This window comes from Glossina fuscipes, unplaced genomic scaffold, assembly GCF_014805625.2.
Source record: "Glossina fuscipes isolate IAEA_lab_2018 unplaced genomic scaffold, Yale_Gfus_2 117, whole genome shotgun sequence".
Lineage (NCBI taxonomy): Eukaryota > Metazoa > Arthropoda > Insecta > Diptera > Glossinidae > Glossina > Glossina fuscipes.
Genome location: NW_023998460.1, coordinates 898868 through 967488, shown reverse-complemented (window position 1 = coordinate 967488; position 68621 = coordinate 898868). Strand labels below are relative to the sequence as shown.

Genomic DNA, 68621 nt, shown 5'->3' with positions numbered 1-68621 from the left:
ATTAAAAGAAACATGAGAGGGATATGTGGAAATTTTTCTTTTAGAGTTAACAAATGTAAAGAAGAATTTAGGATTAGCAAACAGAGAGGATTTAATGAACTGAAGGTATCTGCAGTAATAATATGGTTGAGGGAGTTAAATCTATGCCTCGCCACCGAGTAAGCGATTTAGTCGAGCGCAGAGCCACTTTTCGAATATTTTTTGAATAGCGAGTTTTTTCTATTCTTGTGATATTTAATTGTCTTATTAAACCACGGAGGACACCTACTTCGAGGTCGACAATGCTTGATCGGAACAGATGCAGCAATAGCTAGATTTAATGTACTGTAGAACGATGACAATAAACTTTCAATACTACCGGTTGAGAAATCAAGGGTCAAATGTGAAAGACGATGTTTTAGTAATACAATATTGATTTTACGAAAATCATAATAATTATTTAAAAAGTTTTATTTGGCACATTAAGGCAATTCAACAAACCATCATTCATATACCAGAGCAGTTGATGCCGTATTGCCACATTGCTGGATTCGCAGGTAAACTAAAAGGTGGACAACGATTTACACTAATCTCAGGGAAATTGGCAAAGCAGAGATCAAGCAGTCTACCATTACAATTAGGGGTACCGTTATATTGGATCAAATTATGATCAAATAATTCATTAAAGAACACAACAGCCCACTCAGACGTTGAAATAGGAACCAAACAGCCAGAATTGTCACTGTTACACCAAGTGACTTGAGGCGAGTTGAAGTCACCCAATGCAACGACCGCTTGGCCACTTCACAAATGAGGGCAGCCTGTTTCTTGTAAATGGAGATATTAGAATTTGGGGAATATAGGAGCAGGTTATTAATCGCTGTTTTTAGGCATTTTCATACGAAGGCCGATAAATTCAACGTCAGGAGAAATGGGAAATTCTATTGGATTGGCCGGAATTGACGCAGATATGCCAATTAATACACCACCACCAATGCGATTCACTCGACCGTTTCTAAAGACTTGGAAAGAATTGTGAAAAAGTTCAGACGAGTGAAGATCGGGTTTTAGCCAAGTTTCGGTGAAGGCCAAAGTAGAACCAATTTTTGAATTTCGGCCCCTAACATTTTGATAAATGAGAGATAATGGGCCTGAAGAAAGATTTAGCATTTTGAAGGCGACAAGACTATTATTTTGGTATTAAGGGGACGAGCTCAAGGGATAAATTCCTTAATCAAAGATCCTACTGGCCACAGTGGTTTGTTTAGCAACATATCACTGTTTTCAGTCGAAACTAGTACTTTAAAAGAGAAGATTGCCCTAGATTGAGAAGGAGCCATTTTGAAAATGCTAACGCGCTTTAAGTTGACTGATGGGACTTTCGCCGCCAGATAACTTTTTATGTTATCCACTGATGTTTCAGGTGCCAGTCTTGACACAAATATTGCTTTTCTTGGAGGAACTGCCGTCAAGCAAATATCATTAGTTGGAAGAGGACGGTTCGCGGTTGGGGAGTTTAGAATTGGGGAGAATATAGATGGCGTTATCGCCCTTGCACCAGCAGCTTACGCGACTTGTCCTGTGTTGTGACCAGCGTTCACACGCAAACAGCCAGGGGGAGAGGATGATTTATTTTTCACTTCATTACTTTTAGGCGATGGGGCTTGATTAGAGTGAGTGGCGGCTCTGGGCGGACATACCCTTGCCACATCGGCGTAACTTAAAACCGACGGACTTGCCGGTTTGTTTGTAACTGTTTTGCTACCAACCGACTCAGCAATATCGGCAACATTACTATTCATTTTAGAGTTAGAGGGAGCGGTAACTTGTACCATCGAACCAGATTTGGAGAAACCCAGAGGTGAAGTCCCACACGCTACGCTACAAGTAGAAGATGAGTGGCCAATAAAACGACACTCATCAAACCTAGACTTAATTAGCTCAAACTTCTCCAACAAGGAGCCGAAATTTGTACTCAGTTCCGAGAAACCATTTCGCGTCTCCGCGAAAAAATTGTAGAAATCAATGTCCCGCTGCCTACAATCAGGACATGACCATCTTAAGCCTTTATACGGGTCACCGACTGCGTCAGCAGCACGGCCGACAATACCGGCACACTTTGCGTGACGCAGAGCCAACAAGAAACGAATCGATTAGATTCCGGGCCTGTTTTTGCGCGACATGGTGTATATAAGCACTTCATGTCAAGCCAACGAAAAGAAAGAAGTGAATTATTAGGACCAAAAAGAAAAAATTCAAAAGAATCCACTACTCTAAGTTTATTTACAAATTTAAGAAATTTAATAAAACTTCTCCGTTACGTTGTCACTGTAACAAGAGACAAAAAGAACAAGAGAAAGCAAAACCAAAGTGGAAGCTCGAAAAAAAAGAGAATACAAATCAGAAAAATTTTCTCTTACATTTTTTCTTAAATTACACGTAAGATCTACACTACTAAAGCAACGGTAAACAGCCAAGAGAAAAGCTATTCACGCCAAAGGAAGAAAATAAAAAAAAATAAAAAAAAAAACTCAAAAGAAAAAACTAGATAAGATTCGAAAGAGATTTAGATTTGCGATCGCAAGTGCTAATCGCAAGAATCAAAATGAAAATCACAAAAATTTTTATGTAATTAATGAATTTTTACACTTTACACGTTAAAAGGTTTATGCTTTTACATAAACCCAGTTTTAAACACGTATAAAACGGAAACGCGGATCTCGCGCGCGTCTGTTGCCAGACTAGCAGGTTTGTTGCAATTGCTTGATTTGCTGCATTTTTTCCTCGATGATTTAAGAGAGTCTTTGTTCCGCGTCCAGCCTTTCTTGGTGTAAAAATTGTTTTGCCTTTCTAAAGCGTCTTTCTGTTCTAATGACTTCACTTCGAATTTCTTAAATTTCTCTGCTAATAACGACATCTGTGCGAATTTTTCATTCGTATTTCTACTTTCTTCCGTGATGAGCTCCATTTTCTCATAGAAAATTTTTTGTTGTTTACTTTCACGATCTTCTGTTTCCGTCAGCCCCTTCTCAAGCTTCTCGTTCTCTTGCTTTTTTCTCTGCAGCTCTAACTGGACCTCACGTTATTCGTTTTTACAAGCAGTTAATCTAGCGGTACATGAGATTGTGAAAAATTAACTTGTATGTCGTTTAGCTTATTTTGCAAGTCTTGTATAATTTCTTCTCTGGCTGCGTCCTCTTTACAGAACTCAGAAACCTGTTGTTCAGCATTCTGCAACTTAAATACTAACTGACTACGTTCTAACAGCAATTGCTCATTATTGATTTCCAAATCTCGTAATTTAAAATTTGAAACTTTTAAAGCTTCTGTTTCTTTTGGTAGACATAAAAGTTTCGCGCGCAGCTCTTCACAATCTGCAAGGATGTATGTTTTGCTCGTCAGTCAAATTCTGATTTTCTTCATACAATTCCTCCTCTTTTCCGAGATGGTAGTTTAATTTCCTCTCCATCAATTATTGCTGGTCCACAGAATAAGCGTCCACATTCGTTTACACTTCCCAATACTTGAACATGTATTTGTATAAACTATGGGCACTTTAGAGAATAAGCGTATAAACGCACTTTACATGGAAAGAGGTAGTAAGAGTGTAAGGAAGTCCCCTCTTATTTTTGAAAATACTAATGTCAAAAGTCGGCCCTGAGAAAGAAATACGACACAAAAAGTAAAATGGAAAAATCTGAGCTAATGTTTGGAACATCATAAAATTTTGATAACTTTCGTTCGATGGTTGACGCTACTTAAAAATCATAAGGATTCGCCAATATTCACCCTACAGCCATATATTATCTACGAACTTATTGAACTGTTAGACTTTTATGCGCATATCACCGTTTTACAGTATAAGAAAGAAAGAATTTGATTCGTACAAAACACTTTCACTATTTTAATGTTATACAATTTGCTTTCCTTCAGCTGGTGGGTATCAAAGAATTCGGTTAAAACTGAATTTATAAAAAAATTGCTTTTCTTTTTTTTTATTCTTTGAACCACAAAGTATTGCACAAGGTTTTGCCTTGCCCTGGATGGCTGGACATTTTCTTAGATATTTATTGAATCTCTAGTCAAATTTCTTTTCTTGCTTTACGCTCAAGTCGTCAATTAAAAATTAAGCTGTATAATCTTTATATTTGGATTTTTAAACTTTCTACGAATATGCCATCTTTTGTTGTTCAGCTCCAATCCTTTCCAAATTGGCAGTTCATTGAAAAAACTCTTTGTAATTTGTCGTTTTTGTATTGAATGTATCAGAATTTTCTTGTTTCCCTTGCCTTTTTTTTGATAACAGACTAATTATTTGCGCTGGCATTTCCCTACTTCTTGTAAATACCTTGGATTTCTTCCATCTACATTAAGCTTTCGTTTCTTCTGTTTCTTTTTAATTGATCCCTGCTTGTTTTTGCTAACATTTTGCTGGATCGGTTATTCGACATCAAGCGGATTTTTTTGCATTCTGCTTGCCTTTTTTATTTTTGCCAACCGATTTCTGTGAATCGTTGATATTCTCTTACTTGATGATAAGCTGCCAGACTGCTCTTTTTTCACGATGTGTTTAACAGTATGGTCTTGATCACTTGCACCGTTCTCTTTAACCAGCGTTTCCTTAAGCACTAGGTGCATCACTTCAGAGCCAGTGTCTATTATTTTGTCAGCCTCGCATTTAACATTTCTATTTTGTTTATTGTTTTCTATGGCCGGTTTTCGTGCTGCCTTTTCCTGACGCTAGGTTCTTTCTTTTCTTCCAATTCCTTCTCTAATATTTCCCATGGAGGTTCTGCAATTTTAGAAACGTTCTAACGCAATTATCAACCCAATCCCGAAATTTTGACTTCTTGCTTGCCACATTTCCATAATTTTGCAAGAGTGAAAAATTTTACGCTCTGGACGCTTGGAATAAGTTGATGTCAGAACGGAACGAACAATCAATCTAAGTACCCTACTTCTTTACCCTACTACTTTTCTTGCGTATATAACTTTTTTTTGTTACATTCTAGGCATTTGACAACAGACATTTTTTGCGCGCTTATTGCATTTGGTGTTGTCATATTTTTCTGCAACAGTTTTTTTAACGGATTCCCACAATGATTACAAATAAAATACTCCACTTTGTTCAATTTATTCCTCTTTTCAAGGTTTAACTAAACAAATAGACAAGCGTACGAAGTGGAAAAAAGAAAGACCATTGGTCATTTTCCATTTTCTTTAGTCACTCAAATGCTTCTTGATAAACCCACTAATTGGCAATTAATTTTAAATATTATATTATTATTGTGTGAACTTACAAGAAATACCTAAAATTGTTTCTTGTTCCAAAAAATCACCTTTTTTTCTTTCTTCTCTGGCCACATTCATTCTTTGGCCACATTCAATTATAATTATGTTATGATATTTTAACGATATTTGGTGCACTGACGAGCTTTGTTCCAAGGACCAACGGTGAAAATTGTTCATATCATTGGTTCGTTTGTCGATCTTATTTTGAAAAGTCGTTATATAGAAAAAAGTTGCCATTTTCAAAACTTCTCGACAAAAAACGCTGAGTAATAGTATTTTCACAACCACAATTAGCGCGACAACTTAACTGGTTCAATTATTTAAACTCTTCCCAAATAACAGTTCATATGAAAATTGAATCTTCACATGGTGAAAAGATCCTAATTTCAATATTACATGGTGAAAATTAGTTGTTAATAGTAAATGACAAAAATCAACCCTACCGAATTTGGACCAGGTACACTTATTTTTTGGGCACCATCGTATATAAGAATTACTGAGTTACATTTAACATAACGTAATTGGTGACCAACATACTTATCATAGAGAATTTTTAGCGTATACTCATTATTAATAAAATTATATGTGGTAAAAAAGTCTTGAACTTGTGTCAGGTGAGGCGGAAACTGCCTTCCTATTGTAATCCTTAGCAACGCAATCTTTCAGCGACGTCCTTCTCACTTTGCGTTTTTCAAAAAAAAAAAAATGCAAGTTGAATCGAACTACATGCAAATTAATGAAACTGCACTTACTGGGCAGGCCATCCTCCCTAAATATAGACTCCTAGGATTTTTTACATCTTTGTTGCCAAAGTTTGACAATTGGCGGTTGTGGCATTGTTCTGCTCCTCCATTTCAAATCAAAATAACTTTGATTTTCTACCAAAATTTCTTTAGTAAAAGTTTGGTTAGGCTCTGTTTTCACGAAAATACGTTACTGTTTAGGTGGTCAAAAACGATGCACGCACAAATTTTAAAAATTTCCCAAAAATTTGCGTTCAGGCACAAGGCAAGGCAATTTCATTTACATTGAAATACACACAGTAAATTGTCTTTTGACGTTTTGCGGAACACGTACAACGCAGGACGCAATCATTATGCCTAATTTGCATTGCTGCATAAACAATTATTACATAAACCAGATTGCAAATGCTAAATCAAGCAATTACAAATAAATACGTACATCTTCACGCATTTGTAGTGAAGGTTATAAAAATTTTTTTATCTTGGTTTTATTTAAGGGAATTAGAAAATACAATCATATCAGTCACCTTCATACCTCCCTTTGATTTCATATGTTTTCTTTTGAATTCGCTATACCTCTCTTTGATTTGTAAACAATTTCATATGTTTTCTTTTGAATTCGCTATATGTCCCTTTGATTTCATATGTTTTCTTTTGAATTCGCTATACCTCCCTTTGATTTCATATGTTTTCTTGTGAATTCGCTATACCTCTCTTTGATTTGTAAATAATTTCATATGTTTTCTTTTTAATTGGCTATATCTCCCTTCGATTCCATATGAAAGTGGACTTGCTTAATATTGTAATCTCTACGGAACCCGGATTTTTTTTAATGCTCCCAGCTTTTACGTAAAATCACAAAAAATGACTGGGACAAAATTTATTCTTACTTTTTCATTCACTTACTTTAGAAGAGATTTTTAATTATACTAATATGATGTTTATTTTTTAATATTTAGTCTATCGCAATTCCCCAAGTGCGTCTATTTAACACACATCAAGAATATCGTTAAGAAATAGATAATCCGCCATGTCAAGGCTTTTACCACATTTCATATGTCAATAATACACTTAACTTGGCTTATTCTTTCTTTTATTTTTTGATAAGCTCTAACTTCTCAGGAGATATCAATTATTTGCTGAAAAAATTCAAAATTTAAAGAAAAGACTTTCCCGCCCCAAAATTAAAAACTTTAATGCCTTAAAAAAGCTCTCAAGGTTGTATTCCTGTTAAACCCCTGGAATTTGTGGAGTATATACTGCTGAAAGTATTTCCTGCTGAACAATTAATCATTGAATTTGAATGTTGAATAGTCATTGGATCAATAGATCAAGATATAATGTTCCTCTTACATTGCTCTTCTAGTTCAACATCATGGCTTTTTTATCACTTCCAGCTTATCAATAAAAGTAGCAAATTGTAGAAATTAAAAATTTGTTAGTTTGAAAGTTTAAATAATGTTTAAATAATGAGTGAAAACGAAAAAAACGTTGATTTCTTCAAAATGTATTCAAATTCACGTTTCTTAAAACGCCAAGTTGTAACATTCATATTAGGAACAAATATGTACGTCGAATTCGTGTGAACAAAAACTTCATATTTGAGTAGGTTTTGTCTGAGATTTAAAGTATGCAAAATGCAGATTTTTTAATTTACGACATTACATCTAAAAAATCTCTTCTATAAAGATAACAAGTTTAACTTTATTAAAAATAAAGAAATAGAATAGAATAAAAAAATAAGAATTAAGGAATTGTTTTCAGTAGGAAGAAATTTTTGAAAGTAAGCTGGTAACTCTTTTATAGAAAGAGAAATATCTTCTCATCAACAGTGAGAGCATATATTTATCGTAAGCCGCAAAAAATATATCAAAAGAAGTTTTCCAAACTGTGTGTATTGTTGTTGTCTTTAAAAAAGAAGCAATCGAAAATATTAAATCAGTCGGAGATAGGGTGTTGGGTAGTGAGTTTTGTAGCAGGTATTTGAAGGTAGGTGATAATGAAATTTGAATGTACGAAAAAAAGAACCTGCAACGGACATAATAGGAATAAGCATGTCAAAAAACTTTGCGTATCAACTAATATAATAAATTTATAATGTTTTAACCGAAAACACTGAAAAATACATACCTTGAATTATTATTCAAAGAGTGAAGACACAAGACAACAACAAATACAAAGTAGCAGAAACTAGATTCGTAGACAACGTTGAACAAGGTCATTGGTTTAAAAAGATGTGAAATTCGTATTAATTATCTCTTGGTGCTTTTGTCGTTTTAGTTACAAATTATAATTTATTGCAATCAACAAAAATGTTTTCGACTCGATGTATCCAGCGCTGGTATCCGAACGTTTCACAGTAAGTTTATATAAGAAGTATACTTTAAATGGTGATTATCATTATCAACACCAGTCGTAAAAAATTATTTTTTAAAAATTTTATAAATAAATGGGTGGGCAAATGTATTCACGTACATTTATTACTTTAAGCTTTTTCCTAACAGTAACTTTCGTTTATAATTATGCTTTTCTTTACTTCTTTTATGCTTTTAACAGTTTGTCCAAGTTAATTAGCAGCGGCAGCAGTCAATTGGGCGATTTGGGTAGTGGCGCGGGCAAAGGCGGGGGGGGTGGCGGTACTATTCGAGAAGCTGGCGGAAGCTTTGGTAAAATGGAAGCGGCGCGTGAAGAAGAGTATTTTTACAAAAAGGTATTTCCCTTTTCATATCCCCTTTTCTTTCTCTAGAATATACCGATAGTTTGTGAGTGTATTATTGAGTTTAAGTTCTACACTAGAAAACCATTAAGTAAAGCAAAGATATCTGATGATATCATCGGCTTTGCAAATAATAATCGCTTTTTTCTATAAAAAAAAACTACACAAAAAATGTATTTCAAACATAATGTATTATTAAAACAGAGGTTATATATGCGCGTAAGGTTAGCACTTCTCTAACAAAACCCCATACTTACATCGATTTGTGTCAACACTTGCAAAGTAGTAATAATTTGGTAACCCGCATTGTTTCAGTAGCATATTTTTTCTACTTTCTTAATTCGTCATTGTTAATTGCAAGCAAGATATTCCTATTCACTAGGCCCCACTCTTGTCGTAGAAAAAAAAAGACTAAAAATTTTCATACTGTATAACATTGGGTGGGGTTCGCGGACAATACTAGAACACAATGTAAGGAGAAATTTTTATATCGTTATCAATTTTAGTTTATGAATAATGAGAAAAAATCAAATGTTTTATTTTTAAAAATATGGGTTCATGAACTCTCAATGTTGAAATTTAAGGTCGATATTTCAATATTTGCGACAATAATAGTGGTTTATGCAGATGGACTATGCAGATGGCCTAAATTGACTCATCATTTGATGTTGGTCAAGGGTACATGTGTTTTATAGACCGTCTTAAATGTTCTTTACTGTTGCAAAAGCCTTGGAAAATAAGAAAAACAAAACGGCCCGATCGTTTTGTACTCTGCGCCTCCTCGCTCAATGCAATTATAAGTTGATTTTCGTCATAATACACTAAAAATTACATATGGTTTCGGTGCACAATTATAAGCTTTGTTATAGAGAACATTAGAAATTCTTACATACAAGTAACTATTGAAATTGTTCCGATCTGTTCGAAGGATACGTCCACACAAACTGAGAATCTCTCGGGTTTCAAAAACAGGAAAACTTAATTTTTGCTTACTGCGCTAAAACTGTGGCAAACAAGACAACTTCCGCGCATATTCTGTGGGAGATCGTACAATGCCTACCCAAAAATGAAAAAACGGCCTCGTCAATCCAATATCCACTCTTTTCTACAAAAGTTGGTCGGTATAGAGAATTTGGCCACATTCAAGTATAATTATGTTATGATATTTTGACGATTTGGTGCTTTGTTCCAGGACCAACGGTATTGAAAATTGTTCATATTATTGGTTCGTTTGTCGATCTTATTTTGAAAAGTCGTTATATAGAAAAAAGATGCCATTTTCAAAACTTCTCGACAAAAAGCCCACAACCACAATTGGCGTGACAACTTAACTGGTTCAATTTTTTAAACTCTTCCCAAATAACAGTTCATATGAAAATTGAATCTTCACATGGTGAAAAGATCCTATTTTCAATATTTCATGGTGAAAATTAGTTGTTAATAGTAAATGACAAAAAACAACCCTACCGAATTTGGACCACGTACACCTATTTTTTGGGCACCATCGTATATAAGAATTACTGAGTTACATTTAACATAACGTAATTGGTGACCAACATACTTACCATAGAGAATTCTTAGCGTATACTCATTATTACAAAAGATCAGCTATAGAAATTACACCAATGTACAAGGAGACAGAGAAGTTATCAAACTTGATTAATGTTGTTCTTTATACATTTCTTCATTTGCGTTTGTCAATTTCCTGATACGAGGGTATCAGTCCTTAATTTTATTGCAAGGAACATTAATAAGAAAGAGCATAAAAATCTGCAGTTTTGGTCCTTTATGTCGTTTTACCATATTCAATCTCTGAATCTCGGCCACATTTTTTTGTAATGTCCGCAAACTAAGGTTAGAACAGGACGTGATCTGCAAATAAATGTACGGTATCTGAGAAATTCAGCTCATGTAAATATAATTAACGTAATCAGATTTTATAAAAAAAAATAAAAAAAGTGTTTTTTGTTTTGTTTTGTTGGATTCTATTTAAAAAAGAAGGATTGAAGAGACATTACTGGGAAATATCTATAGGGCTCGAGAAAGGATTACGTGGTCTCTCGAAAAAACGTCAAATTATGCTAAATTACTACTATCACAAGTCAATAAGCAGAAAAACTGACATTTCTCCTTACTGTAGGGGAATATCGTTATTCGTCTGTCGTAGTAAAATTGAGTAATTATAAATATGTATAAAATTGCCAACTGAACAGCGATTACAAATAACAAGTACGAAGAAATTTTTGCTTTTGTATAGTTTTTTATTTACTTTAAACGTCTACTCTATCTCATTTCTTTGGTGCAAAACGTTCGAAAGTGAATTAACGAACAGCGACCATAACTAGTTGGACTGCGTTTCTTACTTCAACTAAAAACGGTTTTACAGCCCTTCTGATTTCGTTTCGTTTTCATGCTAATGAAACTATAGTACATATTAAGCGATAGAAGAGCCGCGGACAGATATTAACCTAAAGTTTAGCCAAACATTGGCTGACCTAATTTAATTTAGTGCTACTAAGCTCATGGAATTTATGAACATCTGTGGTATTCTTTCTACTTGCCTGAGGGATAGATAGCTCCCGTCGTCGTGAGCAGAATATGGCTTCGCGAAATCTACAATTTTTTACAATTATTTTGAAATGTTTAAAATATAATAAGATAATCGTACACTGTCTTTAATTTTCAGCAACTAGAACAGTTGGAACGTTTGAAAAATGATCAAATCCACCAAGCTGAATATCACCATCAACAAATTAAAGAACACGAGGAAGCCATTGAACGTCATAAAACATTTTTGGACAATTTACCAAAATAAGAGAAGACAGAGAAAAAATCGACTGCACGCTTTCTAACATATTGATAGAGAACACTTTCTTATTTTTCAGAAAAGCATGAAATGAAATTTGTAGAATTTTCATTTCAATCATACTTCATTAAATAATTCTTCACTTCTATTAAGTTTTATTTTGGTTTTCGCAAAACTTCCTAATATTTGTCTTATTTGATGTAATATGTTGTATGATTTAATATTATATTCTTCTCCATTTATATACAACAAACGAATAATGATCTATTAAATACAAATCCCGCTGTTTGGATTACGTAAGAAAACGATGGATGTGTTTGCGTATTAGTACAGGGAATCTTCTTCTGCGATCTCTTAGAAACTGGTGTGGCTTTTTCGATAACATCGTTTCTTGAGTTTGTAAGAATTTATTGTTGCCGAATCAAAACTGACTGACAGAATTAGTAGAAAGATATAAAAAGAAAAAGAATAAACGATGATTTAAGTAACCTTCAAACAAATCGTGCTACCTTAATGTTTGATGGCATTTCTATATATATATATAATTTATTAGATGCTGCTATTTCAATTAATGTAAAAGTTTTTAGAAAATAGATGGACCTTTTCCGTAGAACAAGATGCACTTCCCCAACTTCAAATTATAGGATAAGAATACGTTTGTTTTTGATTCATATATTATTCGTGCGCATTTCATTAATTACAATTCCAACCCTGTAACATTGTAGTATGTGGGATTGGCAAATTCACCGACGAGAAGTGACAGCTGAGAAGAAGCAGGCTGTCACGATGTGGCGTCATTTTTGTTTTCGGGTTAAAAACTTTTAAGTACTAAATCCAACGGGTAGTCGAGCTACCATATTATTTTACAGGAATATGTGAACAAACACGTTTGGTTTTGGAGCCAAAACTAAGGGATTCACCATAAACAAAAAAGTATAAAACGTAACCATAAGAAAGTTAACATGAAAGTAACAAGCTTGTTCATTGATTAATGCTAAAGAAGATTAATTAGATATACCTAGTATACATTTTTGTGTATTAATTGACCCATAATCTGAAAACAAACATTTATCATTCCCTAATAAAACAATTTGAATAATATATTCCAATTATAAAACATATGGTTTTGATTGCTTGTTTCAAATTTCTTACTAAGTAAATGCCACAGACTAAAATTGCAAATCACGAATATAAAAAAATGTATTGGGTAAGATACTACAAACATTAAAATTTAAAAGAAACGATCGTCATTGCTTCTTGTGGGTTTTTTTTTTTTTTTTGTTTTATTTGTATATACACAAGCAAAACCATATGATATGTCAATTCTCATAAAGCTTTATAAAAATTCGGCAAAGTTGAACTCCCAATCCGAAAATAGGAATAACGGTTCGTTGTGTCAGCTCCCTAATTGGCCAGTCTCAAAAAAATAAAAATGGCGGAAGAGATTGAAGAAGAGGAGAAGAAGTTCGGTTCTAGTGTTTTCTGTGTAAGTGTTTGCATAGGAACATGACGCAGAATTAGTAGAAAGAATTGTGAAAATTAAGACATTCAAATCATAGTTTCTCGTCTGTTTTACCTGACTTAGCGAAAATTTAAGTTCGTTATTAGCAAATGAATAAAATTACGATTGATAAAAAAAAAAAAAGGGCGAATTGTCTTTCCTTGAATTTCGTATAGTACGTCTAGAGAATTCGTTTTGTTTTGGCATAAACAAAAAAATTGACTATGTACGATTTTAAGTGTGTTAGGAATTATAAAGTTCATTTGAGAAATTAACAGGAGCCCAATGTGCATAGGTCTCTTGTAAAAAATCGTGGACCAATAGGGTACCTAGGGCATAAAAGTGGCTCTGCCCGTACAAGCTTCGGTAAGTATCGTCCGTTCGTTTTTCCTTGCCTTGGTTAAAGCACGTATATTTCCTTACTGTAATCGTATGTGGGGTGGAATGAAATCTGAAACCTCCCATTTCTCCCGAACTAGCTATCTCATCAATGACACGTGCGCCTATCCTGCTACAGCCTCTAACTTTATATTCGAGACCTTTTCTTCTTTTTTGTTATTTGTATTTTATTTTGGTTATTATACAGAATTGAGGAAAAGCGTAACTGACAATGCTAATTACACAACAGTGGCAACAAAGATGAAGACTCTAATTAAAGGAGACATAGACACAAGCGTTCACATATAAAAGTCACGTTCACAGTGGGTTGTGAAAGTCAATAGAGTTGAAGTATATACAGATAGGATGGTCCGTTTTACACATAAGCATCGTTGTTACATGTCTACTTACGCACTTATTCTGCAATGATTGGTATAGTGACACTGGGATTAATGCCGCATCCTTAACTAGATTGAGAAGACGAATTAAGCAGTTTTGTTAATTCAGTTGAGATTTCACTTATTTGCAAAAAATTTTTTGGACGTGCAACAAGACGGCAAATTTCTTAACAGAAGCTCAAATCTTATTATTTATTTATTTATTTATTTTATTCCACTTATACTAGAAACTCAACTAAACAAATAACAGTCGAGTTCAATAGGCTCTTAATGCAAAACTAATATTAATTAACAATAAAGTTGAGTATAAGCATAATAAAACAAATAAGAAGAAAAAAAAAAGAAAAAAAAGCATGTACACTATCAGTATAGGAGCACACTTACAACCGGTACAGGACCAAATTGCAAATGAACCCCTAAGCCATCGCAAACATGCATAAGCCTGGCAACCGATAATAAATTGACAATAATTCACTTTCGAAACGTAACAACTTTTTAAGGATAAAAGCTAGTTTAAATACGACATAGGTAAATCGCACGTATTAAGCAATGTTGCTTCAATGGACTTCAAAGAGTCCGATAACGAGAAAAAGTGGTAGACGTCATTTAGGTTCTTGCAAACGACTCTGAGCGGATTGAACAGCTCATAATTAAATTTACACTGATTAAGCTTAACCAAGATAAAATGCCTAGAGAAGCGGTTAGGGACATTAAAGCTTATTTCACCAAGTAATGAAGGCGAGTCAATAGCACCATTTATTACTTTAATTAGAAAGGAAACGCCAAGAACAAATCGACGTTTCTCAAGAGACGGTAGGGACAGCAGAAGCAACCTATTTTCATACGGAGGAAGAGAGGCAATCGGATCCCAACCCAATTTTTTAAGGGCAAACAGCAAGAATTGCTTTTGAACAGATTCAATTGAATCTACGTAGCACCTATATGAAGGAGACCACACAACTGAGGCATACTCGAGTATGGGTCTAACCAAACACATGTACAGCCTTTTCGTAAAGTAGGGATCATCAAGCTCCTTGGACCACCTTTTTATAAAACCAAGCGCGGACCTAGCTTTGCTAATCGAGAGCTCAATATGCAAGTTAAAACGTAACCTATGGTCAAATAGAACGCCTAAATCTGTAATCGAATCGACGTCCTCCAACTTATGCGAATCTATGAAATACTGAGTAATGAATGACTTTCTTCTTGAGAATGAAAGCTTCTTACATTTACTCAGATTTAGTTTCAGAAGATTCAAAGAGCACCATGCAACAAAATTATCCAAATCACCTTGTAGCTGATGTGATTGCGATTCAACAGAGACGGAAGAAAACAGTTTTACATCCTCAGCGTACATGAAGATCTGACTCGAATTAATCACCGATGGGAGATGATTAATGTATAAACTAAATAAAATAGGACCTAAGTGACTTCCTTGAGGTACACCAGACGTAACGGGGAACTCATCCGAGGTGATGGAGTTAAACAAAACCCTGAAGGATCTATTGTGCAGATAAGAGCTTATCCATTTCACTAAGTAGGGTGGGAAACCAGAGGCTTGGAGTTTAAAGATAAGTAGTCTATGGTTAACCTTATCAAATGCTTTGCTTAAATCAGTGTAAATAACGTCTGTGCGAGAGCCACTAGGAAAAGCCTTGAAAACATGACAGGTAAACTCTAACAAGTTGGTGACTGTAGATCGCCCTTTCCGAAAGCCGTGCTGGTGCGGAGAAATATACGAGTTAATGGCAAAGGCCAAATGCTGAGTCACAATACGCTCGAACAACTTGGGCAAGACACTCAACTTGGCTATGCCTCTGTAGTTCTCAACAAATTGTCTACTTCCACTCTTGTGGATAGGAATAAGGAAACTACTCTTCCAACATGAAGGGAAAACACCTAAATACAAGGACATGTTAAAAATCTTTGAGATCACACCACATAACTCGACAGCGCAAGATTTAAGTACACAAGATGGAATTCCATCAGGTCCAGGCGAACAACTGTATTTTAGAGAACTCAACCCTTTAAAAACATCATCTTCCGAAATAACCAAGTTAGGTATTGAGACAGAGTTAGTTATAGGATATGGGTAGTTTGCTGATTAATCGAAGTTAGCAATCGAAAAGTTTCGTCGGAAATGCTCAGCAAACACATTTGAGATTTCAAAATCATCCGAGGAATCAGAGCCATTGAAAGAAATATGAGAGGGATATGTGGAAATTTTTCTTTTAGAGTTAACAAATTTAAAAAAGTATTGAGGATTAGCAAACAGAGAGGATTTAATGAACTGAAGGTATCTGCAGTAATAATGATGGTTGAGGGAGTTAAATCTATGCCTCGCCATCGAGTAAGCGACATAGTCGAGCACAGAGCCACTTTTCGAATATTTTTTGAATAGCGAGTTTTTTATATTCTTGTGATATTTAATTGTCTTATTAAACCACGGGGGACATCTGCTTCGAGGTCGACTATGCTTGAACGAGACAGATGCAGCAATAGCTAGATTTAATGTATTGTAGAACGATGGCAATAAGCTTTCAATACTACCGGTTGAGAAATCAAGCGTCAGATGTGAAAAATGATGCTTTAGTAATACAATATTGATTTTATGAAAATCATAATAATTATTTAAAAAAGTTTGAGTTGGCACATTAAGGCATTTCAACAAACCATCATTAATATGATGAAAGGAAATGCATATTGATGGATGATAAGGATCCTCAGGTAAACTAAAAGATGGACAGACGTTGAAGTAGGAATCAAACAGCCAGAATTATCAGTGTTACACCAAGTGACTTGAGGCAAATTGAAGTCACCCAATGCAACGACCAAATCGGTGGGTCTAGACCGCTTGGCCACTTCACAAATGAGGGCAGAGTGTTTCTTGTAAATGGAGATCGCAGAATTTGGGGGAATATAGGAGCAGGTTATAAATAGATGTTTATTAGGCATTTTTGAACGAATGGCGATAAATTCAACGAAATTCAGGAGAAGTGGGAAATTCAATTAAATTGGGTGGGACTAACGCAGATATGGCAATTAATACACCACTACCATCATTTCTGAAGACTTGGAAAGAATTATGAAAAAGTTCCGACGAATGAAGATCGGGATTTAGCCAAGTTTTAGTGAAGGCCAAACAGAAAAACTCCGTGCTCAATGAATTTAGAAAAGTAGAACCAATTTTTGAATTTAGGCCCCTAACATTTTGATAAATGAGAGATAATGGGCCTGAAGAAACATTTAGTTTTTTGAAGGCGACAAGACTATTGCTTTGGTATTACGGAGACGATCTCGAGGGATAAATTCCTTAATTAAGGATCCTACTGGCCACAGTGGTTTGTTTAACAACATATCACTGTTTTCAGTCGGAACTAATATTTTGAAAGAGGAGATTGCCCTAGATTGAGAAGGAGCCATTTTAAAGATGCTAACGCGCTTTAAGTTGACTGATGGGACTTTCGCCGCCAGATAACTTTTTATGTTATCCACCGATGTGCCAGTCTTGACACAAATACAGCTTTTCTCGTAGGAACTGCCATCAAGCAAATGTCATTACTTGGAACAGGAGGGGGAATATAGATGGGGTTATCGCCCTTGTACCGGCAGCTTGTGAGACTTGCCCAGTCTGGTGACCAGCGTTCACACGCAAACAGCCAGGAGGAGAGGATGATTTATTTTTCACTTCATTACTTTTAGGCGATGGGGCTTGATTAGAGTGAGTGGCGGCTCTGGGCGGATATACCCTTGCCACTTCGGCGTAACTTAAAACCGACGGGCTTGCCGGTTTGTTTGTAACTGTTTTGCTACCAACCGACTCAGCAATATCGGCAACATTACTATTCTTTTTAGAGTTAGAGGGAGCGGTAACTTGTACCAACGAACCAGATTTGGAGAAACCCAGAGGTGACGTCCCACACGCTACGCTACAAGTAGAACATGAGTGGCCAATAAAACAACACTCATCAAACCTAGACTTAATTAGCTCAAACTTCTCCAACAAGGAGCCGAAATTTGTACTCAGTTCCGAGAAACCATTACGCGTCTCCGTGAAAAGTTTATAAAAGTCAATGTCCCGCTGCCTACAGTCAGGACATGACCATCTTAAACCTTTAGCCGGGTTACCGGCTGCGTCAGCAGCACGGCCGAGAATACCGGCACACTTTGCGTGACCAAAGCACTCGCAGAGCCAATAAGAAACGAATCGATCAGATTCCGGGCCCGTTTTCGCCCGACAAGTTGTGTATAAACACTCCATGTCCAGTCAAAAAGCCAGTTGTGGATTACAAAGAACAGACAGACAAATTGCAAAAAAAAAAATCCTCAACATAAAAATTTGTCAACCAATTTGTGCAAAACTTCTCTGTTACGTTGACACTGTAACGAGAGATCAAACTACAAACACCGAAATAATAACCAGAGAAAAAGAGAGAAAACAAAAAAAAAAAGAGATTTATATCAGATCTCAAAACTTTTGTTTGAAAAAATCCAATGAATCAAAGCGTAAAGAACAAATACTTCTTTTACTTTGAATTCACTCACTTTCTTCTCGAAGTATATTATAAATTCACACACTATAAGGCAAAATAGCCACGAAATTCAAGAAAAAATTAAAATATTACTTGCCGAAACGAAATATAGATGACTATTTCGCGCGACAGAGTTGCCAGACTGATCATTAGAAAAGAACATAAAAGAATTATTATGAAAAGATATGAACATCAATCTATTAACCAAAATTTGCAAACGACTGCCTCCATCATAGACTTAAGTTATGAAAATTTAATCACTAGGTGAGAAATTTTTGTGGAATACTTTGACAAATGCACAAATGGTTCACCATCTACCTCTCCCAGTGCACAACAGGTAAATGCATTATTATTGGTCATAAAAAATCTGGCACATAAGCCGAACGACGAGCGAAAATATCAGCAGCTTAGCAAAAAAAAAAAATGAAAGTAGATCGTTTATTGTCAATGGTATGGGAAATGAAGTTTTACTCTAGCGTCAACATGTGTATTTTTATTAAAATTGAATATAAAATAAAAGCAAGAAAAAGAAAAAAAAGGAAAACAAAAAAAATATTTAGTCATCTTTAAATAAATTAACTCACATTGTTTTTTACTATGTGTAGTCTGAATAACACCTGTTTCGCCTATATACGCGTAGTAGTTACCAAGAATAAAAATTCTATTTTCATATTCCTATAATTATCAGATTTATTTGGCACTGCATTAACTGTTACTCTTTAATTTAGCGTTTAGGTAGTGCAGTTTAGTCTTTAGTTTAACTGTTTAAAAAGTGAAAAAGGAAAGAGAAAGGAAAGGGATAATGCTTGGCCAAGCGGTATATACAACCGCTTACGCGGAGTATGGGTGGGTGTGCCTGCGAGTGAGGGCAGGGGGACAGGGAATGTGCACTGTCGGACTAAGAATGGAACAACGAACAGCGAACAGTACAGACAACAAGCGTCACAGACGGAGTTAACTCTTGGGTCCAGTCACACCGCGTGAACTCCTTAAGGGTTTCGTTAGACCTTTCTTTATTTTAATTTTAAATTTTTTTGTCATCCGGCACATCATGCCAAATATTTCGTAAATGATCTACCGCGCAAAATGTTATGCCGTTAACAAAGTTTAAACATAAACAACAAAAAGTTGGTTATCAAAACTACATTTTATTCCTTCATGATTCATGTGTGCTGCGCCGGTTTAATCCTTTACGGCTTATTGCCATGTTAAAGAACTACAAATTGTGAAAAATAAACTCTTAAAAGTGACGTTTTAAAATTAAATATTAATTTTAAAACAATGCGTCCATTTGCATAGTACTCTTATATCATTGACCTACAATTACTGCAAATATTTCTTTTTCTGTTTGTTTATTTTTCTTTTTCTCTCCTTTTTTTTTTCATTCTATGTCTATATTTTTTCATTAATCTTATTGTTACTTCAAATCCAATATTAGTATAATAATTTATTAATTTCTAAGTTGTGAAGGAGAATCCCTACTCCTACACTCATCATGTCGAACACAGGTCCTAAAACTAAGACCAAACAAAACCAAATTAAATTTTAAAAAAATGTGAAAAAATTTATCATTATTAAAAAAAAATAATTACATTTAGTTTATTCTAATTTTCTTGCTTTATTTATATATTTATTTTATTTGCTTATATATATTATACATTTTACCCAGTCTTTCATATTGTTATAAAATTCGATTCATTTAACAGAATTAATACGGTGCTTTTCCACTATTTATTCTCTTTTTTAACAGAATTGCTACGGTGCTTTTGCACCATTTATTGAAAGCAACTCTCTTCTCTCTCTCTATTCGCAATACATGGTATTTTTTTTTGTAAGCTATGTAAAGGGAAAAACCAACTAACGGCTTTTAGAGAAAAATCAAAGCCTTTCCACAAATGCAAAAAGAAGTTTCACAAAGTGAACATTTGCGAAAAAACAATTAAAAAAAGGAATTAAAAATTACAAAAAATTGTAAAAAAAATTTAGCGTATTAAAACACTTTATAAAAAAAATTGTTTATTAAGATTTGATAAGCGTAGTGTTTAATTAATTAAATTTTTGTAGAGAATTTACGAAAATTATATGAAAAATTAGTGTAGTGTTTAATTAAAAAGAGCCCGAAAAATGTAAAATATTTATCATATCATATTTATCATATTAAAATCTTACTTAATGTTAGAAAAATTTGGCGTATTAAAATCTTCCCTAACAATAACAACATTAAGTTCTAGTTTCAACAGTTCATTGACGGTAAGTGCATTCATTTATTATTTACAATGTTATATATTTCATTTCTGAGATTCACATAGTTTTCTTGAGAATCTCATTGGTGTCTCTAGTCGCTAGCAATTATTAGCATTAACTTACGATCACTTTTCAACTATTTCACTGAAAGATCAAACATCCTTCATATATTTGTGACGATTTATTATTTTACGATTAAAACAGAGCTTTTGGACCTATACCCATTGGAAGCAAATTTGCAATTACGTAGTCAGGACGTGAATAACCATATTTATACAGAAAAAAACGACTATAATATTGATTGTGATGATGAAGCAGCCACATTGAAAATATCTTGAACGAAGCAAACGGAACAGATGCGGAAATATTTTTCAGGATACACCACATGTACAGATATCCTAAAAGGTACACTGTAAAAAGTGCTTGACTTTCGTGACCAAGTGAGATTTCACAGGTAGCCTATGCGCAGCTTTCATACAGTACATAAATTATAGCGCAGAAAAGCCATATCTAGAAAACCCCGAGGATGAAATTTTTGAATTACGCCAATATAAAATCTACCGTTACGAGTATTAGAGAACTTAGAGATTAGGAAATTATTTTCCATTAAAATTTTTCAAATCATTATTGAGAGAAGTTGGTTTAATACACATTAACCAAAATATTTGCACAATTTTTGCAACAAATGGCCAAAATGGTATTTTTAATTAATTCGTGTGGCAGCCATTTTAGCCACTACTGCTGATCTTTTTTGTAAAAGTACATCGTTTAACCTGTTACGCTGACGCGGTAGAAGTCTGCAATAACTGTTTCAGCCAATTTTAGCAGCTCGTAATACAGCAAAACGTTATGGCGATCAACATTCCACTTAGGTGGCGATGTAAATGGCTCTTATTGATTAGCACATCACTTTTTATACTTGCGATTATCTTTATAGATTCACTTTTCATCACCAGTCACAATGCGACAAAAAAAAAAACCCGTGTAAACTAAAGAGAATGAAAGACAAATTACTAAAAGAAAATTAATTTAAAGGAATAGAAAGCAAAGAAGTGAGAAAATTAATTCATTAATTATTTAATTTACTTACCTTTCACAAACTCAAAACTTTTGTTGTGGTTCAGCTGTTTGTAAGTAACTAATTTTGTTTGGAATTTATTTTTATTCAATTTGCAGGTGTTATTTTATAAATGCAGCTTTAAACAACTAATGCTAATAAAAATTCGAAAATGAGACCTTGTTAACACCATACACAATCAGTGTCCATGTCGTGATGATTTCTGTCGACATGTCATTTGTGTTCAATGCACAACACGAATGAACATAACGCGTTTTACGAATCAAGCGAGCGATCAATATAATATTGACTGCCTATATTTATATGTAGAACACATAGCTTACCTTATGTTTTGTGTTGACGCAAATTTCTGTGTGCGTCGCTTTTCACAGAAAAAATAGCCATGCGTTCATGATATATATAAAAAGCACGGTGATATTGTTGATTTATAAGGTTAGATAAATATTATATTATTGACGATTGTGTGAATGTATCAAGAATAACTAAAATTGCCTTTTGCTTCCAAAAATTCAATTTTTGCTTTCTTTCGTCTTTTGCTTTAAAAAATCGCTTTTCAAGGTAATTCTTTAATTTGTTGAATTTGCACTTGTTCAGTAACATTTATGTAAGTGTCCGCTGAACATATCACTATGCTTTAGAAACGCAAACTAATTATCCGTTCAACTGGGGGCTGATTCCTTTAGTTAACTAGCTCTCATTTCAAAGAAGTACTTTGGTTGTAAGTTATACCGTTCGAAATTTATCTCGAAAAAGTAATGACAAAATAAGCGGCCAATTTTGTTTGTTTCTATACAATACTAATAAACTAATCACACCAGCATAAACAAAACAAAATGATATAACGTTTTTGATAAAATGAAATGAAGTGAAAAAAACTTCATATAATTCATATAATTTCATAATTTCATAACTTAGGAAAACTTCAAATTGTGAACTTGAAATTTGAATTGTAATATATATCCTCTTATTTATATTTTATATATCGTAATTTTTTAAGTAAAAGCCACCTTTTTAATTTTAATCTTAAAGCAAATCTTTATTTTTCCGCCTCAATTGCCAGGTTTCTAGCGAAACATCGACACTATCGTCAAAATAAGTTTGCCTTGATACCAGAAATCAAAAGTTTACTAACATAATTTCCACACAGTCGCAAACCTTACGAATAAAATATTTGTGTGTGTACACGGAAAAACATTTTCGGGTAACGTAAGAGGATTTGCAACGTCCCGACGGACCTTTCTACGTGTGACAAGATTGCTTTTCCACCAATCTCGACGTTGCTCTATCATCAAATAACGTAATATAAAAAACGGGACGATTCCGCCTGCAGTATATATTTTCCTCAACAACACTTGATTATTTAGAAACAATATCTCACTTCCTTTTTTTGTAGTTTCTTTAGTAGAATGAATTAGGCCTGTTCACGATAAGACCAATATATCAAGTAGAGTGATTATCTTTTAATATTTGTTGCTTTAATTATAGCGACAGTATATTTATGTATGAAAAGATTAATCGTATAGAATTCATAACAGGCTTTGGCGAATTAATAATGTTAATTAGACAAAGGAAATAAAAAACAAAAAAAGTGAATTAAGTTACCTTTCTTAAGTAAATACTTCGGTTTGAAATTTATATTTTTTGCAGTCTGCAGGTCCTTTGTCTTATAAATGCAACTCTAAGCAACCAACAGCAACCCAACAGTAACGTAACGCGTGAGGTATTTTACTTAACTCTGATTTGATCGCTTTCGAAGAGCGTATCTCGCAACTTCTTACGAATACATACAGAAAAAAAGCCCAAACTCGAAAATAAAATCTAGTTAACATGATACGTAATCAGTATTCTGATTTTGCGTTTTGCGTGATGCATGACGCAGTTATTGTGTCGCCTATATCCATTTTGATTCTTGTCAATAAAAGCATCATTAAAACTTTGAAAAGTTGGTAACTTGCAATTTAGTAATTTCCAGTTAATTTTTTTCAGAAAAGTGTTTTACCTGAAAGTATATGGTAATTTTTTTTATATGGAAAAGCAGGTCTTGTCTAGGGGAGTTTCAGCTTGCTCCCCTATCAATTTACAAAATTTGTAATTCTTTTCTTACTTCTTTTAACAACTCAACAATCTACAATTATATTTACCAAATTGATTGGCTTGCTCCACCTTAACTCAACATCCAAAAAAGCAGGTGTTTCAATTATGGGCGAAGCGGAAGACATCAGTGAGCTGTTATTTTTTGACACGTTCTCGCACGAAATAGACACGGTATGGCTATTAAATAACTTGTATATATTTTTGCAATATTTTTTTTCCGTAGGATATCAATCTGGATTTGGTACAATTTCCTAAGCCAGTTTACATTACTCAAGTTCGAATTATACCACTGGGTGCAAGAGTGCAAGCCGATTTTCCAGGTGGTGTACGCTTAGGTGCCACTAATCCGTCGAAATTCGAGATTGAATTTTTTGTGAATGATTTGGATATGACCGGCGCATCTACATTTGAAACACTCGGGCAACTGCAGTATAATCAAAATGATTGCATACACTTAGAATGCAATCAAAAAAAAATACCTACGGACGGTTTGGTGTTGAGGGGTTGGTATGGTACAATCACCTTGGCTGTTTACGGAATTTTAACTAATTCATTAACGGAAAATATCGCCAGTCCTCCTCCAATCCATAGTGAACCGGAGGTTATAGAAGAGTTGAACAATTTAAGCAATGAAGGTATAGATGTAGACAATTTGAAAGTGGTTGACAACTTGAAGGATGAATGGAAGGAAAATGAGTTGTCTCATAGGGTTGCTGCAGAATACGATTGTGAAGCTGCGGACTATGAAGGTTTGAGATCCTCTAGAGGGGGAAGTGGAACTGCTGATGCACACTATTGTCACGATTCAAATGATGAAAGAGACCGGGAAAGACGTTTACGTAAAGTTTCGAAATCTTCTGAACACTCTCCTACGACATCTCATATACGTACTCGCTCAGAGGGTAACGAACTAGAATATAGAGAATGTAGAGAACGCGACCGCGAATGCGAAAAGTTAACACGAGATTGGTCCCGTAGTCCCCCCGACTATTCAAGACATTCTAGACATAAGCGTACAGAGCGTTCTAGATCAGATATTGAGGAATCCCACAAATGGCCTCGTACTCCTCCAATATCTGCAGATTCGCCTTTAAGGCCGCATTCACCTGATTATAGTGATGACGAAATGGACGGTCGTTACAAACACATGAACATCCGCAGTTTTAGATGTTCGACTGATTCTCTCAACATAAGACCTTCAAGCGTCGCGGCGGCCGCTGAAACACCAGAGACGCATGTTATAGACGATGACGAGAATCCTGGCACCCCTTTAGAACAATACGAACCCATACTTAGTGATGATGAAATTATAGACGATGAGGCTGACGAAGGTTCAAATGCTCTAAATGAAGATCAAACAGTCAATGATGATTTGGAAGCTAAGTGGCAAATAGTGCCTGCCATCATTACGTTTGATGTTTATGAAAAGCCGTTGCAAAAATTTACCATCGATTTTCAGGAATATTATCAGATGGATGTCGAAAATCTTAAGGCTATTCTCGAAAAATTCGATACACAAACTAATTGTACAAGCCTCGAGGAGTTTTCTGACGTTCTGACTAATCAAGAACAAAGGGAATGTTTTGTTTACCTCTGCGAACAGCTCATCAATCAATTATCGTTCATTAGCAAAAATATCAAAAGGCGCAATTATGTGCTACAACAGCTATGTGAATGTAAAAAACGTCTTAAGAGAATTTTTCACATTTTAAGAGTAGCTTTGAATTTCGACTCGGCTAGTGCACAAACTCAACCAGTTTTTAAAATACGTCACATTAAGGTAGGAGCCAAACTAATGGAACTATTGGCTCCCTGCCAGCAACTGTTTGAGTATTTATTACAGGTAGAAAAGTACGATCCTTTCCAACCGTTATTATCGCTGCTAAACCAAATTTTCATGGCTCTATCAATTAAACTATTGCTTCTTAAGGCTATGTATGCTTTAATGGATACTAAACCAGCTTTGCAACATTTTTTGGCGCCGGAGGTAAAGGGCTATTCCTTGCTTTTGGGTCTTTTGCAACAAACGCAACTAACGCGTTCGAAATACGCATTGCAATCGTTGATTAAAAAATTACATTTGAATGAAGCCTTGCTTAGCATACAAGAAACATGTATGCAATTGTTTGTTTCAAATAATTTTGACTCATCAATTGAGGAGTCTTATCAACTAATGGATTCTTGCATACAACAATTGATTGACGCATTTACAAAAAATTCTTTGTTTTATCAACAACCAAGAAGATTCTTACCAGTATCGAAAAAATTTGAGATTTCTTTAGATAAACCAGCGCAACGAAGCTTCGCAAACACATTGCAATCTTATCTAAAGCAACACTCCTTAGGTGAATCGTTGTTGTTGTTGATATCAAACGCCACTAATTTACCCTCTTATTTGCTGTTAAATATTACGGATTTGTTGATAGCTTTAATGAAAACAGGGGTGGGCCTGGACTATCTAGTAGATGATTGTTTCGAAACAACACAACTGATAGTGTCAACACTCTTGGGTATTGAAAGCTCACCGAAGGAATTTGAGGATAGAGAAAATAATCTAGAAGCGGAAGTTGTTATATTTCCCAAAAGTGGCGAAGTGGCAACCGACATAGCTATTGAGAAAGAAAATCCGATCACAGATTCTACTACTAGTTCAACCGTAATCACTTCACCATCGCTGGTTGATAAACTCGAAACACCTGTTGAACAATCAAAAGAAGAAACAGAGGTTTCTACGTCGTTGGCGAACAATGTAGTGTACCATAAAGAAGAGATACAATTAAATAAAACCGGATCATCACGCTTACAGCAATTGGGCATGGAATTGGCCTACAAAGTACAAACTCGTTACCATCTCGATGCTATTGTTTATTACTCTTCAATAAGCAACGATTACGATTCAATTGCCTTAGCTTGTCACTTACACTCTCTGTATTCGCAGACTTGTAGTGTCATGGGGAGACAGCATACTGTCGAAGTACTAGGCCTTAACAATCATTTGCAAATATTCTTAAATTTGATACAAAAAGAACAACATCTGCAAGCGCAACGTCAATTAGTTTTGCCGGGTGCCAAATACAAAAGCCCAGTACTTAGTTATGCTGTGGATATGGTGGATTGTTGTGTACGGTATTGTGAGAATTTAGAATATTTGATTGAACATGGTAATCATATCTTAGAGCTGGCTAAAAACCATGATACCTTCGAACCTTCCGTATCAGCAGTTCTACAAGAAATGTTTGTTTATCTTAAACCTCTAGAGGCTCGGAACATATTTGCTTATAATGATATTGGCTCTTTAGTCGAAGTGATCAATCGGTCATTAGAATATATCACAACATTTCCAGGTGATTTGATTATGGGTCTAAGAATATTAAGGCTTTTAGCAATTAGTCCTAATACGCAAGTTTATAAATCAGTTGATACCCAGGAGCTAAAGCACCGCTACGTCGCTTTGCAGTTCTATGCTGCAGATGGCTTACAAGTGCTTATACGAGTTTTGGAAAAAATTTATACATACTACGAACAGCCCGGTCTGCATGCTCCTGTTCTTATGACTCTACAAGGATTGCATTGTTGTCAGATTATTTTACCTACCTTACAAATTATGCGTGAGATGTTATCATTTGCTATACAATGTCGTGATGCCGATTTTAAAGATTTAACAGCCATCGACCATTTAATGAAAACATATAACCTGTTGCATTATTTTCCAAAGGGGAGTCAAGCTGCCATTGAGGTGGAGTCTGCTAAACAAGAAATCATACAAACTTTCTTGGCTTATACACAACCCAACGAACAGGATGAGGAGTCGTTACATAAATCATTGTGGACGCAAATGATAAGGGAAGTTTTAAAAAATATCGATAGCCCTGCCAGCTTTATACCAGGTAAGTGATGTTTGTAGAAACCTAAGAACAAAATCAATATTAATCCTTAATTAATATAAGGAAGTGGAACTAAATTGGACAAACCAAAATCACGTTTTCCACTTCGGAATTGCTTTCAGAGCTTGGCCTCAATTGCACTTCTCTGCATTCTCATTAGTTGAAGATCGGCCGACCAATAACTAGCTAAAATTTGAATTTCGGAAATCTTTCCTTCGTATAACTTACAAAGCGATCTCTTCACTATTCAATCGACATTTTGACAATAATACATTTGGTGTACAGCAGACGCATTGAAGTGCTAGCTATGTTACTAGCAATTGCATATTATAGGTATTAGAATAATATTTCTTCTAAATTTGAATTATGTCTTTTTAGTAGAAAACAAAAACAAGAACGGTTAAGTTTGATCTCAGCAGGAAATTGATATTTGTTAGGACTGTTTTTTTTTTTATAATTATTAATTTTTTAGCCAGAGATATAAATTCTAAGGCTAAACTTTTAATGCATTAAAATTTAAGTCTATCGGCTTTGTTGAAAACTCTACCGTACTTGAGATTATAACCCACGACCCCACGACCCCACGACCACTGAGAGAGACCCTTGCCTACTCGGTTAGTAAGGCGGATAACGTTTTTTTCAAAATGTTTAATTTTAGTAAAAACTGTAGGAAAAATTTTTTAATACTTCGCATATATTTCCATAGTGTTAAGTTAGTGTGAACATTTTTTAATATGTTTCCAAAACCTTAAAGCTATAATATTAACATTTAATCTATTTTATTAATATTTGAACCAATTTTTAAGGTCTCTTGGTACTTGCTGAATTATTACCTTTACCTTTGCCCGCGCCTTTGCCGACATCGAATTCGCAGATTAGTTCTTATACCTTGAAAACTCAAGCTCAGCGTTTGATAACTGAACGAAAATTATGGTCAGCACATTTGCATCCGCAAAGTGCACAAATAGCACGCTTAGTCGAAAATATAGCGCCGACTTCTTTTCCGCAGTTGAGTGATTTATTAGCCAGAACGTGTCTGCAACTCTCGGATTTAGCGCCAAACATGACATTATTAATATCAAAGACTTTGAGCGACTTGTTGACTGCGGAGTGGCGCATAACCCAAAATCAACCGACTGTGCAATTAGCCCGACTTTTGCAATTCTACGCACGTCTTAATGCTTATGCTTCTTTGAAAATTTCTACATTGTCGATATTAACAGGGAAATTATGGGAGCTTTTTCAAGACATACTGGCTTTAAAATGTGACAACGAATTTACAATGAAATGTCAAATATCCGTACATCGCATTCTGGAGAGTTTTTTGGATACGGAAATTTCATTTATAGCCACAACTCATTTGTTTTCCAGCATTCAAAAATCGAATCAAAACTTGAATTTGGCTTCAGCACTACCACCTAAGGAACTAATACCCAGAATTGTGGAAGCTATTTTCAACAATTTAATGAGTGCAGAAGTGACTCAAGAAGTGTCAGCTTTGGGTGTTAGAAATTTGGTTATATTAACAGAACATGAGCAAGTTTTCCGATATTATTAAACTATTACTGTTTTTTGTCACTATGTTCTCGTTTCCCTTTTCAGTATCACATTCTACCATTTGGCTTTAATACTTAAACAAAAATCTTCGGAGTTTCAGAGGTGGATGTTAAAAATTATTGAACTTAATGAATCAGGCTCATATAATTCAAACGTTGAATCTTTGGTTCTACTATTACGTTCTCTGACGCAAATTGAAGAATTAAATCAAAGTTATCCTACTTTACCCGTACGCATTTTGAAACTTTCTCCAAACGAGTTGGCGTGTTTAATAGGTTTCAAAGCTGATAATGAGAAAACCAATTTAATGCAACGCATTTTGGCCATATTGCAGCATCATAAAGAAGAGGTTAACGACACTTTGCGCAACGATATACAACAATTAAAAGAATTAATGTGCGGCGTAGATGTGAAGGCCAGCGCACATTCTATGGAATTGGAAGATGTGGATATTATTGGGGAGCCAGTTTTACCCCAAACGGAAAGCATTGTAACACAATACGACGGACGACCAATTTTCTGTACCTACGAACCGATTTCAGATGACGAGCAAATGAGTGCTTCTTACTGGTTACGCACTTTGTGTATAAATGATTTTCCCGCGGAAGACTTCAATATCCAATATGAACGTGTTGTTTGTGATTTATCGGAATTAGCTCAGGAATGCTTAGCTTCAGAAACTAATCTTTCCTCGGAATGCAAAAGAGTTTTGCATCTTTCTGGTTCCCCCCAATCTAATCGTGAGCGTACACCTACTGCCCCATGTTTCCGTACACGGCGAGTAGAAGTGGAGCCTAGCACTGGTAGGCCGGAGAAGAAAATTTTTATTTCTTCTGTAAGAGGAAGAGGATTTGCCAGAACAGCACCCTCTCGTGGAGATCTCTTTCGCTCACGTCCTCCTAATACATCCCGACCTCCTTCTTTGCACGTTGATGACTTTTTGGCTTTGGAAACATGTGGTGCACAACCTACAGGGCCAACTGGTTATAATAAAATACCACCTCTTATCCGTGGAGCTCGTGTAGGACGCAATCGTGGCTCCCGCATAGCCGCTGCAGCGGTTTATAAAGCTAAAATTCTTCGTACTTCTTCGCCTTCTACTTGGAACAAGTCTGGGTCATCGCATTTTTCTGGCGTGGAAGCTCACTACAACACTTCACATTTCATTGGCCGCTCGAGAGGACGTGGCATGCGCGCTCGACCCTATTTACGTTAATTACTAAGGCTTTTTATAGCTAATATAAAGGCAACACGAAATATTCACATTTTTTCACATTTATATTGATTTTCAAGCATTGAAAAAGACTATTGGCTTTATTTATGGATAAAACTAGACACACTTATGAATATATTTAACACATTTTTGCCACTAAGTGGTCTTCTATTACCAATAAAGAGTTGAGATCATCCTGTTATAATGTAATGTATACGCACATCATGTTCCTCTAGCGGCAATTCATGATCATCAACAATTTGTTCGCGGAAGGCCAACGCCATCAATGTAACCTTCTTATGCGGATAAGTAGACTGGTGACGCTTCAAATAGGTGTCAAAATAACCCATTCCGTGACCCATGCGACCACCGCTACGGGTAAAAGCTACGCCAGGTATTAAAAACAGATCAATGCCGTGACCTAAAATAAATGGCAATTACAGATTTCTGAAAAAGTATTTTCTATCCTTTAAAGTCACCATTTGTTAGAGCATTTTCTCGTCCATCTCTTATATCGGGTTGCCTAATTTTCCACTTCGTAAATGGCAGAGAGTTGTATTCATGTAGATTTCTTAAACGTAACATTTCCATGCATTCACCCTCATAAGTTGGCACAAACACGTGCTTCTCCAAACGAAAACATTCACTCAGTAAATAGGTAGTATTGACTTCCATGTGTGTACTCAAGTAAATGCTAATACGTTCGGCTGTACGAAAAGCTTCGCTTTGTAAAACCTTGTAAAGCAAAGTAAAATTATGAGTATATTTTTTTTTCACTTCTTTATATATTCAACTTCTATACAATGTTCAAGACTAGTTTCAACGAGTTCAAACCAAAACTGTTTCAATCTTTGAACGCTACAGTGACAGTGTTTCCAAATTTGTCGAACGCGTTAGCGCTGTTAATAGAATCAATAGTTTCATTTTCTTCAAGAACACCTTGCGAAGCTTCGAACTGACTATTTTTCGAATTGCGCCCTTGATTAAAATATTAATTATTTGAAGACTAAATTTTTTGTATTTTTCAATCGATTTCTTTTACAAAAATGCTGTTTTAAATAGCAATAAAGATTTGTTTTTACTCTATGTAGTTTAGCGTAACCTGAACATAGACATGGTTTCTAAATGAATTCAGCATTTTCATATAAAATATCTGCAGTTATTTTCATTATGTTTAATTACGAGATAGCCTTAAAAAAATTTTATTAAAAGGTAATGCTATACCTTTTAACAAAGATTTATGAGCGTACATACCTTTTCAGTAACGGCTTTTGATTGAAGCTCTTTAATTTCGCTGGGCAAAAACTCTAAAATATCTTTCATGCGCTTCCGCAAGGCAGTTTTTAAGGGATTTGTTAGGTTTTTCGCCATTTTAATTAATTAAATTTATACCAGTGATTGTGAGTAGTGTGTCTACTGTTGTGAAATCTTATGATTGCAAATTATCAATAACAAAGCGTTTATCACCACAGTATTGTTTATTCATAATCGTCGCTATTGAACAAGTCCAATGATCTCCTGAAAATAATCTTTCTCTCGTTTATTATTCGCTACCGCATACTTATTATCAAAATATTGTTTGTGCGAAAATATTTTTCATTTCTCTTGGTACATATATTATATATATTTATATTGATGATCCAACATGAAACCGAGGAAGATTTTTTCCCTTAAATAGTGTTATATGTTGTTTCGAAATCTTTTGTACTTTTGGGTCTTTGAATACTATAAGTTGTTTATTTATTTTTTTTACGATTAGTATATTCTCCAGCGGGCAAAAAATTTTTTTGCGCAACAGATACAAAAATTGCTTCTTTCACAAAAACCATTTATCATTTTAATATGTTACATTCGTTTAGAATGATGTTAAACAACAATCCTTATTAAAATTTCATAGAAACGCAAAGCAACATTCAGCATTACTTCTTCATTTTGCATTAATTTTTTGTCATGTAATTTTGTTATTCTTTAGCTTCAGCGCCTTTAGTTGATTCAGGTTTATCTTTCAAATTTTTCAATTGCTCCTTTTGTTGTTTATAAAAATATTCTTCTTCGCGCGCTGCCTCCATTTTACCAAAGCTGCCGCCCGCCTCTCGAATAACGCCACCGCCCCCTCCACCTTTACCAGCACCACTACCCAATTCTCCAACTTGGGACATTTTCAGATATCTGCGTTGAAAAGAAAACGCAGCTTATGTAACGTTTATACCAACTTTTTTATTGCTATTTAAGGACTCACTGTATATGTATATGCTTAGAATATAAGCAACCTGTTATGCGTTGAAATTGTGACAACATACTAAATTTAAGAACAACGCAATGTTTTATATGTGTTGCTTTTGTATGGTATTCCTCTATTTCACAAATAGTTACAAGAAGCTTTATCTACGACCGACTTTTGCGCATTCAACCTAAAAAATTTTGACAATTGTTCTTCTTCTTATTCTGTGATTCAGGGAATAAAGAAGAGGAGTAATCGTGCAAGCAGGCGACAATCACCAATTAAATCTAAACACGTAAGCAAATTTGCCGATGATTGTCCCCAAACGCGAGTAAGCGAAAATAAGTTTCGTGCTAGCGATAAAAATACATTTCCATATTACAAATTTAAACTGTTTACCGTCTACCTTTAGTTGCGTGGATGATTGCGGCAGAAGAAGATTGTTGAAAATTGCACTGCAACCAGCTTGGAAGCGTACATAACCTGAATGTAAACAGCTTGCGTCTTTCATACATTCATAATTCAAGATTAACCCAAAACCAGAATAATTTCGGTAGCCAAATCCTAAACCAAATAGTAAATGAAATGGCAGAAAATGAGTTGATATATAGATCATATGTACATATCAATAAAGTGTACACTAGTGAGATTTTTTCAAACCTCACTCGACTTACGTGACGAAGATTCGGAGTACTTAACATACCTTAAACGGTAAATTTATTTATTTAGTGGCTTGCCATTTGCTCTTAAAGAATTCCGGCCGCAACTAGTGGTTTAGTGGTCGAATTAATTGGGCATTAAAAAAGAGAATAGATGAATTTAGCAGTTTGTGGTTAATAAAATGGGTATGCGCTTTTTTTTTGATTAGGCTGTGACCTAATTAAATAATTTTATTATTATTATCATTATCATTATAAATTTAGCCCGAGAATAAATTCTAAGACTAAAATCTTAAAGTACCAGCATCTAAGGCGAAAGCCTTATTTTTTTTTATTAAGATTTTATTAAGAACCCTACCGCACTTGAAACTTGAATCTACGACCATTGGGTTACTAGCCGCGTCTCTTGCCTATTCGGCCATTCAGGCAGATATAATTTTATTAGTATTACATCAAACTTTTTGTTCGGTCTTTGAACTACGATGAGTATTTGCAGGCATTTCACGCTTCTGATGTTCTATGGAACCAATTTACTGGCTTGTAGATAGTTAGGTTTACGTATTGCGCATGATAAGTTTTGGTCGCTCACCAATTTAAATAAGTATTCCTAAGCAATTTGATTTTCAAACTCTACAAAGTGGGACGTCAGTTTTCAGGCTATGATTATTTCGGGTTCTTTTTGTTCCTTTTCATTTAAAGCGTTGCCATTTATTAAAAGTAACTCTGTTTTCTCTTTATTCTCAACATATGGTAATTTTTTTTATAAATCATATAAAGGAAAAACTCAGCTAACGGTTTTTAGCGAAAAATCAAACCCATTTCAGAAATGCACGAAGTAGTTTGACAAAGCGAGAAAAGTAAGTTTTACCCAAATTATATTAGAAATAAGTGTAGTATATAATAAATTAAATTGTTGAAGGAAAAGAAGTTTTTACGAAAACAATGTTAATAATTAATGTATTATTTAATAAATTAAATTGTTGAAGAGAAAGAAAGAATTACACGTCATTACATTCAGATAGATTTTTTGGAAAAAAAATTTTTAAAAGGAGACTCATCTGAGATTCGTATAGTTTTTTGGAAATCTCTTTGGTGTTTTCTTAGCTATTTTGTGAACAAATCAAAGTCGGTCAGCGGCATTAGCTTAGTTGAGTAGGAATATACTTTATTTATGGGATGTGTAATATATGGTTTTTTCAAAAATTTTTAATACATTATTAGCACCAATATACAAAAATTTTGCAAGTATTTTGTCGACAAATGAAATACTTTTCATATATTTTTGTGTTTTCATTGGAACTACTTTTCTTTTTTTTATTTAATATAATGAACGTGCGAATAAATAAATGAATGAACAAATGAGTGAAAGTTTGAATGAGTGGGGGAGTGAATAATGAGGAAAGATTGAATATAGGAAGAGATGAATAAATGAATGAGTGAAAAAACTAGTGGGTGAATGATTGAGTACGTGTTTGTTAAGTTATTATAGACGAACTTCAATGTTTGCTTACAGTAAATGAAACTTTCAGTTTCCATTTCTAACTTCTGCACAAATTTTCTTTATAAAGTAAATCTATTGTACACCTACGTTATTTCTTCACATTGCACCAACAACACGTTGAGATAAAAATATCAACAAGTTACTCATCTTATCATCGTCACCTTCATGTTTTTGGTTACCTAACTCATCCTTTTCATCCTCTGGAAGACCTCTTCTGTTTGGTTTATAATATTATGATTTCGTCTGAAAAAAATAAACATATTGTTTGAAATTATAGTAAATAAGAAGAGCTTACTTAATGACATATTGGTTTTTGCTACAAATTCGTCCGAAAAGAAAAAAAAACATTAACATAAATTTTAATAAATTATTAAAACATACCTATTGTATTTTATTATTGTTATTCATTGCGCTGATTCTTCACCAATGTGTGTTTGCTTATACAGAAAACCCTTAGCTGGATTTTTTCTTTCCAAGATATATACACATACAGATTGTGTGCAGAGAAATTGCGGCATACAACAACAAAATGTGCGCCGCCATATTTGTACAATACAGTAAAAAAGAAGTAAAAGTAAAATATTTTTGAAGTTAAAAAAAGCATATCTGCTCTATACCAGCAAAAAAAATAGTACAAGTTCCAAGCTAAAAAAAGGGAGGAGTTTCCGAAATAAGTTAATTTCTCCGTTGTCACAATGAGCTTAAGATAATTCCTGAGATTTTGTTATACGTTTCGCTCCACGATTCGGTGGTCCTTTAGGTTTGGCAAAAGCCGGACGGTGAAGAATTTTTTAGGATGCAATTCATCTTGAAGAAAATCAGTAGTTAGTTCAGTACCGTTATCAATTTCTAGCTGAATAAAATAAAATCAATTATTAGAAGGTGTATAAATAAATTTTCATATCACTTGTCTAAATATTTTCTAATTCATTCTCTCGCCTACCTTTTTAACTATTTCGACGACAAAAGCTTGAAGTTTTTCAAGAAAGGGCGCTTTGCAACTCAAGTACATCATTCGCTCCCTTGCTGAGCACGTGTACCCTGGCATCGAATATATAAAAAAAAATTATTCCAAATAATCACCATCATAAGTGTGCTTGAATAAATATAGATGATATCGGGCATGTTCTTCGGGTATCTGCTTTGGCAAATCACATATGTGATACATACTTAACCCACGATTCCCCGTCGGTGCGAAAAACACATTGTACAGGACGAAAGCATCGCGACAACGTTAAATTTTATTACCAAAAATGGATGGAGGAACAAGCGCAACATTTAATCGATGCCACTACAGCCGCATTTAAAGCTGGTAAAATTACTCAGAATCCGTTTACCAGTGGGGTTCCACCAAAATCTGGAGTAGCAGTACCCCATGGAAAAAAGTTCGTTGGCTGCTTTTTATATAACTGTATTCGTTCTCATTTGTTATGCATGTATTGTGCCGCTTTGAGAATAAGCGTATATTCGAAATTTCTGAGCCAATCGACATGATTGACAACATTTCTGAGTGCAGTCACTCTATATTCTTGGGTTTTGATGAAAATGAGACAGAACAAATCAAAAAACGTACAAACGTACAGACTAACGTACAAATGGACGTACAGACGGACGAACAAATGAATATACAGACGGAGGAACGGACAGATCAGTAATTGGAAAAGTAAAGCCGGAATTTGAAAACTTACTGTAAGATAAAAAAGGATTATTCAGAAATATTTGCTCCAGATTTTAAATTAATATCTGTGATATTAATTTAAATAAAATTAATATCTGTGATATTAATTTAAATAAAATTAATATCTGTGATATTAATTTAAATGCTATAACTCTATTAGTTTTCAAATAGTTAGTTTTAAGGAATAAAAGGGCTGTGCAGTTCTGTATCCATTAATGCTAAAAGCGGAGGAATTGGCGAGGACGAACGCTGAAAGAACCAGTATAGGCACTCACCTGCAAAAGTTTTTATATATTGTAATGATTTTAATAAACTTTTATTTAACTATGATCACTCCACTTACCTAATATAAGGAATATGTTAAAGCCGCTGCATTGTTTCATTGATGGTTGATAAGGGCAGATTGACTTTATTAAGCAGTTTTGGAAAAATGATCAAACCCAGGTTGTACTGATAGGAAGCCTGCGGATGGAATTACAAAATTGGAAATAATTAAATCTTTAAGACAGAAAGGAAGATAAAAGTCTTAAAGGGCTTGGACTATCTGTGGCTACTTGTGTAAACGTGGAGTGAATTTTTACATTTATTAAATTACTGGATAAATTAATCAAATTAAGTAAATTTTATAAATTATCTATAAATAAATTAATATAAAACGTTATAGGGCTACGAAATTTTATCAATTTAAGAAATCTTCATCAATTTTAGAGAATCATGACATCCCGTAAAACTATTATAGAAGTGCAACAGGAACTTGCTTTGACCCTTGGTTTCAACGACCAAATTATTTGGAATTTGTAAGTTACGATAATATGTATTCATGTTATCAAGTGTTATTTATTTCTTTATTGACGCTTACGTAATCTCGAAGCCATTAAGGCCTATTATAATAGATTACAATGTCCAACACAGTATTAAACTTTGTATTTTAAACTAAATATATCTTGCAAGCATGATTGCAGGATCAAATTCATAACTATATGTGATGCTGTATATTTTGAGACAACATCTCAATACCCGGAACGAGAAACCTATTTCCCACACTCCTCAATCGTCTTTAGAGACTTGTTTACAATCAATAATATATAAAAATATTTTAAATTCCAAACGTCCTTCAGGATTCCAACTGTGTTGCGCATCAACTTTCTTAAAGAATCTTCTCTACTTATACTCTAGAAATAGGGAAGAGTCTTATTGTAAATCAGAGTGTTTTTTGTGTCCTTTGGACGAGTGGAGCCTTCCAGAATAATTTACGCTGATTACTGAAGACGCTTACGCTTCTGTCTTGCTCGATAAGTTACGGTTCAATATGAGGATTTTTGCACTTGCTTCTTTGCATAATTTCATTCAATGCCTATTTAAATTGAAGGATTTTTTCATAATAGCAACTAAAGCGTCAATTTCAAAAACCTTTGTAAGCTGGGACACTTTCTAAACAAAAAAATTTCATATATGGCAAAACTTTTCATATCGATTACATGGAGGTTATTATATTTGGCTAAGTAAAAGCAAATCAATCAATTAATACACTTTAGCTTTGAATTCTATTATTTTTCTATTTACATTGCAGCGTTAATAAGCCTACTCTTTTAATTAATTTCAAACTATAAAATTGAGAAGATGAAATGGAATCGTCTATGCAACCCAAGGAAATTGATCATATATGCCGCACATGTGGTTTCGTACGAGCGAAACCTGGCCGCTATTCCTTACATGACTTTATACCTTTGAATACGGGCCCGCCAAAAACTTACGGGGAATTTCTAAGTAATTTATTAAAAAATAATGTACGTTTTCCTTCATTGATTGTGTATGTCATTAATTTTCTTTTAATTTTTCCGTTAGCTTGCTATGGGGAAAATATTATGCCTCAACGATTGTGTATCAAGTGTGCAAATTTATTAAAAAATGTTTACATCTTCATTTTGGAAGCGAGAAAATTACATGAAAAATATTCAAGTCAACAATGGTATTTAGAAAATGTTCTGAAGAATCAAGATTGTTTACAAGAAATACCAATCGATTTCCCAAAAGGATCACAAATAATAGTAGACATGAAGACAGAGCCGCAGCCCTCTACAAATCTGCTAAATTCTGAATACGGAGAAACCGGAGTAAAAGTTGAAGAGTCGAATGCAAAGGTCAAAAAAGGAGAGGAAACTAAAAACACTGATGAACACTCACTAAGCGACGTGATTGTAAAAGTTGAACATAACGGGGAGGCGAAAAGGTATTGGTTGAGAAATTTGTTATTTAGCAAACTCTGATTTTATGAAAATGCATCTACCGGTTGACAGCTCCCGAGTTGTAGGTGATAATATCAAGAAAAATATTGTGAATAATTCTCAACAAAGTGATGATAATCAAGAATGCCACTTAGCAATTGCTGATGGGGAAGATACTAAAGATACTAAAGAAATTAACGGTAACAAGGGATCGATCCAGCGACACTTAGCTGTACGTTGCGAATTGTGTGATAAAATTTATATAAATTATAAGGCTTTTGCTACCCACAAAACATATGAAATATAATATATATAAATGTATAAAAAATAATCTCCCCTTGTACGTCTCCAGAATAGTTTTATACAACTTTAATAGGCGTGCCATTCGATTTTACCCTATTTTGAAAATTTTTCTGTCACAATATTATATACGAGTAGCGAGTGACACTTGGCTGGATACTAATGCGTGGACTCCATTAACTCTTAACTTTTAACTTTTAGTGCTACCGGATCACCATCCCCCTCTTACCGAAACCTATAGCTGTAAGTGCTCTGAAATATCTATGAATCTTTACATAATTTTACGCATTTCAATCCTATACAAATTCAAGTCTTTCATTGTCTTTTGATAACAACGTTTTGCTGGACTCACCCACAAGTTCAGGTAAAACTATAGTGGCGGAAATACCCATACAATAATAACAAAAGAGCTAAGGTTGTTTATATTGCGCCTTTGAAAGCTTTGGTTAAGGAAAGAATTAGCGATTGGATTCTCAACTGATAGATACCACACCAAAAAAATGGGATGGTATCAGCCGGTCTTGCTAGACAAGAGAATATGTACAGGACGTTGTACTAATTGTTATAGACGAAATACATTTTGTAATTGTATCATGTACGAATTTCATTACGTCAACATAGGATGCAATATACGTTGGTTTATCTACTGCTTTTGCCAACGCTCAAGATCTCGGAAATTGGCTGGATATTAAGGAAATGGGGTTATATAATTTTAAACCTTCCGTAAGACCGGTTGCTTTGCAAGTGCATATAAATGGATTTTCCGGTAATTAAACCGATTTTCATAACATTTCTGACTTTTCTTTAATGATTTATTTGCAGGCAAACATTACTGACCACGGATGGCCACTATGAATCGGCCGACATTCCAAACAATACGCTCTTATTCGCCAACGGGACCCACCATAGTTTTTCTTTCATCCCGCCGTCAAACTCGATTAACCGCTTTCGATTTGATTACTTAGAGGCAAATGAGATAACGATAGAAAAAATGAGTTGCTCTAATATATTTCTTCTTTACTCCTTTGCCAGATACTGGATTATTTAAGCTTACGCTTGCGGTATTCTGCCGTTGCCGTCTGTGCTCTCGGTGATGTAAAATACCTTAACAAGCTCAAACGATACATTATCAGTAACCACGAAGAATCAGATAATAATGAATTATATGAATACGTACAATTTGTTAAACGCAGTGTGGAAGCCAAAAGATGTATTATCTCTTTCTTTTTTTTTTATTCATAGAGTTTAGTTGGAATTCCCTTTGTTTTTTTGCAGGCGAATCAAATCTTTTGCGCTTACATGATTTACTAAACGCTGCTGCTGAATTATTGGCTTCTTCGTTGTTTTATCTTGTATAACCTTTGATAAATTTTTAGCTGCCAATCGAACGGATAATAGTTGATATCATATATACATCAGACAAACAGCCGGAGTTTTAACTTTTCCTGAAGCTTTCCTGAGCTTAACTTCGAGAAAGCATTTAATCTATCTGATATAAGGCATACAATTGATTCGATACGCTTAATGCTTAGTCCATTAACGCCCATTTTCTGATTGAAATTGGTTAAAAATATTGTTTTTCTACTCGTTAATACAAAGACAAAAACTTTCATACTTGATAACTGATCCTGCAACACTTGCACACAAATTGAAAGTAGTGATCAGGAGCAAATGCTGTACAGCACCGAAATTTGGTTCTTTTACCTAAATACTTGCAATATGCTGAAAGAAACTTCGGAGAACCTATAAAATGTGCACGTATTATTGATCAGCACCAGATTTCGAATCCATCTTGCCATATTTATCTGTGGTATTTTGGGACTATATACCATAAGAAATCAGTTATGAGACGTATCATGCTCCTTCGTAGTTCCAGTGACAAAAGAATGTGGGTGTTCTGCCCATTTTACGAAGCAGGGGGAAATTGTTCGCGACAAATTTTTGCTCTCGGCATGCTTTTTTTTTTGCCTTGGCAATCTGACACGCTACTACTTGGCAATAGAACTACTTCAGCTAAAAGCATAGCAGCTTTTCCTCCTTTGGTCATTTTCAAAATACGAAATGAACCGACGACCATGTCATCGAAATATTTGAAGATTTCTATGATCATAGTATCCTAATAAAACAGTTGGAAACTTTGTCGAACCTATAATTGATATTGTTTTTCTTTTTTTCTCTTTTCTTAGATGATTGGAAAACGCCGGCATTGCCTCGTGATTTAAATTCGTTTATGGCAGATATGCCACTAAAACCTGAAGTAGAAGCCACTTTAATTGGTGACGTGGCCGTTGTATTTAAAGAATCGCATGAATTAATGGTGGGAGTTAAGAAATCTGATAAAGGATAAAATACGCATGATCTCCAAGTAAAAACAAGAATCCGTGATTGCATTTTAACTGTAATAAAATGTAATTTTTATAAAGTTGAAATACAAAGGTGGCGCGGGATAGCAATACAATCATTCTGCTGCCCCTCAATTCTCGTTAAGGTCATTATTTTGTAATATAAAAATTTTTAGGAAGTTTTTTTTTCTCTGTTTCCTTGAATTAAACTATTCTTATTTTTCTGCTAAACACTTTTCAATGCCCACCTTGTAAAAAAAAGAAAACAAAAAAAATTGGTACTCATGTAAAATTGTTATATAATTATATACTTATTTAAATTATTACTTCTGGAATAAAAATGGTTTGATGTGATTTTTATTTAAAAAAAATTTTTTTTTTCTCATCTGCTTCTTTCATTCCATTAAATATTGTTTTTTTTTTGTTCCTTTGTTTATTTATTTAAATAAAAATGTTCAACAAAATGAAGAAAAAAAAGTTTAAAAAAACTCTTTAAGTAAAGAACATTTTTTTTTTATAAAGAGCCAAGAAAAAATGCGTTTTAAATGTTTTTTTCTAGAAAAAAATTTTAATCAAACTTGTGTTTCTTATCTCGACCGACGTTGATTCTCTTTATAAGCTGTAACATCGTGTAGTCATTTTTTGTAAAAATGCGTTAAGAAGGTTTTCTTTTTTTCATTTACTTAATTAAAAGTTTTGTTCTTGGATCGCTTTAATGTAATGATGTCTCTAAATGGGCTCTTCAATGATGCGGCGGCCTTGAAAAACGTTTACCACAAATTCCGCAGCTGGAATATAAAAGTGCACATAGATACGCATACAAAGTAAAGAAAGAAAAAAACGTACATCGGTAGCTGCTTAAACAACTCACTTAATTGGTTTTCATCAGTAGTGGGTTAATTGGTGAGCTTTTAGGACGCTCGAATATGTAAAACTTTTGCTGCATATTTCGTATTTAAAAGGTCGTTCATTACGATGTATTCTATTAGAAATAAATGATTAACTATGAAATAAATGTTTTTGTAAATGCTTAAGTTTACCTCTCATGTTTCTTCATGGTAGAACGATCGCTGAAAGTCCTGACAATATTGTCACCCGAAAGGACGTGCGGAAGTATGCTTACGAAATGTCGTTTTAGTTCGAAATTTAAAAAGAATGCCTGACCACATATACTATAAAAAGAAAACGAAAATTTCCCGATATGCCTGAATACAGTCATTGTTCGTCATTTTTATTCTTACTCGCATTCAAATGGCTTATGTACTACATATGCTAACTTGCATGAATTATGATGAAAATATATTCTACAAACTGCTAACTTGCATGAATTATGATCAGAATATATTCTACAAAATGCTAACTTGCCATGTAGGATAAGAATTCCAACAGCTTCTATGTTTGATTTAACAGAATGAGGGAAATCACACCGAGCCTACCAAAAGCTCGCTCCCGTTATGATCACATTCAATAGCAAGCATGTAAAAGCTGACGTCAACGGAACCTAATTTCAAGCGTAAGGGAAATGCTATCGTTCTGTTAACGGACGCAGGTAACTACTGCAATAGAATCTAATACATGTACAAGTACAATATGCCAAATGGTTGCATATTTGGGTTTTGAAAATTTTCTGCTAAGAAGAAAAATCAATTTAAATGAACTGTGAGGGTTTTTTTGCCCAATCCTGGTGCTGGGGTAGCTCAGCGGCTCCAGATTTTGTTTCATAACAAATTTATTTGGGAAGATTTTACACCCACCCCTCAACGATAGGAGTACATTCAATTTGTCACGTTTGAAACCTCAGAGACGCTATAGAGTAGGAGCGTGGTTATTGTCTCCTAGCCATTTTAACTATTTCATTAACGGAAAATATCGCCAGTCCTCCTCCAATCCATAGTGAACCTTTACGTAAAGTTTCGAAATATTCTGAACACTCTCCTACGACATGTCATATACGATTCAGATAATGATATTTGCGAGAACGGTATCAACGATACGTAAGTATTCCTTTATTTTCAGGAATGCCATAAGTATTATATCCTCTTTGTAGATATATTTACCAGCCAATAAATCCATGCCACATTCGATTTAAAAGGAACATATCCGTCACATTTGTGTCTCTGTCGTTTCTGTTGATATTTATGGCCTCATTTTCTTTGTAAGGTAAGAAATTATTCATTGACAAATTGCCTTGAATTTCTTTATCTTGCATATTAATTTCGCCTAACCGTATGTAACAGCACAACGCAAAAATTCTATTATTTTAACCATGTTTAAGAATAGGACAAAATCGAATTGCAACTTATTGACCTATTGTGGACACAATTAAACCGAATTCTGCGGATGGAAATCTTGAGAACTTTTTCCAGCTTAATTCAGAAAGTACAAGCAAAATAATTAACGAATCCTTAAAAAAGCGAACAAAAACACTAAAATGGGACGCGGCCCACCACTAACTATCCTACGCCATCCTACAACGACTTCTGAAAATAAACGTTCACATGGGAAGTGATTGAAAAAGTGGTCGGATCCGACCCATTTCAATAAGGTTCATTCTTAATCAAAAACATGTCAGTGTACTAAGTTTCATCAAATAATTTGCGACTTGTAGGTTGATTTTTTGTATTGATCGGTATAATTAAAGATGCGTCTGTTCCTCGTCCTTTTGGGTGTTGCGTACATCCGCATAAACTTAGAATACGCTTATAACCCAAGTGATATAGGATATAAGAAGCATTAGTAAAAACTCTATTGATAAGACACTAGGTAGTCCAGAAATTTCTGGCGGTTTTTCACTATGAAATAAAAGAACTTTTTTGTATAAGGAATAAACTTTTTATGTATATATATATATATTTTTTTTTTTTGCATTTTCTTCAATAAAAAGTTGCCATTATCCCCTCCTCATAAAATTTCTGATTTTTTGCAGCAAAAAAGATTTTCCTTATACCAATTTACACTGTCGTCTGATATGAAAACTAAAAACTATCGCAGAGAACGAAAGGGATGGTAAACTGATGGTGCAAACATGGTCAGGACCACACGGTGGATTTGATAATACATTTCAGCTATGTTCCGATAATTTTTGGCGAATGAGGAAAGAAATGTGAAGTCGTTCATTGCTATGATGAAAAGCAATATTTTTCCGTGTCTACTGCTAGGCGTCATTTAATTTGATTAGTTGTCCACAGCATACGCCAGAATTAATTGTTCTGTTATGCGGTAGAAGCTCATAATAGACAACTGCTAACACCACTACATTAATAGCAAAGTTTTCTGTGGATAACCGGTTTTGGTGTTGTGTAAGACGGCCATGTTCTATTGCTTTGCTCATTTCTGTGCAGGACCCATTTTTCATCACCAGTTACAAATGAAATTAGAAATGGATCGTTTTAGTTTCATTGTAACCACACCTCTAGGTCGTTCCCAACAACGTCCAACACATGAACTTTTCTTGTATCTGCATTATTTTCAACTTCTTCTTGTGCGGCATTACCTCGCCGCTTACTTGGCTTCTTTTTGACAGCTTTGTCCGCTCCCTGAGCTTCTATGGCAGTTTTCTTCCGCTTTACTCTAGTGATATCCGTCGCGACAACTTCTATGCCGGTTTTCGTTGAATTACTATTGTTTGTATCACTAAATGTAGATACTGGTTTAGCAGGCTTTTTCTTTGACGAAGGCTTGGAAGAATCTTCATCAATCAATAAAGTGCTAGTTTGTGAAGCAAGTTCTTTGAACGCCTCTAACTTATCCGCAACCTTATCATTAACTCATTTTTTTTTATGCTTTATTTTTAGGATTTCTTTTTCTTTTATAATATCTTTCCTTACTTTCTTTTTTCTTATTTTTTCTTTATTTACATTATCTTCAATAACCTCCTCACTTGGCATCGTATTAAACGTATTCGTTTCATAAGCTATTGCTTTTGACGCAACGGGCGAAGAAGTTTTTCTATCCTCGTGGTTGCTAACTTTATTTTCCTCCGTAAACGTTTTGCCAAAAATATTTTCCGAATCTTTCTCGCTATATTGAGAGAGGCCTTTAGTAAATTTTTTATAATGAACTCGGGCCTTACTTTTTCATGAGCGTTCCTCCAATGACGTGCCACTAGTTTTTTCTTTAAGTTTCTTAGAGGTATCTGTTGCAGTTTCTATGCTTTCTCTGTTGCTTCGAAAGGAATTAATTCTAGGTATATCACTTTTTTCACAATTCGCATTCTCAGCATTCAAAGATTTGAATAAACCGTCAAAGCAATCTTCATGCTGCGCCCATTGATCATGCCCTTTGACCAACCCATCTTCTCTAGCATTCTACTTCCGAAACGATTTGGATCTGAAAAATTGTAAATTAAAAACTTTTTTTTTCGGTATGTTGAATGGAGATGGAGTAAGCCAATAGATTTGTGGCTTATTTTTTTTTTTTTGGTATGTTGAACAGAGATGGACTATTTTTTTTTCTTTTTTGGTATGTTGAACTGAGATGGACTAAGCCAATAGATTTGTGGCTTATATGTCCAAATAATAAATTGTTGTAATTTTTGGTCACAATTATGTACAAAACGTAACAAAAAAAAGAGCTGCCGTAATAACTGGAGCCAGCATGTTAAGTGTAATTGTGTGTGTGTGTGTAATTGTGCTTGTTGAGTTCTTGAAGGTCAAACAGTGCTGCAAACTTTGGCTGAAAACGAAAAGGAATGCTATGGTAATAGAAGATGATTGAATGCGAAAACAAAAGAAAAAAAAAAGGGAAAGAAGAGGAAAAAAAACCAGTTAGTTTCCCAAGATGACTTACATTTTTTGCTGCAAAGAGATCGAGGAGACAGCCATATAACTTGAAGAAGCTAAAGGAATCTCTAATGCCATCAAACCTGCGACATCTGAAGATTAGATGGTCAGCAGACTCAACAACATTGCAAACCTCCCAAACTTCACATGGTATAGCACGAATCACTTTTAAATAAACTTGTCATAAGTGTGACCACTCATGAGTCCTTAAAGAATTTTGATTTCCCAGGAATTAAAAGAAGATAGACAAAAGGGTTTGAATCGCAAAACAATTTTCATCTTTCAGAAAAACTTCACTTAAGATGCAGAAATCAACCTTGTTTGAGTTTAAGAAAATCCAAAAACGATAGGTTACGTCGGACACTTTGAATATTATATTGTAAAAAGGATATCATGTTGAAACTTGAGAAAGAACCCCAGCGGATTTCCTCGTAGTACTGGGTGCTTGAACGGGGCAAGAAATGGCACAGACAGACATTTTTTCTTCAAATTCTTTAATAAGATTATGAGTGATCATCGGACGGATACTTTCTTGAATCGCGAGAATTAATCTTTCAAGTTCTGAGGACCACAAATAGTTGTTGCAACTATCGGACGCCGAAGACTTGTTCCAGACGGCTTGGCGGGTGAATTGAAAGAAGGCTTGGTGGGTAAACTGAGAGGAGATTTGGAAGGAACCGATTTACTTTTGACGACAGCATTATATTTATTTTTGGTTAAAATTGTGTTGGCGTTTTGATTATCATCCTTGGTCGAAATTGCAGACGTGTTCCCCAATGGAAGGAAATTGTCGTTAAAGATGATGTCATCGAGACATTTGAAATAATTTGCGGAACAGTTCCCTTTTATCTCTTTATACGAGAGATTTTTAATTGCCATGATCCTGTTAATATTTGATTCAAGTTCCCTGTTAGGGCAACACTTATTGAGAGTGTTGGGCTCACCTGAACCACAGGACAAGCACTTCATCGTCTCACAGTTCACACACTACGGAGACTTCCCACAGTTAAGGCACCTGCTCTCTTTAGCTTTGCAGAATTTTGACACGTGACCGTATCTACCCACTTTAAAGCAGTACGAAGTACTCAACCGGCAAATAACAATAATTCAATTTTATTGACTTAGGGAGGGCTCTCCTTTTGAAGCCAACTTTGATGCTGGAATCCACTCGTCTTTGTTGTTGGGATTTCTTTTTTGGAAACGGACAGCGGACTTAATCGGAATATCGGATACGGCGTTTTTAATTATATCATCGACTCTGTATGTGCATGGGATGTTTCGAATGACTCCAAATCTCTCAGTGAAAGACCTCGGTATGTACGCCTTTAAATTCTTTTTAGTAAATTCAATATTAGTAACAAAATTGTTGGCATTGGCAGCAGAGCTGGAAAGCTGCCTCTGCTGACGACTTTTAATTCTTGTAAGCCGTACATGTTACTTGAAGGATCAAGTAATCATAGAAATAACGATTGGAGTTAATATTGACGCGATTGCCTTCTGCGTCTGCGCACGTTTCAACAAAAACGACGAAATTGCACTTCGAAAGGCAATCGTACAAATTGATCTCGAGATTTGGGGCGGCTGTGGCACCCAAATCAGAGGGCTTGACCACATCCTGTTTACTAATCGCTATTAAAACGTTTGCGTTAGCTTCTCCGTTAGCAGATAAAAGAATTTTATTCTCACCCATCCTCGATCCCTTAGTGTGCCCAGTGGCGTTCATGTAAAAATTTTCAAAACAGTCTCTATCAGTAGTTATAAGATCAGACCCAGTCTCCATAGGGAGATGGCTGATGTTGTTTTGGTTGTTGTCACGGGGAACACCAAAGAAAAAAAAAATCACAATGAAAAAACGAAAAATTTATTATTATTATAATTTTAGACTAATGAAATGAATTCTTAGACTAAAAAAAGACATTGAGCACTAGCAACACAGGCTATCGGCTCTAATTAAAAAAAAAATAAAAAATAAAATGTACATTAGATAATGAGCTTAGTAGTATTAATGCTTTATAGCAAGAGTTTGTCCACAACAGCAGATTGGGGAAGAATACTTCTTCAGGATCCATTGGTGAGTTGCAATTGTATGACCAAGGCGAATTCTCGAGAATGTTTGGTTCTTGGTTTTCTCAACGTTTGTTGGATATAAAGGTCGAGTTAATTGAGGGTTAATAAAAGAGTAGTGTTGATGATGGTATTGTAAATTTCCTTCTGCAATTTTCTCTTTAACTTTTCTTCCAATGTATCTTTGAAGATCCAACTTTTCCATGACATCATCCATAATTAGAGGAGCAGAAGCAGCATACTTTGCCGCTCGATCAGCCTGCTCATTTCCCAGTAAACCGATGTGACTTGGTACCCATAACATTTTAATTTTTCCGTCGGGTGTAGTAATTATATTCCTTAATTTGTTGATGGTGCTCCATCTCGAAGTCGAAGGGCTCCGAGTAGCTTGTAATACAGACAAACTGTCGGTCGTAATGACGGTTTTGAGTTTGTTTTTATGGGCAAGGTTGGCAGCGTGAAAGATAGCTGTGGCTTCGGTTGTGAAAGTTGAAGAACTTTCGTGAAATATGTGATTGAGAAGAAGCTGTCCTGAAGCATCTACCACCGCACAAGCAGGAGACAGACCAGGAGATTTTGAGCCGTCGGTGTACAAAAGATTCCAACCAGTACTCTCCAATACTTGGGTTTTTTCAGCTATTAGATTCCTGAAGACGTAATTTGGAGTATCTTCTTTCTTGTGCATAGACAGTGAGATGTCAAAAGAGCAGTCTTTTAAAATCCAGGGAGGTTTAACACCAAAAGAGCGGGATATTTTTAAGGGAATGTTCGATTCCTTTTATGCACAAAGAATGGTCAATTGCAGATGGTGACTTTGGAATTTTCTTCGCAATAATAATCTTTCTTACGTCATCACCGAGAATGGATTTGTTTGAATTAAGAAGCTTAGGGACTATTTTAGCTTTTAACTCATACAGTCTATTTTCTAAAGTTGGGACACCAGTTTCAATTATAATATTATTTATGGGCGTCGTCCGAAAAGCATAACAACTTGCTCTGACGGATTGGTGATAGACCGGTTTAAGAATGTTGATATTACATTTGGAGCTATTGCCATAAATTATCAAAGCATAGTCAATTTTGCTTAACACAAGCATTTTGGTAAGATAAGCAATAGTGTTAATATGCGCATGGCTTCTCCAAGCAACGTACTGTAAGAAATTTACCCTTGTTAAAAGGGAGTTTTTTAACCGAAGACAGTGTGCTTTCCAACGATAATTGTTGGAAAACGTGAGCCCGAGAACATGGAGCGTGTGCATATTTAGTACCGGTAAGTCATTAATATGCATCAGTAGGTTTCCTGCATCGCACATTTGTTTCGACAAATTGTGATTTCGTTCAGAAATTGCTTTGCTTGTGAAATAATCAATATGTAACAGAGCGTCGATCCACCCTCTACCCCGCTTGAAACCAACTTTTTGCTTTGCTATCAGGTTCTTGGACTCAAGAAACCAAGATAATCTAGATGCCATAATCTTCTCTAATACCTTAGAGAGGCAAGATAAAAGAGAAATTGGGCGATAATCTGATGCGATGCAGACATTTTTGGACTTTGGAATTGGAACAACTGTTGCCAGATTCCACATGTAGGGTATATGGCCAGTCATAAATACCGTATTATATAGGTCCAGTAATTTCTTTTTACTAGACTTAGACATAGCACTGATCATTTGGTATGAGACGCGATCTAGACCAGGTGTTTTCCCCTTCAAATTGCAGAGACAACTTCCAAGTACTGAGGTAGATACGCAATTTTCCAGGAACATGGCACATCTATCGATATTATTTGAAAGAGATGTCGGAGTTCTTTTATTTTCGATGAAAGCACTGGAGAAGTTGCTGTCAGAGGAGTATTCGCACCACACTTTTCCAAAGTAATTAGAATCTCATCTGCATCAGTTAAAGTTCTATTGGGAGTGCAGATGGCAGAAATTTCGTTCAGGTTTGAAGTCCCATTAAGTCTGTTGATTTTGTTCCAGACAACTTTCATTGATGTATTTCTGTGAATTCGTCTCGAGAAAAGTTCGAAACTAAGTGCCTTTGATTTCCGTAATTCCTTCCTGAATAGAGCATTGGCCTTTTTGTATAATAACAAGTGATTCTGATGGTATTCCAGCTGTTGAAATCGCCGCATATAATTAAAGTACAGAGAATAAATTGTAGAGTTCTTGCTGAGAAAACGATTGCGAAGGTGGAATATAGAGCGAAAGCACTGTAAATTTTATATTTAACATTATTTGTATCGCTACGGCTTGTATATTTGAGCTTAAATTTATGCGTTTGTGAGGTATACTTGATTTTATAAAAACACCTACTCCTTGTTTGGAATATGAATTTTGATCAGCATTTGTGAAGTATCCAGTATATGATTTGGGTGGAATAGGATTAAAAGAGTTTCTACAATGGGTTTCTTGAAGCGATAAAAAGGTTGGATTAAAATCACTTATGAGTGCACGGAGTTCATCAAAATTATTAATAAGTCCCTTAATGTTCCATTGTAAAATTTTAAAAACTTTATTTAATTGTAATGACATGTAAGCAGAGTGGAGGGAGGGTTAAGTTGACATGTCAGCGTCTCCGTCGAGAAGGTCGCTATAGGAATTTTTCGTGAACGATTTATTCTTACCAGCAGAATAATCTGTACTTAGGTGATTTGGTACATGTGAAGCGCAACGAGTTGGCGCACGTGAATAATTTGAAACTGAAGGTTGATTAATGGATGAAAGAATGGATTCATTAACACTTGTGATTTGTTGAGTAAAGTTGAGAGCTGGAGATTCTGGAGAATTTGGTATATTAGATTTTAGCATATGTGTTGTTGTTTTAATTTTTTCAATATTTGCAATTGCTTTGGTTTTTTCAATATTATCTTTGGCGGGTGATGTAACTGGTTTCGCAATATAATTTTTGGTTAGTGGTGGAACAGGTTTTTCATTGCAAGCAGTTGGAGTTAAAGTCTTACTATGCTCGATTTGCGAGGCAACAGCAGCGTAGGTATTACTTTTGCCAATTCCATGGGCTACAGATGTATTTCTTTCCCGGTGTGTGCGTCGGGGTTCGCCCATGCTACAGTAATTTTCTGTTTTGATTTTTAGTATTTCACGCATCTTTAAAAATATTTGGCATTGTTTGTCTAACGCTGAGTGTTGATCATTGCAATTTATGCAGAAACTACGGGTACAGCGTTCAGTATGTGGAGGATGACCACAGTTAGCACAAGATGCAGCATTAGTGCATCTTTTTGCCGTATGACCCAGGCGTTGGCAATTTTTACACCTCATAGGATTTGGGATGTATAGTTCTACTTTACATTTATACCACGCCACATCAACTGTTCGCGTTAATCGATAGCGATCAAAAGTTAAAATAATCCTTCCTGTAGGAGAGCGAGTTTTTTCGCCATCATTCAGTTTGGTGAATTTATATACTTCAGTCACTCCTTGATTGCGAATTTCGCGGACAATTTCATCTTCCGGCACATGCTTTAAGCAAGGGGCATAAATTACGCCTCGAACCGAGTTAAGTTTCTCATGTAGTTTAACTGAAATAGCACATAGATTAGCTAAAGATTTGGCCTTTATGAGTTTTTCGGTTGCGCGCGGGTTCCCAGCGAGGACCAGTAAATTCCCATCGCGTAAAATCGAGATGGAGTCGATGTATGTTGTAATGCTATCTAGAGCTTTTTTTATAGCGAAAGGGCTAATTTGGGAAATTGTTATTCTAGCATCGGTTGAAGAAATAACAATATATTTTTTATCAATAGGAGTTATATCACTGATTAGCAACACCGCAAAATCGAAATTTGTACTTTTTTTTCTTTGGGGGGATGTGTCACCTAATAAATAAAATCTATTCGAGTTTTTATCTGGCGGCCCCGGGGCCATTATGCCTTTTTGTTGTCTATTGTTTATTATTTGTGAAATAACCACTCACTTGAAAAGGTTTGGGAAACTACTGAATAAAATGTCAGATGTTTTGCATTTTTTTCTTTTTTAATGTATTTAAAGGAAAACACGTACGGTATCCGCGATGAACAGTTGTCGCAATAAACACACAAAAAGTTCAATAAATTGTAATAAGTTTGAAAACTTTTAAAAACGTATAACGCAATAAAGAAATTAAATAGAAGAATAAATTGCAAAAATTTTTTCACAAAGAGAAAAATATGACCACAGCGCTTGAACAGTGTTGCAGTTCTTCAACGAAAAATTTAATATATGCATTGCTTTTTAATTTTTCTCTCACGAGAGATTCCTCCTCCTTCCCTCCTTTTCTGCCTTTAAAATTGTTTTCTTCGGTTATGTTATTACTTTATTAAACCTCTTTTCCTTTTTTCAAATATTTAAATTCTCTTCTTTTTTTTCACTAACACCGGTAAAACACAAAAATTATCCAGCTCCCGTTTGCAGAGATGACGTGTTCCATCAAGTGTGAATGAAATGCAGACTGAACTAAAACTTTCGCCCTCAATAAAAACAGATTAAAAAAAAAGTGTAAGATCGACATAATCTTCTGTAAAACTAAATTAGTAAATAACGTGCCGGCTCGTATTGTTATGTTTTATTTTATTTGATTTCACTTACTCTTCATTCTTATCTTACTCTGTCTTAGAAACGATTTATTTACCAATAAAAAGGTGTTAGCTCACCAACGTGGTTTATTTTCAATATGTAAACAACCATTTGGTTGCGTGTAGGTTTATTTTCAATATGTAAACAACTATTTGGTTGCGTTTCGGTTCATTTTCAATTTATAAACAAACCATTTGGTTGCGCAATACCAAAATTAGCTGTTTTCCCAAGAAAAAATATTAAATTATTTAGGAAAAGATGTAAAAAATTTTTTAATTGAATAAACGCGATTATTAAAATCAAGTAAAAAAGCTGTAATTTGAAGAACGTTTTCGGATTAAAATTATAAAATTGCATTTGTGGTTGAAAGGCGGAAAAATTGAAACGATGTTAATAGAAAAAAAAAGTAGTGAAAATTGCCCAAAACCTCGAAAAGAAAAATGTTTCGCAGTCGGAGTTGGTTTGGTGGCGCTTGGAATAAACCAAAGATGAAGTCAGCAACTTCAAACTTAGTAGAAACGTTGAACGCATCTGCACGTAAGTTGGTATAGAAAATGGGCCCAATTGGTCAGAGTAGACGTTCGCAGTAAAGCGTAAATCGAACGCAACTCCGTTTCTCTAAGGAAAAAAGTTGTGAATCATTATGGGCTCATTATTCACGAACTATGAAAGATAGAATGCTGAAATTTGAAAATGTAGCAAATATAAATTTTTTTATTTATTTATTTATTATGGACATTTTTCAATTTTTTCTATTATTGTTCTTCTTAATTGTTTAATTAATTCAAATTATAGTATTTTTCCCCCACCATCTCTTCGTTGCATACCTGTTGCATAAAAAATGAACCAACAAGAACTCCAACGGTATCTTAGAATTTCTAAGAAGCATTTCAAAACTCTCTAAGAATTCCTAAAAATCAAAGGTAAAGTCTCTCAGAATTTGTAAAAATTAAACATAGAGTCTCCAAAAATGAACAAAACCCGCTCAGAATGTGTATGAGAAAAAACACATGTTTTTTAATAGAACTAAACAACAACAACAGGTGAGATAAATTTCTTCCCGAGAAATTTTTAGCAAATAAAACGGAAATTTGGAAATGTTATAAAAATCAATTTCTTTATTTACCATTGTGACCAGACTATACATACACTTTTTCACTCACCCCTCGAAGAACTAACTTTCTCTAACTTTCTCTAATACTGACTAATTCTCTGACTAAACTTGACGAAATACACAACCTCTCTCAAAATTCGCCAAATTTAATTACTCTCTTAAGTCGTCAAATTTTATTTTAACGAGTTGGTGAAGAAGTTGTCACGGTACTAGCCCCTTTGTTGCCGGTAGAGCGTATTTATTGAAAGGGGTTTGGCTCTCTGAGGCTCATGACAAAGAATACAAAAGAGGAATAGTCTCGTCGGTAGTCTATCGTACATCTGTCCACGGTGAGTCCGTCTGTAACCGTCTGAAGTCCTCCCTACGGTGCCATCATGCACACACCCCCTTCACCTCAGCCACAGCGGTGGCAGTTCGCACTCAGCCACACATCGGGGACAACAAAAAAAAAAGGAACTAAAGGAGCTAGATGATCTACAATACCTGGTGCAACTGGTGTCGGTGTAGTGTCTGCGGCGGTAGCGGTTTACATCAGTGGTTCCTCCTCCTTACTTCGTTATGTTGCTTCTTAGCGTAATTCAAGGCGTTTGCCCGATGAATTTTTATTGCGAATTTTGTTGACGATCAATAGTAAATGTCACATTTACTGCTGCTGTTGGTGCTATCGTTGTGTTCTAATTACTTAGTTTTTACTGAAACTTCTGTTTTTTCTCCTTTTTTTTTTTTTTTTTCTTTATTTCATTTTTCAGTTTTTATATCATCATTCTTGGTGCATTCGCAGTGCACAAAAACAGGTGTTTGTTATTCACTATCTTAAATGCCATTTTCTTTCTTTTTTTTTTGACAAATTGTTGCATTGGTCTCTATTTTTTTTTCTTTTGATATATTCTATTTTTTTTGTCTTCGCAATTACTTTTCGTTGCACAAAGTTTGAGGAATTTCGATTTTTACTACAAAATGCACCATAGCCTAATTTCTTAAATTATCCTTTTTTTCTCTTTTTTTCTACGAGTTAATTTGCTTTTATATATGACCTACGAAAAGCAAAATTTTTGTTACAGATAATTGAATTGATCTCAATTCTTATCAAAAGCAAGCGTTTGTTAATTTCTTACAATTTTCTTATGTTTTTTTTAAAGTTCGTTTCTTATACACCTAGTTTCTAAATGTTAAATTTAGTTAACACAGTAAAAATTATTAATGCTTTGTTGTTTTGACACTCCCTTAAATTGGAAGAATGCTTTGATTTGCTTTTTGGTAATTTTTCGCTTTATCAAACAGACTTGAAAAATGCTTTGATTTGTTTCTTTTTTTTTTCTATGTATTTTGTTTTGCCTTTTTTTTTCTTCCTTTTGCTGAGTTATATTATTGAAACCATATATTATAATTATGTATTCAATTTTCCCATCGCGGATCCCATCTTTTCACGCGAACTTCTCAACGATCACCCCTCTATCTTTTTTTTTATTTCAATATTTTGTTTGCTATTTTGATTCACTGCTGTGTCTTACAAAACATTTAAATTTTCTTATTTATTAAATAAAGTTGAAGTTAATAATTTCAGAAATTATTATTCTTCTTCAGCTCGCGGACACGTCCGCACCTCAGCAGAGGCCAAGTCGTTCTCCCCTCTATTTTAGAAATAAAACACAGACAGACTTCTCATTCCTGCTCAATTCTTCTTTTCTTCTTTCTGTTGCTCTCTATACCGGCTTGCCGCTACTCTCACAAAAGCAAGCAAAGATCCCGCAAAATCATACGATTTTGCCTGTTCTTGCAAAAGCAAAAAGAAAAAAGGAATACCGCAAAATCACATGATTTTGCCTGTTCTTGTAAGAGCAAAAAAGGGAATACCGCAAAATCCTACGATTTTGCCTGTTTTAATGAAAAAAGGAAAAAAAGAAAAGAACAAAACAATCATATCCCGCAAGATCATGCGATTTATAAACGGTACCACAAAATCACACGACTTTGCCTAACGGCATGCCGTTATTGCGATACTTGCGGTTGACACAGATCGACAGACGCCCTCCCAAGGTTTGTTCGCGGCCGTTAACAAGGTTCATCCTTTTTTTTTTTTGATTTAACGAAATGGATATTCCCCTCCCCCCTCAGTTGTACACTTTGTTAAAATAGCCAAAATTCTGGATCGAAACTATATAAAATGTCATTAAACAGTCTTAAACAGTCTTAAACAGTTGTAAATGTGTACCCCTTATGAAAAAAGCAACTTATTTGGAAATACCTAACGCAAGAATAAACTCCTAAGTAACCAATAGAAGCAAATTTTCTTTACATTTTTAAACTGAACTCTTTACATTTTTAAACTGAGACCAAAAAAGCGCCAAAAAATCAGAACGAAAAGTTTAAAATGGTGTTCACTAGCGATGTCGATTTAAAGACTATGTCAACGCATTATGCCTGTAATGTTTACGATATAATTAACAGCAAAATATTTCCTATGGCCAGTATGAATAGTTATAGATGGGCGCTTTCTTGAATCTCATTAGAAGGCGTGTTATATTCAGGAGGATATGCCAATGGCCCTTTAACAAGCGCAGAAATCTATTCTTCGTCGAGCAAGAACTGGAGCAGTATTGCATCTATGAACAATGCTCGCTACAACTTCGGCATGTGTGCTTACAATGATGTTATTTACGTCATCGGTGGTTATCAGAATTCCAGTGTCGAAAATTACACGCCTGAAACCGGCAAGTGGTACACTTGTGCAAACACCCCCGAAAATTACATTTTTTGCAATCGCGCAGCTTCGATTGGGAATAGCATATACAGTTTGGGTCGTGGAAGCGATGGGACCACTGCTTGTATCCGTTTTCACCCAGAGGAACGGTCTGAATTAGACGCTTATGGTCGATCATTGTTTTGTGTTACGGAAGACGGCACAAGCCTTGACGTGCGCAACAACAAATGGCAATCGATACCAGGGCTTTCCAGGACTCCTTCCAAAAAATTTATGTAAAAGAAAAATAACTTGGACCTCCGGATGTTGTTTTTATTATTTACTTATTCCTAAGAATTTACAATTGGTAAGCGATTTTAAGGGGAATGGGAGGAAAAAACCAGCGTGGTGACCCGACTCTTGCTTTGGTTCGTCTCGAAAGATTATTAATATTTTGTTTCCGCTTTACCCGTATCGCGAGATACTTTGAAAAAAGGAATACACCGCGGGTGTTGTAGCAGCCAACCTTGGCCTACAGGTCCACTTGTCCGTCCCTAATCGTTTCACGTCGCAAGAGAGAGTGTCCTTCTGTCATTCAGGGATGACGGCTAAGCCACACCGATCACACCCTCTCCGTGGAGTTAACTGTCCTATGAATTATTCAGGGATGAAAGCTAAGCAAAAGCGAGAAATTGATAAAAAAATCAATGAAAAATTTGTATAATATATTAAATGAATGCAGCTTAAATGTAATTTGAAAGAAAGAAATAAGCAATTCATAAAATATATGGTTGTCAATGGTCCAAACTGCCAAACTGGTTGTAAACTTTGCAAAATGTCGAAGTAAAATAAATAAATAAATTGATATTTGCTAAAATTTCAAATTTTCGTTTTGTTGGGTTGTTGTACACAATTAAGAAATTTTCTTTAATCAGAGAATCTGACACATACTCCTTCATTTTTGGTAATCTTCAGACACACACTTCTTGATTTTTGGTTTTTGCAGCCAGACACTTCTTGATTTTGTTTAGATTCAAAGAACAAATTTGTTGCTAATGAGTATTAACATCCCAGTATTAATATCGTATTAAAAACAACTCTGTGCTGAACGCATGCGATCGATTCAAATTAGTTAAAAACAACTCTATGCTGAATTTATGCAAGAGTAAAATAAGATAATTCGAATTAATTTTTGAGGTGGTGGAAGTGCAATAAAAAAAAAAAAATTAGAAAAAAACAGTTTTCTCTTAAGGTTATTGAAAATAAAATTTTAATTTACGATTGGGAATTACTTTGAACGGTAAATTACGACTACAAGCAACACGAAGAGAAAAAAATGCATTATAGGATACATTAAAAAACAAAACAAATACAATTTTAATTACAATAAATTCAAATAAAAATTACAAATAAAAGAAATAACTAAAAATTTTGAATAAAATATTTTTATTTGAATTTTCATCTTTAAGAAGTTGCTATTTATTTACTACTTTTTACTTTAACTGATGTGGTTTTATTATCATTTGTGCTCGAACAAAGTTGAAAACTTTTATCGTATCTTTTGGGCTTTTTAACTTTGCTTGGAGACTTCTCATCTAGCATGGATTCCGATTTATTTTTTCCGTTTTAAAATTTTCCTGCACCAATGACTTTAAAGCGTTCATCTTCCATCATTTCGACGTTCTTTACGCTGACCCTTTAATTCACGTATTTTATCTTTTTGCTCCTTTTTATACCTAAAATTTTCCATTTCTTCGGTATTTTTGCCTTCTACAATCCATTGCTTGTGTCTATAGTTTTGCGCGTTCGTTGAAACTTTTATTGCCCAACTGTATCTCCGATTCTTGACAGGTGACGTTAACTTGCTTAAAGATGCGTTCGACAGTACGTTTTAAAGAATTATTTATTCACTTATATCCTTTATAGATTTAAATTCTATTCGCTTACGTGCGTATATATGGGTAAATATATTCCATCGATTTACTTTTCTATCAAAAAACAATAACTCATCAATATTTAAATTAATTTTCAAATGGTCTCTCCATTTGTCGGTTTGTTCTCTTAGTTGACTTTCAAGCACATAAGAGGAATACATTAAAATTAATTGAATGCGACAACATATATATTGTTTTTAAATATCTTCAATTTTTACTGTTACCCATTTCCCTAGTTCTACAGTTATTATGTACCCAATGTCTTATTATCAACAAAAATTAAAGTAATTGAACCAAGTATATACTTCAATTTGGTGACTTAAATAATTTAAATCAAGTTTTCTTCATTCCTATTTTGGTTGATTAGCTTTGAAAACCAATAAAATTTCAGTTCACTTCACCCGCAGATAATTGATTGGAGAATACACGTCTTAAAGTTTTATTGGTTTGCAAAAGAAATTGCCAAATGCAGCAGTTAATTTGTTCATTGTGTTAGTACAAGCGTGGGATTATTTTTGAAAACGCGTTAACTCACTTTGTAGATCTACATTTGATAAGAATTTGTTTGTAATAAAGGACATCAGTAATCATGTAGTTACTCGATACCAAGTGTATGGTTGCCGTAAAAAAAACATCGATTTGCTAACGCCGTTTACGTAAAGTAGTTGGCTTATGAAATCTATAAAATGAAACAAACCAAGAATATACATTGCAAATAAGAAGCTCTATAATTGCGCGTCAGCCCCAAGTAAACACGCAGACAGGCTAGTTTTTTCAAAGCGAATTCTTCACCAAGGCTATAGCTTATATGAAAATCATTGCCTTTCTTAATCATAGGTGCTTTGCTGGGCTCATCGCGATTTTGGTGCTGTAAGTTAAGAAAGCCTCAGCGTTGCTAGCTCAGTATACATCTTTCAAAATTTCAAAGAATAGAAAAACAGAAAAATTTATGACAGAAACTCAATGTGAAAATTACTAAATAGCATACACATTTATGGGTCCCTGACATTAATTCTCAGGCAACGCAATGCAAAATGACAACACTTCGCTTCTTATGTTCAATTGTAAAATTCGCTTCCACTTTGCTTGATTAGGATTCTATAGACCATTCAAAATCTCCTTCAATATTCTTTCTCGCGTATAGCGTTCAAGCCCTTAGATCAAAATTGATTGTCGTGTTCTTCTTAAACATGGCGCGCGAATACATTCTAGCATGTACTGAAGATACCACACAGACGGACGGGCGTGGCTAAATCAATTTAGAAAGAAAGACAAGCAAAAAAACAAAAAAATAGACAACATCGCTTAGTTAAGCAAAGAAACAACAATAGACTGCAAGCACCAGCACTCAGGCTGAACTGATTATAATAAAGTTTTCCTCCGATTATTTCGGAAGCTTAACGGCATAAGGAGAAGCTCTCTATTGTATTCACTTAAGTAAGTTTTAATGTGAAATGGTAAGTAAATGCATATGCTGTGCATTGTTTACTAGAGGCGTTGCACAGGCTGACAAACTTAGGTCCATAGGGAATTTGATACTGATCAACAACTTTATAGTAATAAGGTATACATTTGGAATAATATATAGATTTAAAAAAGACAACATTACACTGGCCTACATGAGCACAGTAGTATTTAGGGTTACTCGTTTCTGTTATTGATCTGTTTTCTAAATAGGAAAATCGGCTATATTGGCTGAAATCTTATATAGATAATAATTACGCATTAGTGCGATTTTTTCAAAAATTCTTTGTTTCCGTTATTTTTTTAGTTATACTATGGAAAATACGAAACCGACGAATGAAGCGTTAAGTAAACTACTCCGGGAATATTCCAAACTGTGGCGTCCTTGGGCGGCGTCGACTAACGGACAACACAAGGAACTGACGTGTAGGCTTCCTGACGTTTGATGACCTGACTGTGGAATTTCATTGGGACCGCAATCGTTAATTCGATAAGCAAGCCTGTGAAGATTACTACTTAATAGTTTTATCCAATCGGAAGGCGATTGTTGAAAGTGTAACAGATGTCTCTGACGTCTCTGAGGGTTTAATGTGGGTACATTACCGTGAAGGTTTATAAGGTTAATAATCCTCGCAACGTACGGTGCCGAAGTCGGTGCACACGTTCCCATGAGGAATATTAAGTCTTCGAATACCAGACGAGATGCGTTATGGTCACATCTCCCCTCTGGGGAGGTCAAGGCACTATCTAAAACCTCTGCCTTTCTGTGGGTAAGGCATCCCGGTTGGGATGCAACTCCACACCGAGCAAAAGCTCTTCCCGCGTTTTTTGGGCCAACCACAGCCACCACGAAACTCCCGCTATGGGCCGTTCCCGTTGTCAGGCCAAAGCTAGAGGAAGTGCTTCGGGGGCTCCTGACGCCCGTGGTACCGGATTTGAGGAGAAAAATTCAGAAATAATTTATGAAAGTCTCCAGTCGGACTTTCTAGGTCCCATAAGACCCGCACTCGGCATGAGATAGTCATTTTAAGGAAACCAGTCTATACCATAAGCATGGGCATAGTATTCTCACTGGGCCGAGCTAGGCGTATCTCAACCTCTTAGGAAAAATTTTTGTGGACAGAGTCCGAAGACCGAGTGTAGGGGAAACGGAATGGAACGCCAACCAAAAAGAGGAAGCCTCTGGTAAGATTTAAGAACTCCATGCAGCTCCTAACCTCCTGTTGTTCAATCATAGTCGCCGTACAGGAAGAGCACGGAAGAAGATCAGACAGAGTTGTCCAGATCAAGTCTCAGAAGTAGAGAGGGCCAGACTGAGCTCAAAGTTCCAATTCGTCTGTCGTAAACCCATTGCTTCCAAGTCTCTAAAATCCGAGTACTTGGAGCAAACGCACAAAACGTGCAACCAATCTTCAGACATGCCACATAGGCAAGCCCCAGGTCCCGACAGACCTCTCTTATTCAGATATGCATTAAGGGATCCGTGGCCCGTAAGCAGACACCCCAGATGAAGCCTAAAGCTAAAATTTGGTTTTTCTCTACGTATGGGATTGCCATAACGCACGGACACGTTCCTTTAAAAGCGTGATACGCCCCCGAATTTAACCTCTATACTACATCATTACTTAACCCGTCAGTTGGCGGTAACGGCAGTGCCTTCTTTATCCTGAAGGCAGTGCAAATTCGCTTCGCTTCCAGGTCTAAAGGGGGTGCACCCAACAATACCTGTAACGCGTCGTTGAAACTGTCCGACACACGGGCAGAAAAGCTAACAAAATAACTCGCCGGCAACTCAAAATTTTATTTTGGCTAACAACAGTCGTGTTCGCCATGTGAGCCATATTGGTGACCATAAGTCGCACAGGCCACGAATAGTCCACCATATATAGCCGGAACAGCACGTCTGGTTCACCCCCATTCACTCAGGCGGACCTGTCCTACCACTTTCAAAAGTTTTTCCTTTACTCTTGCGAAGTGAGGGAGAAAACTAATCCTTTTACCTATGCTAATACCAAGATACTTGAGCACAGTCTTGTACCTAAGGGTAGCCCCATTCATTCTAATCACTGGCGGTCGACCGTGTGAAAGGCTACCTTCCAATAGGGTCATCACGGTTTTCTCCAGTGACACACTCACACCAACATCTTGCCCCCACTCTCTAACCATGTGTATTATATGCTCTCTGACCTGTGGAATAACAGCTCGCGATTGGCCTTCGACTAGGATGAGCAGGTCGTCGGCATATGCAGAAAACTTGCATATGCCATCTAGCCCCCTTAACAGAGGATCCATCATGATCCAAATGTATGGACCACAGATCGATCCCTGCGGGCAACCTCTTACTACGTCTCTATGTACTATATCGATGGCACCAACAGCACATGCGCGTCTTTAAGAGAAATAACTTGTTCAGAGGTTGATTTCTGGGCAATTTACCTCTCTCAGTCTGCCAAGAACTTTATTCCATGTCAGATAATCAAACGCACCCTTGAAATCTGCGATTATCCCTAACACATACTTCGTATTTCTGCACATGCAGCCAAGCATCCTCGGTAGAGAGTCCCATTCGGAACCCAAATTGTTTGTCAGACAGACTCAGACTAGGAATCTCCCGAAGCCTTTCTGCCATCACCCTCTCCAGCACTTTATCAAGCACTGGGAGGAGACTGATGCACCGATAAGAGCTAAGATCACTCCTAACTTTATCAGGCGACTTTAGCAACGGTACCACCCTGGCCACTTTCCACTGGGCTTGAAAATAGCGACCCGCCAGGCATTGACTGTACATCTTAAAGAGGTAGTCAGGAATAACTTTCCAAATGGCTCTTACCATCTCACCCGTTATTCCATCCAAACCTGGCGAAATTTTCGCTTTGGTATTAGCGATCGCAAAACCAATTTCATTTTCTTCCAAGGGCGGCGCAGAAAATGCCATCCGATGTTCAGAAGGCACAACCTCGTCCAACCCTGGGAAGAAACTGCCCAATAGGACACTCACACACCCCCTCCGGGTGGTAATTACTGTACCGTTAGCACTTATACCACAGACTTCTAGCGATTTTTTGCCTTTGGAAATCCGATAGAGTTGACCCCAAGGATCATTTCGGTTTCGAGAGGCAAAAGCCTTCCATTCATCCTCCTTCGCTTTTAGAAGCATGCGCTTGTATTCATAAAGGCCTTGCCTTAAATCGAATCTGAGTTGGGCAGCATCCGCACTATCGGACCGCCTTGCACTCTGAAAATTCCGCCTAAGGCGGCGTACGGCTCTACGTTTCGCGGACAGAGTGACTCCCCGTCGATTTGCCTTGCGAAATTTCTCGAGGAGTAAGTCGTTGACGCCACAAACGGACCGGGAAATATACTCCAACTGCTCATCCAACGATCTTCAAGGAAAATCCTCAAGCGATACGGCTGTCACCACTTCCCTAAAATGGACCCCGTAGGTATCCAAATTCACCTCGGAAGTGCGCCAACACGCGACATTTAACTGGGTGGATTTAGAAGGAGTATAGCGGGCCACCACTTTAATAAGTTGGTGATCGCTAACCCCCATCCACCTTTCACCTCCCAAGAGAAATGAATACTCCCACAGCAGCCCCATTTGCGGTAGTGACATCAATGTCCCTAGCACCAACTGGACCGTCAAACGTGAACCACTGGCTAAGCTCATTTAAAACATGGACGTGCTGTGATGCAGACCATTCGGACAAAACGTCCCCCCTTAGCTGATTACGAAGACCAGACCCACGTTCTATCATCTTACTGAACCACAAGGGGGAACAGGCATTTGCATCGAGGCCTAATATTAATGGGGTGCTACCTGCAATAGTAGCAGCGAATCCATAAACCCAATGTAATCATCCAGTTCTTGATTGAATTTGCAGTAGAGACTTGCTACAAGCAACCTCCCATGCGGGCCTTCCACGGACGCACAAACACAATGGTTACTGGTTTTAACAAAGGTGTCGTCCACATTCACATCATTAGTTACGACGGCAGAGTGGTTACTGGAGTCAAGAAAAACCCGCATTTTATCAGCGCCACTGTGCTGCCTAACTCACTCATACTCTGACCAAGCTCACACGCCGCGTGATAACCGCGGTTGCAATTATATTGCAGTATGAGCAAAGCCATATTAGTGCCTAGCCGCTGCCTGCGAGATCACCCTGTTATAGTCAAGACAGGCACGGGACATCATAAGTTGACAAGCAGGAAGTCCCCGGAACTCATAGAGCCGGTGGCCTGTTTGGCCACAGCGTCTACAGACAACGCCCTGAACTCTACACTCCCTCACCCTCTGGTCAAAGCTCAGACAACGACAGAATACGGGCACGTCATCGTATTGACGCGCCACAAAGGAATGGTAGTCAATGTATCCATAGCCTGAGGGAAACCCTCAAGAACGACGTTGGCCGATTGACCCTCTTTACCCATGGCTTCGAAACCATCCGGACAAACTTTCTAAATTCCTCGGGAGAGTATAAACCTTTAAAGTTAATCTCATACAAGCCCGCCATAAAAGCAGACGGATCGAGCATTTTATGCACGGACTGACATACCACCTTCGAGCCCAGCTTCTCTTCAACTGAGAAATTGAGCCCGACTTTCCCGAATTTCGTGTTCGCCACGATCTTCGTTCTCTCCGCAGCAGATGGAATACTGATAATCGCTCCACCTCCTCCTTCACACCGTGTACACGAATATCCAGCGCTGGCTTTGGCGGTGCCTTACTCAAGCAAGTGGCGGATTTAAAACATCCGCCGCCCTTTTCTAATTCCTCGATGCGGCCTCATACTCGTCGTTAACACTCAAAATCTCCCCGGCAGCCTCTAAAGAAACGCTGTCCGGCGAAAGAACGCATTTCTGCAGGCGAGTAGCTATCGCCTTCATCTTGCTCACCGAACCTGCAGCAACACTCCGCTTCTCCACACACACTGGCCTCCTAGCGGTGGAAGCTCCCGCGCCCACTACAAGGGCGGAGGCAGCGGGTGCAGTCACAGTGCCGGTTTTCGCCTTGCGCCTCTTCACCGACCGAGAATTGGAAACCGTAGGCATCGAATCACTACAGCGAATATTCCCTTCAACCGCGGTATCGCTATCCGACACATCGGACGGACTTTGGTTGCGTTTTGCACCACCTCCTTTTCGTGGTCCAGCCTTCCGGCCACCCTTCGCCACCAGCAACCCTTCATCGGAGAACGTAATTTCCTCAGACAGCCCCCCAACACTCTTCGGGACAGGGTTCTTCTTGCCCTTCCCCATGGTGCACTAGTTGTGAGGTATGCTCAAATACCTCAATCAGTGTACTATTGCAGTGTATAAGGAGAAGTGATTTATTTAACAGTATATATAATAATATATATATGTAAAAGACACCCACCCCAATTGGACAGTATTGCAGCCGACCCCGCGCCACCAAGTGTATACAGTCGCTCCCAACAGGTTACCAGCAGCAAAACAAAAAGCGAAGAGCGCCACCAATTAATAATAAAAATTTCATTTCCATTTTGTCATGTCTTATTATGTACACAACCAATGGGAATTAAACAAAATGTTTCTTCTTATGTTGTGCACTTTAGGGTCCCTTATAGAATTTAGTAATTGGTTTGTGCGCACATACACACAAACAAATGATATGATGAATAAACACTTTTAAATGCTTTTTTAATTGTTTATATACAATAATTTATATCAATACTTGATTTGTCAATTCAATCCATCAGTTTGTTATGAATATCACTAATTTACACCAGTCTTCACACTGATTTAGCCAATTATAAAGTTAACACTCGCAAGCATACGTCTTTATGCTATGAAAACAAAACATAAACCAAAGTGAAAGTGTGACAGTCAAACCGAAAAGTAAATGGCGTCCCACTCCAATGGACACAGTAGAAGTGGAAAAATGGGGTTCACGTAAATTGAAATTATCCGTTAAAGATATAATGATAATTGCTGAGAAGTTTTTTACTAAGGGGCTTATAAGCTATACGCGTACCGAGACAAACATGTTTTCAAAGGATATAAATTTAATGTCCCTCTTCTTCTGGGAAGGGCATATTTTTCTTCTAATTTGTACTTTTGTTAAAGGTCAGTTGTTGAGCAATAAGTCGAACATACGGTTCGGGGAACGTGCAATGTGTAAAGGAATGGAACCCTAATCCTAGAAATGGTATAAAATCGGATCAGGCGCATTTTAACATTTATACTGGTAAATCTCTATTTTTATATTATTAAAGAGAACAAAAATATGAACATCTAATGGCCCCGTAAACTTACATAGAACGATTTTCTTATTCGATTTAAATTTGTTTATTAATCAATTATTAATTTTTTACTCAATTATTAAATTTATTTTTACATTGGTTTGCATTAATTTAGATTAATTCGATTGCCCGATTCCTCTATAGAATATTTTTATTGAAGTTTGTCAGTATTATTTTTTTTTTACAATATTTTGCTATCTTTTGGATAATTTTTCAATTGAAATCACTTCTTTAAAAACAAAACTACTTTCCAAAATTTTTTCCCAATTTTTTTTATATATATTCTTTTATTTAACAATTTGCGTGTGTATAAAATTTTGACTATCAGTTCTAGCTGATAAATAAAATAAAATTTTTGTTCTAACAAATCAAAAACAGTTATAAGTAATATAGATATGTGGTCAGATGTTGCGCGTCCAATTCAAGTCGAAGATGAGGAGCCTAAAATTGCTTCTAAAACTGCTTCCAAGCCGATTGGCGTTCTTTTAGGTTAGGCGTTCTTTTTAGTTTGAATAAATGAGACATACTTTGAAATTCTATTTCTTCACACTTTTCGAGATTATAATTCGTGTGGCTGAAAGCAATTCTTGGATAGAAGCAATTTTACAAACCGAACCACATAGAAAAGGAGCAAAGCCTAAAGTGCTACAAAGTGATATGAAGGATGAACATAAAGATGGGCAAATTGTTAGTAATGAATGCTTTGCAAATACCATTGGTCCCGCTAATCGAGAGAACAGTGATAGTAATTAATATTTGATCCTGTACCGGTTTTGAGTAAGGCTCTATGCTACTTGTGTACACGCTTTTTTTTCCTTCTTATTTGTTTTATTGTACTTATACTAAGTTTTAATATTAATTAATTTAAGATTTACTCTAGAGTCAATTGAACTCGACTATCAAAATTTTTAGTTGAGTTTCTTGTATAAGCGGAATAAATAAATAAATAAAAATAAAACAAGAAAGTTTTAATAGTTTTGTGTGCATCACAAAGGCGTTTTGATATTTTTGACTTTTGTTATCACACCTTGAGAGTGGAACGTGCCGATCAGATGAACATGTCGAAGGGATTGTAAGTCTTAGACTTTTAACAGTTACTTAATTTTCTGTACTTATTGAATTATTTACACTTAATTTTCATTAAAATTATGCAGAAACTTAAACGTATGGTAGACTGTATGACACGCTAAGCATTGAACTCGCAGATTTTCGCTATAATTAACAAATATCTGAAAGGTAGTGAGTTTTAAGGATTCAATAAGGAAGCGTGCTTTTCACCGCCGCAATATTATTATTAAAAAAACCAATTGTAATACATTGTTTTTTATATTTCAATATTATTTGATATTTATGATAAAAATAATTTGTTAAACAAATACAGTCAGTGCAATCTTAAATTTTCGAAACTATTCGATTTCATTTTGATACACGCAACAGAGGCCTCTTGCTTAGATATTATTGATTATTCTAAAAATAAGGGACAATGTTTTAGATAATTGTCAACTTTGTTTAAATTATAAATCATACGCATTGAAATCTATATGAGAAAAGCCAGGCTAGATTTGCAGAGGTCAAATAAGCGCTGTCGTCTTAGTTTATAAATCGATTTTTTCACATCTTATTAAATAAATTTTCGGCTTTGGTTTTATGTGGAAGGTGTGGTTATGATGTTGAATTCCGCTATTTCTTCCATGTGTTTACAATTGTTTAAGACTGTTGAATTCCGCTATTTTTTCAAAGTGTTTCAGACTGTTTAAGACTGTTTAAGACTGTTTAACAAGGTTTTACATGGTTTCGATGTTGAATTCCGCTATTTTTCCAAGTGCTTTAATAAGGTTTTATAAGCTCTTAAACATAGACGTGCCTTCGTCAAACGTCATTACCGCTTTTAGCTGCTTTATTCATGGTGGTTTACCATAAGCACATATTCGCGGAGACGGCAACAAAATACATCTTTAATCCTTACCACTTATTACCACAGTATCGGTGCATACATGTTTAACATATTATATTTAAAGAAGAAGACCTCATCTTCTCTTCTAATAACATTTGGTTGTTAGTTGTATTCTTAGTAACATATATGTAAATAAATCGAGAATATATTTCAATTGTTGTATTTGTATTTTCCGGAAATGCACCACATAAACGCAACGTTTTGCTCTCCACAATATCTCTTAGGAACTGTGGCATATCTGACAGTTCAACTCTTCCATTCATAACCGCAGAATCGTTATCCAAACGTATGACGTATTTCTTGCTAATTGGGTTTTGATGTAATTTACCTTTGAAACTTGAATTCAGAATATCAATCAAACATTGTGAATTTCCGGTCTGCTCATTTAGTTTTTCCATTATATTTCCGAATGTTGTAACATCCTTTATTTTCCATCATTTCTTTAAAGTATG

General features: G+C 35.5%; 6 protein-coding genes across 8 annotated transcripts; 4 read left to right on the top strand and 2 right to left on the bottom strand.

The window, feature by feature from the left end:
* The first annotated feature begins 7895 nt into the window (after positions 1-7895).
* LOC119640304 (ATPase inhibitor A, mitochondrial) lies at positions 7896-11841 on the top strand. Of its 2 annotated transcripts, none has more exons than XM_038038231.1 (4): positions 7896-8003; positions 8295-8373; positions 8571-8724; positions 11417-11841. In XM_038038231.1, exons 2-4 carry the CDS (start codon positions 8327-8329, stop codon positions 11543-11545), a joined length of 330 nt encoding a protein of 109 aa, XP_037894159.1. In that variant the 5' UTR covers positions 7896-8003; positions 8295-8326; the 3' UTR covers positions 11546-11841. The 2 variants fall into 2 exon arrangements, with proteins under 2 accessions (XP_037894159.1, XP_037894160.1); XM_038038232.1 differs by lacking the exon at positions 7896-8003 and adding an exon at positions 8098-8231.
* An 11729-nt stretch (positions 11842-23570) lies between these two features.
* Positions 23571-30576, top strand: LOC119640281 (protein virilizer). Of its 2 annotated transcripts, none has more exons than XM_038038191.1 (5): positions 23571-23679; positions 23853-23932; positions 23985-27648; positions 28452-29181; positions 29248-30576. In XM_038038191.1, exons 2-5 carry the CDS (start codon positions 23867-23869, stop codon positions 30416-30418), a joined length of 5631 nt encoding a protein of 1876 aa, XP_037894119.1. In that variant the 5' UTR covers positions 23571-23679; positions 23853-23866; the 3' UTR covers positions 30419-30576. The 2 variants fall into 2 exon arrangements, with proteins under 2 accessions (XP_037894119.1, XP_037894118.1); XM_038038190.1 differs by having other exon boundaries at positions 23579-23679; positions 23856-23932.
* On the bottom strand, positions 30462-32128 carry LOC119640282 (5-formyltetrahydrofolate cyclo-ligase). The gene is made up of 3 exons (XM_038038192.1): positions 31670-32128; positions 30895-31150; positions 30462-30836 (listed from the first exon to the last, which is right to left on the bottom strand). The coding sequence occupies exons 1-3, from the start codon at positions 31784-31786 to the stop codon at positions 30607-30609; spliced, it is 603 nt and encodes a 200-aa protein (XP_037894120.1). The 5' UTR covers positions 31787-32128; the 3' UTR covers positions 30462-30606.
* A 98-nt stretch (positions 32129-32226) lies between these two features.
* On the bottom strand, positions 32227-33158 carry LOC119640283 (ATPase inhibitor A, mitochondrial). The gene is made up of 3 exons (XM_038038194.1): positions 33043-33158; positions 32655-32826; positions 32227-32584 (listed from the first exon to the last, which is right to left on the bottom strand). The coding sequence occupies exons 2-3, from the start codon at positions 32711-32713 to the stop codon at positions 32377-32379; spliced, it is 267 nt and encodes an 88-aa protein (XP_037894122.1). The 5' UTR covers positions 32714-32826; positions 33043-33158; the 3' UTR covers positions 32227-32376.
* Positions 33159-35903: 2745 nt separating this feature from the next.
* On the top strand, positions 35904-38162 carry LOC119640291 (U1 small nuclear ribonucleoprotein C-like; the record flags this gene model as incomplete). Its single annotated transcript, XM_038038211.1, has 2 exons — positions 35904-36181; positions 38045-38162. Coding segments are annotated over 2 exons (318 nt in total), but the record flags the coding sequence as incomplete, so codon positions are not given.
* Positions 38057-41488, top strand: LOC119640307. Its single transcript, XM_038038234.1, has 7 exons — positions 38057-38241; positions 38320-38704; positions 38772-38931; positions 39052-39242; positions 39311-39765; positions 39822-40209; positions 40275-41488. Exons 1-4 carry the CDS (start codon positions 38100-38102, stop codon positions 39070-39072), a joined length of 708 nt encoding a protein of 235 aa, XP_037894162.1. The 5' UTR covers positions 38057-38099; the 3' UTR covers positions 39073-39242; positions 39311-39765; positions 39822-40209; positions 40275-41488.
* Positions 41489-68621: the final 27133 nt, after the last annotated feature.

Coding starts and splice junctions, on each gene's coding strand:
- LOC119640304 (XM_038038231.1), top strand. CDS start 8,327: ATGTTTTCGACTCGATGTATCCAGCGCTGGTATCCGAACGTTTCACA. Junction 8,374..8,570: donor TGGTATCCGAACGTTTCACA/GTAAGTTTATAT, acceptor TGCTTTTAACAG/TTTGTCCAAGTTAATTAGCA. Junction 8,725..11,416: donor AAGAGTATTTTTACAAAAAG/GTATTTCCCTTT, acceptor TTTAATTTTCAG/CAACTAGAACAGTTGGAACG.
- LOC119640281 (XM_038038191.1), top strand. CDS start 23,867: ATGGGCGAAGCGGAAGACATCAGTGAGCTGTTATTTTTTGACACGTTC. Junction 27,649..28,451: donor CCCTGCCAGCTTTATACCAG/GTAAGTGATGTT, acceptor CCAATTTTTAAG/GTCTCTTGGTACTTGCTGAA. Junction 29,182..29,247: donor GTTATATTAACAGAACATGA/GCAAGTTTTCCG, acceptor TTCCCTTTTCAG/TATCACATTCTACCATTTGG.
- LOC119640282 (XM_038038192.1), bottom strand. CDS start 31,786: ATGGCGAAAAACCTAACAAATCCCTTAAAAACTGCCTTGCGGAAGCGC. Junction 31,151..31,669: donor CAAAAGCCGTTACTGAAAAG/GTATGTACGCTC, acceptor TTGCTTTACAAG/GTTTTACAAAGCGAAGCTTT. Junction 30,837..30,894: donor AGAAAATGCTCTAACAAATG/GTGACTTTAAAG, acceptor CATTTATTTTAG/GTCACGGCATTGATCTGTTT.
- LOC119640283 (XM_038038194.1), bottom strand. CDS start 32,713: ATGTTGTCACAATTTCAACGCATAACAGGTTGCTTATATTCTAAGCAT. Junction 32,585..32,654: donor TCTAAGCATATACATATACA/GTGAGTCCTTAA, acceptor TTTTCAACGCAG/ATATCTGAAAATGTCCCAAG.
- LOC119640307 (XM_038038234.1), top strand. CDS start 38,100: ATGGAATCGTCTATGCAACCCAAGGAAATTGATCATATATGCCGCACA. Junction 38,242..38,319: donor AACTTACGGGGAATTTCTAA/GTAATTTATTAA, acceptor TTTTTCCGTTAG/CTTGCTATGGGGAAAATATT. Junction 38,932..39,051: donor CGATCCAGCGACACTTAGCT/GTACGTTGCGAA, acceptor GTACGTCTCCAG/AATAGTTTTATACAACTTTA.